The sequence below is a fragment of the Loxodonta africana genome, chromosome 6, assembly GCF_030014295.1.
Source record: "Loxodonta africana isolate mLoxAfr1 chromosome 6, mLoxAfr1.hap2, whole genome shotgun sequence".
NCBI classification, from domain to species: Eukaryota; Metazoa; Chordata; class Mammalia; order Proboscidea; family Elephantidae; genus Loxodonta; species Loxodonta africana.
In genome coordinates, this window is record NC_087347.1 from 42,487,274 (window position 1) to 42,559,362 (window position 72,089).

Sequence of the window (72,089 nt, forward strand, 5' to 3'; positions counted from 1 at the left end):
AAATATTAAATGACACAGGAAGCCTCAAAAAAAGATGGAAGGAATACACAGCCACTATACCAAAAAGAATTGGTTGAAGTTCAACCATTTCAGGAAGTAGCATATGATCAGGAACCGATGGTACTGAAGGAAGAAGTCCCAGCTACACTGAAGGCACTGGCAAAAAACAAGGCTCCAGGAATTGATGGAATATCAGTTGAGATGTTTCAACAAACAGATGCAGCACTGGAAGTGCTCACTTGTCTATGCCAAGAAATTTGGAAGACAGCTACCTGGCCAACCGACTGGAAGAGATCCATATTTATGCCTATTCCCAAGAAAGGTGGTCCCACCCACCGAATGCAGAAATTATCAAACAATGTCATTAATATCACATGCAAGCAAAATTTTGCTGAAGATCACTCAAAAGCAGCTGCAGCAGTAGTATATCAACAGGTAACTTCCAGAAATTGAAGCTGGATTCAGAGGAGGATGCAGAACCAAGGATATCATTCCTGATTGTCAGATGGATCCTGGCTGAAAGCAGAGATTACCAGAAAGATGTTTCCCTGGTTTTATTGACTATACAAAGGTACTTGACTGTGTGGATCATAACAAATTATGGATAACATTGTGAAGAATGAGAATTCCAGAAGACATAATTGTGCTCATGAGGAACCTGTACGTAGGTTAAGAGGCAGTCTTTCAAACAAAACAAGGGAATACTGCATAGTTTAAAGTCAGGAAAGGTGTGCATCAGGGTTGTATCCTTTCACCATACTTATTCAATCTATATGCTGAACAAATAATCTGAGAAACTGGACTATATGAAGATGAATGGGGCATCAGGATTAGAGGGAAACTCATTAACAACCTGTGATATGCAGATGACACAATCTTGCTTGCTGTACGTGAAGGGGACTTGAAGCACTTACTGAACATCAAAGACCACAGCCTTAGATATGGATTGTACCTCAACATAAAGAAAACAAAAATCCTCACAACTGGACCAATAAGCAACATAACAATAAACAGAGAAAAGATTGAAGTTGTCAAGGATTTCATTTTACTTGGATCCACAATCAACAGCCATGGAAGCAGCAGTCAAGAAATCAAACAACGCATTGCCTTGGGCAAATCTGCTGCAAATGACCTCTTTAAAGCGTTGAAAAGAAAATATCACCTTGAAGACTAAGGTGGGCCTGCCCTAATCTGTGATATTTTCAATCACTTCATAGGCATGCGAAAGCTGGATGGTGAATGAGGAAGATGGAAGAAGGGACGCCTTTGAATTGTGGTGTTCCACATATGGTCACTATGAGTCAGAACCGACTTGATGGCACCTAACAAAATTTATTCCACTGCTATTCATAAGGTTTTCACTGGCTCATTCTTTTCAGAAGTAGACTACCAACTCGATTGCACCTAACAACAACTGCAAAATTTGGTATGGTTTGTTAAATATCAGTAGATAATAGAATAAGGATGGAGTATAAAGGAAGGAGAGGATACTCACACCTTTGGGCATTATTTGTAGGCATAGGTAACAACCTCCACAGATTCTGTTGGTCTCTCTTTTGAGCCAAAGGACATGCAGGGAAAGGTCAATAGCTTTGTACACACTTGAATACAATACAAGCTCTGATGATTTGTTTTAGCACCTCTGATATAAAATCACCCTGTGCATTTTGCATCAAGGGAAGACTAGAACTGGCTTTATAGAAACAAATCCCTCAAAGTCTTTTATTTTCCATCCAGTGCACTCTGGAGCAAATGGGTTGTGAGTAGTTGGCCAAATGACCTTCCCCCAGTCTCTAAGAATAATGAGTGCTCTGTCTGCTTTGTCCACTCATGTATGTGTAAGAAGACCAGATTCCCTCTTTAGGCCAAGTTCTCTGCTCCACCCAACTTCAGGTCCCCCATCCCAACTCTCCAGGATCCAACATTTCCCACCTCTACTTCTTCACTTCCTTCCTCAAGGATCTTTCACCAGTCATTATTTTCTTTTGTTCCTTCGATTTCCATTTCTCCCCGTCTACTTGATCTCATATTTTCTAAACATATAAGCAGCTTAAATCTTTGCCTTCTGACTACGATCATAAAACTTCTCTTCACCTTATCTTTTTCCTCTTTTTCTACAATCAACAAACCTCTGAGTGCCTACCATAGCGAGTTACTATGCTGGACTGTGGCGATATCAAGATAAGTAAGATACGGAACTTACCCTCAAAAAGCAACCAGACCGATAGAGGAACTCAGGTGCCAAGAAGCTTTTCTTCACAAGGAAACTTCTTGCCATTAGTTCTACTTTCTTGGCATCCTATTCTTCATTGTCTGATCATGATTTTCTATGCTAGAGCCTTACTTCCAACCCCACCATCACCCTACAACTAATCTGGCCAAGGTCTTGAGTTGTTAAATCCAAAGAGCTAATTCATCCCTCATCTTACATGCCTGGTAGACACTGTTGACCACACCTTCAGACTTAAAATCTTCTTCTCTTTTAGAATAAATGTGACACTTTCTCTTCTTTACATAGAACTGCATCCCTATCTCAGAGGGTGCCATAGCACCAGTCAGACTCCAGGGAGTTGATCCCCTTCTTTTCTTTAATGTCTAGTTAGCTACCAGTCCCCTCTTTCCACCCACTAAGTATACCTCCATTATCCCATCTTCTCTATCCCACATTCTTGCTTGACTTACTACAACAGCTGCCAAGCACCTTTCACATGCTACCAAATTCATCTTCCAAACATATAAATCTAATCAGGTTACTCTTCTGCTTAAAATCCTTCCAAAAATAATTGCGAGAGTGAGGTTAGTGGAAGTAAGCTAAGTTTACCTTTTGTAGTGGAAAGTCCATAAACACTGTTAAGTTTGATGAATTAAGAAATAAAATATAAACATATTATTTAGAGTTATGAAAGTAAATTGTTGTTATTAGGTGCCATCGAGTAGGTTCCGACTCATAGCGATCCTATGCGTAACAGAACGAAACACTGCCAGGTCCTGCACCATCCTCGCAGTCATTGTCATGCTTGAGGCCATTGTTGCAGCCACAATGTCATTGTATCTTGTTGAGGGTCTTCCTCTTTTTCACTGGCCCTCTACTTTACCGAGCATGATGTCGTTCTCCAGGGACTGTTCCCTCCTGATAACATGTCCAAAGTATGTGACACGTAGCCTCGCCATCCTTGCTTCTAAGGAGCATTCTGGCTGTATTCGTCCAAGACAGATCTGTTCATTCTTTTGGCACTCCATGGTGTATTCAATATTCTTTGCCAAACCATAATACAAAGTTTTCAGTTTTTCTTCAGTCTTCCTTATTCATTGTCCAGCTTTCACAAGCATATGAAGTGATTGAAAACACCCATGGCTTGGGTCAGGTGCACCTTAGTCTTCAAGGTGGTATCTTTGTTTTTTTAACATTTTTAATGGAGGTAAATAGAAACTGTAAAAAATGGTAACCTCTAAGGAATAGAACTGTCAGGGAGAGGACAAAGAAGAGGAAGGCTTTTAGGTTTCATTTTGAAGCTTTCTGTAACATAAGGTTATTAATTATAAATAATAATTTGAAATGCAGATTTTAAAAATGCATGTTTTATTGGTTTTCCAGGACATGTGGGATAAAGTCCAAATTCCTTAGCATAAAGAGTTTGTCTTATTAAGATGTCAACCTACAGTGGTAGTCTCATCTACACCCCACCAGTAAAAAACCAGTTGCCATCTAATTGATTATGACTAATGGAGACCCTATACATGTCAGAGTAGAACTATGCTCCATAGGCTGATTTTTTGGAAGTAGGTTGCCAGGCCAGCCTTCCTATGTGCCTCTGGGTAGATTTGAACTTTCTACCTTATGGTTAGCAGCTAAGCGTGTTAACCATTTGTACTACCTACCCATGGACTCCACCTGCACGCCAATCAAAAAATCCAAACCCGTTGCTGTCCAGTCAATTCTGACTCATAGCAACCTTATAGGACAGAGTGGATGTGCCCTATAGGGTTTCTAAGGCTGTAAATCTTCACAGAAGCAGACTGCCACATCCTTTTCCAGTGGAGCAGCTGGTGGGCTCAAACCATCAATCTTTCAGTTAGCAGCCAAGCTCTTAGCCACTGCAACATCAGGGCTACTACCTGCACTTCAGCCAGCCTGATGTCACATACCGAACTCCTTGAAGGCATTATGCTTGTATTTTTGCACAAGTTGGTCTCTCTACCTGCAATGCCATCCCGCCCTTCATCATCTGGCTAATTTAAATTTCCTTTGCCCTTTAGGATTCAGCTAGTGTCATCTGTTCCATGAATAATTTTCTGAACCTATTCCATTCCTCCCATGGGTTAGGTAGTACACCACATTTAAGGTCCAGTAATGCCCTATGCATAACATTATTAAAAATAAATAAAACTATGTGAAAAGTACTATGTGTCTCATTAACCTGGAAGCTCCCTGAAGACAAGGGCTACATCTAACTCCAGTGCCAAGTGCACCACCTGGCATGGAATGGGTACTTGATGTTGCTGAATGAACAATAAAACCATAAGCTTACATTTAACTCTTCTCTAAAATGAAGGAATTTCAAGCAAAGGGCTAGTTTCCCTAAGAGAATTTACATTGAAAAGCCAGAATTACAACTGAAAGTGGTCAAAGAATGTGAGTAGACAGTTCACAGAAAAAGAAATATGCATGGTTCTTAACTATATGAAAAGGTGACGAACCCAATTCATAAAAAATGAAATGCAAATTAACTCAATGATGAGATACTATTTTAAACTATCAGGTTGGCAATGCTCAAAAACGTTGATAACACTGTGTTAAGGAGGATAAATAGGTTAACAGGCTTATTTGTAAGTGACTGGTAGGAGTGTGTATTAGTATAATCTCTATGCAGAGAAATTTGGTAATACTTCTAAAAATGCAAGTCAACAAGAAAAAGATGAACAACCCAATTTAAAAATAGGCAAAGTGCTTGAATAGACATTTCTTCAAAGAAGATATGCAAATGGCCAGTAAGCACAAAAAGATGCTTAACATCATTAGCCGCTAGGTAAATGCAAATCAAAACCACTATGAGATACCACTTTACACCCACAAGGATGCCTATTATCAGAAAAATGGAAACTAGCAAGAGTTGTCGAGGATGTGAAGAAATTGGAACCCTTGTGCGTTGTTGGTGGGCATGAAAAATGGTTCAGCTGCTGTGGAAAACAGTTTGGCAATTCATCAACATGTTAAACATAGAATTACCATATGACCCAGCAATTCCATTCCTAGACATCTACACAAGAGACTTGATAGCAGGGAATCAAACTGTCCCCCAAAAAATGTGTGTATCAATTTGGTTGGGCCATGGTTTCCAGGGTTGTGTGGTTGTCCTCCATTTTGTGATTGTAATTTTATTTTTAAAAGGATAGGGTGGGATTGTAACACCACCCTAACTCAGGTCACCTCCCTGATCCAATGTAGGGGGAGTTTCCCTGGGATGTGGCCTGTACCACCTTTTGTCTCCAGGAGATAAAAGGAAAGGGAGGCAAGCAGAAAGTGGGGGCCTCATACCACAAAGAAAGCAGCACTGAGAGCCGAGTGCATCCTTTGGACCTGGGGTCCCTGTGCCTGAGAAGCTCCTGGGCAAGGACCTTCCTCCAGAGCCGACAGAGAGAGAAAGCCTTCCCCGGGAGCTGATGCTTTGAATTTGGACTTTCAGCCTACTTTACTGTGAGGAAATAAATTTCTCTTTGTAAAGCCACCACTTGTGGTATTTCTGTAATAGCAGCACTAGATGACTGAGACAATGAATTACCATATGACCCAGCAATTTCATTCCTAGATATCTACCTAAGAGACTTGAAAGCAGGGAATCAAACAGATAATTGTGCATCAGTGTTCACAGCAGTGCTATTCACAATAGCCAAAAGGTGAAAGCAACCCAAGTGTCCATCAACAGAAATATGTATAAATAAGATGTGGTATATCCATGCAATGGAATATTATTCTACCATAAAATGAAATGAAGTTATAATAGATGAATGGATAAAGAAAATGTAGTACATACATGCAATGGAATACTACTCAGCCAGTAGAAGAAACAGTATTGAGACATGCTACAATATGGATGGAGCTTGAAGAAATTATGCTGAGTGAAATAAGTCACTCACAAAAAGACAAATATTGTATGACCTCACTTATATAAAAACACAAGAAAAGGCAAATTTATAGAGACTGAAATTTATTACTGGTTACCATGAGTAGAAGAGAGGGGAAAAAGCGGGTTAATAATGATGAAGAATCACACTGATTAAGGGTAGGTTTGCCCAGCTGATTACCATAATTGCTGTCAATAAGTTGTACACCTGTAAAAAGTTGAACTGGCAAAAGTTGCATGACAGACATATTTACAACAATTACAAAAAAAGAAATAAGAGTAGCTGCTGAGGCTGCTTATGTACTACCAAAAACTTTAGGATCTCTTTCCTTGGTTTGGAGGTTTAGGCTCATGGTCTCATGGGCCATCACAATTAATTGGCCTAATAACACATTTAGTACTTCTGCTCTACCTCCTAGTTGTTGCGCAGTTCCTGGAGTCTTAAAAGCTTGCAAGCAGTCATCAAAGATGTGAAAATTGATCTCTATTGGCCTGGAGCAAGAAAGGAAGAAAGAGAGTCAGGAATAGGAGGGTATGGAATGTGTGGCTAATTGCCTCCATGAACAACTCCCTCCTTTGCCATTAGATCAGAAGAACTGGATGGTGTCTGGCTACCATTGCTGAACATTTTGATCGAAGATTCTATAGAGGAATCTTGATCAAAAGTGGGAAAATGCAAAACAGAATTTGGAATTCTCATACAGCCTAGGCTTTCTGTAGCCATGGGAGCTGGAGGAACCCCTGAAACTATCGCCCTAAGATAATCTTCAAAACTTAAGCCAACCACATATCACAACCTCGCCCCTCACTTCTCCCTACCAGCACCGTGAGCTGAGCATCACACCCCCAAGCACCACGGGCATGTCCTACTGGAACCTGCCCTGCGCTGACTCCCGGCCCACCCTGTGGGCCCCAGTACATGCCACAAACAACCCATCCCAGCACCCCCTTCAGTTGGACCTACTCTGCTGCACCATAGCTGAGTGATTCACCCTGCCTATTGGACAAGGAGGTGAAAAGTATCATGCCCACAGATGAACAAACAACAAAAAGTGCACAGCCCACCTGCTCAGACATAACTAAATAAAACAAAAAAAGCAGGATGAAACAAACAAACCTATAATCAATAAATGAAAAAAAAAAAAAAAAACTACTGAATGTCCTGAAGACAGCAGACAATATCAAAAGATATTTTAAAAAATAGGATAGATGGTTCCAGTAGGCATCCAAAATAAAACACCAGATGGCTTTCCCGTAGAAGAAAAGGCACTGGAACTACCTGATAATGAGTCCAAATCTCTAATATTCAGAGCTATCCAAGAGTTGAAGCAAAAAGCAGACACAAATGGTCTGACTGAGACTAGAGGAATCCCGGCGGTCACAGTCCCCAAACCTTCTGTTGGCCCAGGACAGGAATCATTCCCGAAGACAACTCATCAGACATGGAAGGGACTGGACAATGGGTAGGAGAGAGAAGCTGATGAAGAGTGAGCTACTTGTACCAGGTGGACACTTGAGACTGTGCTGGCATCTCCTGTCTGGAGGGGAGATAGGAGGGTAGACAGGGTTAGAAACTGGCAAAATTGTCACGAAAGGAAAGACTGGAAGGGCTGACTCATTAGGGGGAGAGTAAGTGGGAGTATGGAGTGAGGTGTATATAAGCTTGTATGTGACAGACTGACTTGATTTGTAAACGTTCACTTAAAGCTCAATAAAAATTATTAATAAAAAAAAAAGCAGACACAATGTGGAAAAAATAGACAAATTCATGGAAAATACAGACAAAAAAAATGGAAGAATTCAGGAATATAATAAAGGAAAAAATGTCAAAATAAATTCACAACTAGAAATCATACAAAAACAACAATTAGAAACTCAAAAGATAAACAACAAGGTTTCAGAAATGGACAGTGTCATAGAAGGTCTGAGGAGTAGGTTTGAAACAATGGAAGATGGGATGAGCAAAATTGATGACTAGAAACACACTACCTACCCAAACTAACACAAAAAGATGTTGAAAATCTGAACAGACCCCTAACAAGAGATTGAAAAGATAATTAAAAAAAACTTTCAACAACAACAAAAAAAGCCCTGGCCCAGATGACTTCACTGGAGAATTCTACCAAATATCCAGAGAAGAGCTTACACCAGTACTACTCAGACTATTTCAGAACATAGAAAAGGAAGGGATGCTTCCGAATTCATTCTATGAAGCCAGCATAACCCTAATACCAAAACCAGGCAAAGACACCACAAAATAAGAAATTTACAGACCAATATCTCTCATAATATAGATGCAAAAATTCTCAACAAAATCCTAGCCAAAGAAAACTACAAAATATACTACTGCAAGAAACCAAAAGAGATCTACATAAATGGAAAAACATACCATGCTCATGAATAGATAGACTCGACATTGTGAAAATGAAATTTTACCCAAAGCAATTTACAAATACGGTGCAATCCCAATCCAAATACCCACAACATTCTTTAAAGAGTTGGAAAAACTAATCATTAACTTGTACTACCTGACCTCAGAACCTACTATACAGCTACGGTGGTCAAAACAGCCTAATGCTGGTACAATAACAGATATATTGCCCAATGCAACAGAATTGAGAACCCATATGTAAATCCATCCACCTACAGTCACCTGATCTTCGACAAGGGCCCAGAGTCCACCAAATGGGGAAAAGACAGTCTTTTTAACAAATGGTTCTGGCAAAACTGGATGTTCATGTGCAAAAAAAATGAAACAGGATCCATACCTCACGCCACACACAAAAATTCATTCAAAATGGATCAAAGACCTAAACATAAAACCAAAAACTATAAAGATCATAGAAGAAAAAATAGCATCAATGCTAGGGGCCCTAATACATGGCATTAGCAGGATACAAACCATAACTAACAATAGAAACGCCAGAAGATATGCTAGATAACTGGGATCTTCTAAAAATTAAACACTTAAGCTCATCAAAAGACTTCACCAAAAGAGTAAAAAGAGAACATACAGACTGGGAAAAAATGTTTGGCTATTACAAATCTGACAAAGGTCTAACCTCTAAAATCTATAGGAAAATCAAACACCTCTACAACAAAAAGACAAATAATCCAATTTAAAATGGGCAAAGGAAATGAACAGACACTTCACCAAAGAAGACATTCAAGTGTCTAACAGACACATGAGGAAATCCTCGAGATCACTAGCCATTAGAGAAATGCAAATCAAAATCACAATGAGATGTCATCTCACCCTGGCATTACTGGCACTAATCAAAAGAACTGAAAATTACAAATGTTGGAGAGGCTGTGGGGAGACTGGAACTCTTATGCACTGCTGGTGGGAATGCAAAATGGTACAACCATTTTGGAAAACGATATGGCACTTCCTTATGAAGCTAGAAATAGAAATACTATATTACCCAGCATTCTCACTCCTAGGAATATATTCTAGGGAAATAACAGCCATCACACAAATAGACACATGAACACCCACATTCATTGCAGCATTGTTCACAGTAGCAAAAAGATGGAAACAACCTAGATGCCCATCAACAAATGAATGGATAAACAAACTATGGTATATGCACATATGCACACAATGGAGTACTACTCAGATATAAAGAACAATGATGAATCTGCAAAGCATCTCAAAACATGGAAGAATCTGGAGGGCATTATGCTGAGTGAAATAAGTCAATCACAAAAGGACAAATATTATATGAGACCACTACTATAAAAACTCGTGAAAAGGCTTACACACAAAAAGAAACAACCTTGATGGTTACGAAGAAAAGGAGAGGTAGGAATGGAAAAACACTAAATGGACAATTAGATAAGTGATAGCTTTGGTGAAGGGTAAGATAGCACACAATACCCTGAAAGCCAGCACGACTTGTACAAGGCAAGGTAACACAAGCTCCATAGACACAACCAAACTCCCTGAGGGACCAAATTACCTGGGCTGAGTAGTGTGGGGACCATGGCCTCGGGGAACATCTAGCTCAACTGGCTTAACATAGTTTATAAAGAAAATGTTCTATATCCTACTTTGGTGAGTAGCGTCTGGGGTCTTAAAAGCCTGTGAGCAGCCATCTAAGACATTCCACTGGCCTCACCCCATCTGGAGCAAGGAAGAGTGAAGAAAACTAAAGACACAAGGGAAAGATTAGTCCGAAGGACTAATGGACCACAACTACCATGGCCTCCGCCAGGCTGAGTCCAGCACAACTAGATGGTGCCAGCATACCGCCACTGACTGCTCTGACAGGGATCACAATAGAGGGTCCCAGACAGAGCTGCAGAAAAATGTAGAACAAAGTTCTAAATCACAAAAAAAGACCAGACTTACTAGTCTGACAGAGACTGAAGAAACCCCAAGAATATGGCCCCCAGACACCCTTTTAGCTCAGGAATGAAGTCACTCCTTCACCCAAAAATTAGACAGGCTGGGGTCTTAAATACTAGCAAGTGGCCACCTAAGATGCATTAATTAGTCTCAACCCACCTGGAGCAAAGGAGAATGAAGAACACCAAAGACACAAGGTAATTATAAGCCCAAGAGACAGAAAGGGCCACATAAATCAGAGACTACATCAGTCTGAGACCAGAAGAACTAGATGGTGCCCAGCTACAAGCTATGACTGCCCTGACAGAGAATCACTGATGGAGAAGGAAAGCAGTGGGCCAGACCTCAAATTCTCAGAAAAAGACCAGACTTAATGGTCTGACTGAGACTAGAAGGACCCTGGAGGTTATGGTTCCCAGACCTTCTGTTAGCCCAAAACTGGAGCCATTTCCAAAGCCAACACTTGGGATTCCACTGGACCATAACATAGAAAATGATACTGGCGGGGAGTGAGCTTCTTGGCTCAAGTAGACACATGAGACTATGTGGGCAGCTCCTGTCTGGAGGGGAGATGAGAAGGCATAGGAGGACAGAAGCTGGCTGAATGGGCACGGGAATACAGGGTGGAGAGAAGGAGTGTGCTGTCTCATTAGAGGGAGAGCAGCTGGGAGTATATAGCAAGGTGCATATAATTTTTGTATGAGAGACTGACTTGACTTGTAAACTTTCTCTTAAAGCACAATAAAAATAAAATTTTTAAAAACAAAAATTAGACATGAAACAAAACGAGACTAAAGGGGCACATTAGCCCAGGGGCAAAGACTAGAAGGCAGGAGGGGACAGGAAAGCTGGTAATAATTTGAAAAAAAAAAATTGTTAATTGTATTTTGTTTTAACTATTGTTCATTTTAGATAGTTTCTGCTTTGATAATTGGGATATAACTTGTTCTAGGAATATCAGTGACCCAGTGGCAGAAACACAAGCATTCTGGCAAGGCCAAAGTGTGGGGACCTTAGAGAAAGGCACTGTCTCCAGGTGGGCATAGCTTTGCAGGTGCATAACTGGGGCTGAGTGGATTTCAGCCCCATCTGCCCCCTTGGCCAAGACATACAATTCGTAACAATGCACAACTGTGCACAGCAGCCCGGCAGGCTGGAGAACAAAAATCCCAGACCCAGAATTTGATTACCATGTACAAAGTCAGAATAAATCCATTCTGCCCAAGCTTACCCAAGCTTTTTTCATTACTCACATCCAAAAAAAAAAATTTTTTTTTTTTTTTTTAAGCTGTTGGCACAATAGTCTTAATTATCTGACCTTTTAGAGGCATTTTCTGATCTTGGCTTGGCTGACCAGGCTAAATGCTATATTTGATCCTATTTTTAAATTACCCAAATGGTGTGAATGGGTATGTGTCTTAGGGTGCCCCATATGCTGGGCTGCTTCCAGAGTCTTATTTGTACCTTGGCAGTAACCAGTAGTGATTAATGGGACCAGGGAATGACAGTAAGAGATGGTAAGGGTCTGGTCAGTGCGGCTCTGATCTGAGTAAAATTTGGAAGTGGGGATCACTCTTGGTCACCCACGAAATGGCAGCCTAGTACAGACTGAAAGAATGGAATGAATCAAAAGTAGGAGGACAATTCTGAGACAGCTGCTTCTGATCTCTGCTCCACCCACCCCAAGTTGGATATTGGGAGTGCTATGTTTAGAAGAATTAGCAAGGAAAGTAGTCCTGTTTATTACAAAGTACACAGGCCATTTTCTGGCCCCTGCTTACTGTGACTAGATGTTTACTTTGTTTCCTTGGAGATTACAAGGATTCGATGCCTTGAAAAGAAGAGGAAGGCCAAGAAGAGCTTGAGAAAAGAGTAACCACAATTTCCAAAGTTTTCGGGCATTGAACAATGCTATACCAGGAACTCTATAATCACAAAACAGCTTCTGATCTCTCTTTCTTATAACCTTCCATTTCTGCTACCTAAATGGCGTTCCCTCATATGAAGTTTCTTCTTTAATGATCCATGTCCTTCTTTCAAAACAGATACTTGACACCACTCCCAGGAAGCCTTTATACACATCCAAACTGATTCTTTAAAAAAAAAAAAAAGATTTGGTTCTTTACAGCCCTAAAAATGTGCACTGTGGCTGGAAATCAAAGGAGCATTCCCTCCTAAAATTGTGGTTTAGGTCTAAGACAGTGGTCAGCAAACAGCTCACAGGCCAAATCCAGCCTCCATTGACTGTTTTTGTACGGCACATGAGCTGAGAATAAGATTGCATGACTTGTGAAAACTATCTGAAATTCAAATTGTGAGTGTCTGCAAATGAAGTTTTATGGAAATGTAGACGTGTTCATTTGTTGACATATTGTCTATGGCTGCTTTCACACTACCATGGCAGAGCTGAGTAGCACAACAAAGACCACATGGCGAGCAAAGTCTAAAATATTTACTGTCTAGCCCTTTACAGGAGAAAACTTATTGAACCCTGGCCTATGACATTAAGAGTACCAGAGATGTTAAATAAGAACATCTCAAAAAAATAAATTCCAGGCAACCCAACAATTCAAAGGCTATCAAATTGCCATGTTAAAGTCTAAGTACCACAATCAAAACTAAGTGATCACTGTGAGGAGCAGGCTATGAGCAGGGAAAAAAAAAAAAAAAAGTGAAAGGATGTACAAACATACACTCTCTGCACTTGGTAAGTATAGAGCTGTCTGTGTTGCTCACTGCAGCATCCCCAGTACCTAGCCCACTTCCTAAAGCTGGGTATGTGCTCATTAAGTAGTCACTGAATGAGGAGGAAGAGAGGAGAAAGAAACACAAAACAAGTGAAGCAAGAGTTTTACAGGGTTGGGAGTGAAGAGGGGCCTGAACAACAAACTCAAGTCTGTCTACCCTTGGGTCATTGTCCCCAAAAGTTGGCAAAAATTTACACTTTGGAAGCTAATATATCCAAATGCTAAGCATGTGCCAAGGAGAATGAAGAAATGACTTAAATAACTATGGTAGATGCCACAGTACATTCAAACCCACCTTCTCCACCTCCTCTTTAGTCACCAGACGCTTACATATGCCAGAAACTAAATTGAGACTTGGGGATTATCAAGGCGAAGGAAATCGAATATAAAGCTAATGAAATAAACAGCACCACTTGTCATTGTTGATCTCTGATTAACTGGCTTTTCTTTCCGAAACAGGGCCTCTTTTTCTTTCTCTCTCTCTCTCTGTGTCTCTTTGCTGGCAGGTGACACCTACACATATCCTTCAGCCTTGGCAGAGATGCTCACTCAGATAAGAACTGGAGTTCATGCTGCACATTTTCATCTTTGTGTGTCATCATCACCGTGTAAAACCACAACTGTAGGAAAACAAAGCTGTTTGCTGCTCCTCTGTCTCAACTGACATTTCCACCCAGTTCTCACATTTTTTGCTTTGGAGCTAGAGAATTGTTTAAATCTGTCATTGAGACAGTTCTGCCCAATGAAGTAAGTCAAAGCCAATCCACCTCTACCCAGAGATAAATTCACCTTTCTACAACTTTTTGTCTTTCGAATTTCTGGCATCCCCAGCCATTTCATAGAGTTCAAACAGAAGGCAAGGATAGGGACATGGTCTTCAAAAGCATGTATCTTGCCCTTAGGGTTGCACCAAAAGTGAGGTCAACTTGGAAGAGCTGACTTATTCTTGGGTCACCCAAATTTCATCCCAGACTTTTTTCAAGTGTGGGCCTCAGTGTCAACATCCCAAAAAGAACAAATGGCCCACTGAGAGAGTGTGCCACATTTTGCTCTGGACAGGGGCCTGGGTTTCTAGGTGCTAGGAGCCTGTGAATCTTGGAAGGGAAAGCATACCTTTCTTCTGGGAAGCCAAATCAGAGAAAGTGGAGAGGTCCACCCACTCAGATGCTTTCTTAAATGACAAAACTACTCTGAGCCCCACTGTGGAAAAATCAAGATTTAGGCAGTGCCTCGGTTTAAGAGGCACAGGTAGACACTTGGAGAAGCTGTTTCCAAACAGGATTCCAGTATAACTCCCAGACAGTCCTGCTGCTGCTTAGTGTAACAGTCCAGCCACCATTGTGGATCCAGAAGTTTCCCTGAGTTTTCTCACCTGCCCATTATCTCTGCTCCAAATGAGATGAGAGGGGGAGAAAGGGTACTGTTTAAAAATGAATCATAATGTATTTTACCAGACTGGAGAAAAGAAGTGAAGACACGGCTGGGGCAATCATGCTTTTTGTGCAGTGAGTTAGTTAGAACAAGGTTAGACTTCTGTCAGGTGAAGCCCTGAAGTTTGCGTTTTATTTCATACTGAATTTTAGTTTCATGGCACTAGAACCCTTTCACAGAACTAGGCTACGCTACTTTTATGAGCCCAGGTAAAGGAGTAGCTTATTGAGCCGATTCACTTAGCAACCAATTTTTACCAATCTTACCCTTTCCATTTGATTTGACTTGTCCTATTGAACCCATGAGTAACTAGCTGAGTTCAGTCTTTCTCGGAGAAGGACATATGTAAGGCCATATTTTTCAAGTTTTAGTTACCTTTGTTAAGTTTAAAGAACTCCTTTTCAGCAAAGACAAGAGTCTGTTTAGAGAGGAAGTCCTTGTACACCTATTTGATTTCAAGCCACCCTCGTGGTACAATCTGCAGCAAAGGAAACAGGAGGCTATGTGAATTACCGGGCCTGCTCTTGGGTCTGTTGGTTAAGTGCCTTCTCCTACCTACAAAATGATAGTGGGTTTGTTGGTGTGTGTGTGCACACACACGCAATGGTTAATACAAGCCTGATTTCAATTTTCAAGTTGCTCCAAATGTCACAAGTTTCGTTAGTTTGTTCGTTGCTGTTGTTGTTATTATTTTTACAGTACTGCAAGCTATTAGAGGAGGAAATCCTGATGGTGTCGTAGTTAAGTGCTATGGCTGCTAATCAAAGGGTCAGCAGTTCGAATCCACCAGGCGCTCCTTGGAAACTCTATGGGGCAGTTCTACTTTGGCCTATAGGGTCGCCATGAGTTGAAATCAACTAAACGGCACTGGATTTGGTTTTGGTTTTTGAAGCTATTAGAGTCCTCAGTTATGATGTGAGCATGATACGTGAAGAAGCTGAAATTGTCTGTCTTCAGTATTGTCATCTTTGAGCTCTTTCTGAATCAGAGCCGAAGCATTGAGAGAATTCGTTGGGGTAAAATCACCCCATTAAAAAGAGTAGCAGTTCAGTAATAAGAAAGGACTACAACTACAAAAGCAACATTTTTCAGAAGCCTTAGGCTAAAGACATGTTTAAAATGTAGTCAATACTCCATTCAGAGGGAATTTGGGGTCTTTACGGGAAATCAACTGACTCCTGACTGTGGCTTATTTAGTGTGATTTTAAAGATATTCTTTCTAATAGTTTTGGTTTTCCTCATTGCACACAAATTTCTAAAATGTCAGTGAACATATATCCATCAAGTTTTCTTTCTCCGGGTTTGGCTGCATATATGTTTTACCTCGTTTTTCAAATAAAATTAATGTTTGAATTTATTAATACAAAAGCAAAAAACAAAACAGGCTTTCTTCTTCTCAGAGTCTGATTAGAACATTTAAACTGGCCATTCATTGATAAGGTCATGCGAAATTTATTCATTCAGTCAATAAATATCACTGGAGATACAGCAATAAACAAAACAAAGCCCCTTCCCTCACGGAGTTTACATTTCAGTTGGGGAGATAACCAATAAACAAACAAATAAGTAAAACATCTAGGTAACAGAAAGTGAAAATACTATGAAGAAAAGCAAGTAAAGAAAGCAGATAAGGGTATGGAATGGAAGGGGCTTTAAATAGAGTCAAAAAACAAAACCAAAGCTGGTGCCATCAAGTCAATTCAGACTCATAGCAATCCTACAGGGCAGAGTAGAACTGCCCCATGGGGTTCTGAGGGAGTGGCTAGTGAATTCTAACTGCTGAAATTTTGGTTGGGAGCTTGGAACTTAACCACTGCACTCCTTAACTACAGTGCTCCTTAATTACAGTACAAGGCATCATTTGAGCGGGGACCAGAGGAGATGAGGAAGCAAGCCGTGCACATGCCTGGGGAGCACACCCAAGGCAGAAGAAATAGTACATGTAACGGACCTGAGGTGGGAACATGCCTGTGCTGTTTGAGCCGGAATATGGTAGAAAAGCAGCTATATACTTATGAGAGAGAGAGAAAGAGATCCTGAGCCTTGAATGTCCTTGCAAATGCCAAAGACTCATCCACCCCAATTCTTTAGAGCCCATGCCACTGTTTTTGGCCTGGGTTGGTAACAGATCTATAGCACTGATGACCCTAGTTCTAGGTTCACCATTGGGACCATCTCTAACCTCCAACGTCTAGTTGAATTTCACTCTCTGAGATAAGCCCTTGGCCTACCGTAGTTCCCATCCAGTAGTGCAAAAGGCTGGGATGAAGGTTCAGACATCCGCTTGCCCATCAACATCCCCATTCAAATAACCATGATCATTGGTGGCTCAGTTAGTTAACCCAAGGGGCTGATGGAGTCAAGGCTCAAGTTCGATCTCTCTCATAGAGTGTTCACATCACATAGAATGCATGGGTAAGTCCAGGCCAGCATCTCAGAGAGGTAAACCATTGGTCTGATGGGAAACTGTGACTGGAACCAAGCAAAAAATTGTCACCAGAAGTGTGCCTTGCTTGAAATGAAGCTAATATTTGAAAGTCTAGATTTTTTTAATCTGTGACTTCAACTCCAAAGTCTGTTTTTTCTAGACTTTGCAACATGTCTGAAAGACAACAAAGAGAAAAACCAATGAAGGCACTGATAAAACTAGAGGCAAGAGCATTCCCAATCCTACTAAAAACTGGAGAAAAGGATTTATGTTATACATCTTTTAAAGAGCAAGTTACTCCCAGAATCATTGCCAAAATAAAGCATACTTGCTCTGAAAAACAATATTAAGACACAAATTTTAAAACACTTCAGTGGTAGTTCAGTAATTTTATCACTGAATACACAGAACATAATGTACACTTGATTTCTTTAAATTGACACATTCAGCCCCAAATATGTAAGCTCATAATAAAAATTTACGGGACTATCATTACCCTTAAGAGTCTTACCATAGTAGCAGAAAACAATATTGTTTTCCTCATAAGTACCGTATCTGAAACTATAAAGACATAACTCCAGCCACCATTTTTAAACCATTTCTTGGTTCATACTAACAGTGAAAACAGGCTTCCTTATATAATATTTCTACTTTGGCTCTGTACAGAGTGAGTAAGAAAAATCGCAAGTGTGATTCATCTTTAGTTAATCTCCGTTTCCAGTCATAAAATAAAAGCATTTATTATCAAAGATCAAATCTTTCCATTTTTGTTTTTTGCTACTGCCCTTCCTAAAATTCTCCAGCTCTGTCATTTTCAAACACAATTACATAACTTGGACTGAAGAATTCTGTGTCCCCAGAGGATGGCAATGTGATATGTGTGCCAGTGTAAATTCAACAGTCCTTCACCATCCAGGTATTGCTGAGTTTGACCTTTTATGAATTGATTAAGTTAATCAAATAGAGTACAATATTTTCTGTCTGCAGTCATAAGATTTTTACCCCTCCCCTTCTCCCCACATTAAAAAGAAAAATTAAAGAAGTTACCTTCATATACATAAAAATGGGGGAAAATATGTTACATTTTATTACATGTTAAAATATCCCAAGAAACAGAAACAGAATATATTCTATAGCACCTCATCTCTGGGTAGATAGAGATAGTGGGTTTAAATTTGTGTTAATATTCCTTCTCTTCTTAGGTCATTGCCCACCTTTATGCGTAATTTATCTCTGTGGCAATAATGATAATAGCTAACATTATAATAGCCAGACATGGTGCTAAGTGCCAGGGACAAACAGAGAAAAGAAAGGCTTGAGCCATACCCTCATGGAGAGATATTTCTGGTAATTATCTAAATTCTGTAGCTGAAGAAACAGTCTTGAAGAGGCAGTGAACTGCTTGAGGCCGTTCAATTTTTATTAATAAAAGGCATACCAGGGACTTGAACAGGCTCTGCCTGCCTCTAAAACCCTAGGCTCTTCTAACATCTGAATAAATCAAAGCACTGAATAAATTGTGAAGGAAGTCGGAGAGCCCGTTCTTAAAGGTCCCCTGGCATGCTCCAGGTAACCCAAAACCAGAGGCAGAAAATTATCCATGGCCATTCCAGGACTAGGCCTTGGAGAGTCTCTTGAGAGCTTTGATGCTGTCCCATTAGAGGCGACACAAACCCAAAATACTTTTCCATATCAATGGACCTCCAGTGTAAGCAGGCAGCTGAGCCCACAGAGTTGTGAAGCTCTGAACCCTAAATTACGTAAAGTTCCTCTAGAGGTGTTTCTCACCAGAGAGAGCGCCTTCTGCCTGCTGCCAGCCACCCCCTTAGCACATGGCAAGAATCTTGTCATTTCCTTCCATTCTGCCTCCTTCAGAAGAGGCGGCTTGTGGCTCCTCCCCCATACGCTAATGAATGCTAATGTCCCTTTTTCACAGCATCGTCTCTGCCCCATGGATGCTTTTTCAGCATCCCACTTCAGATTTCCACTCAGACATTAAAGAGACCAACTGTTCAAACCTGAAAGAGATGGAAAACAAAACCATCTATAGGGTTTGGCTGAAAAGAGCTGCTAAACAAATAATCCTTTGTTTTATTCAAATAATTTTGACATAAAGTGATCTTATTTCCTGACACACACTCTTCCTTGGTGTAGAGGACTACTTTATTCTTTTTAAACAATATTGTGAATATTAAACAGAATTTCCATCACAGGGAGTGAAGAGAATATATCTGTTTGCCTAGATATGAGGGGATTTCATTGGTCAAAATGACGAAATGTGGTCAGAATTGATCACAGACAAAGTCTATGTCTTTCTAAACTAAAAGGAAAACAACATTAAATAGGAACTAAGTGGCTCATTTCATGAGTGAGAGACCACGTTTTACTGGTTTAAAAACATCTTAAGTTTCACCATCTCCCTACCCTCCCCACTGTAGCCTACCCCCACCCTGCACTCTCATTTAACGAGCAGGGATGATTTTCTAGGAGTCCCTGGGTGGTACAAATGGCTAACAGGTTCACTTTGCTGCTAACTGAAAGGTTGGCAGTTCAAGTCCACCCAGAGGTACCTTGGAAGAAAGACCTGGTAAACTATGAAAAATCAACCATTGAAAACTTTATGAGGCATAGATCTACTCTGACACTCATGAGGTCGCCGTGAGTCAGGATTGACTCCACAGCAACTGGGAATGGAATGATTTTTTAACCTTTCTTCTCTAGGAAGTTTTTGGTCATCACACTTCACTTGATTGAGATACGCAGGTGAGTGAGACTGGAACGGGGCTCCACCAGCAGCTTGGAAGCAGATTTCAAGGCAACAGAATCCACTCACTTGTTTTCTACCTTCTCATCAAGTCAATAAATACATACTAAGTATGAATTTAGATCATGGCACCGCAAGGTACCCGCCACAGCAATTTTCTTTAACTTCATTTCAGAGTATCAAAATCATCTTGATATTTAGTCTAGTCAGTCGCCCAAGAAAACTGGCATCAGTGACCTAACGGGGGCCCGAGGTAGCCGGCTGAAGACAGAGGCGGTTCTTTCCTATCCAGATCAGTGGTGTTGAACAGATGAAGAGGCAGCAGCCGGCTCACATCTGGATAGGTATCTGTGTCAGGAGCGGTAGGCTGCAAAGTCACGCGCAGGGGCATAAGGCTGGTAGTGTTTGCGGGTAGGTCCGGGCCTCCGAGGGGTCATGTTCATGTAGTCACTCTGAAGGATCCTGCTCCTCTTATTCTTCATCTGCCAAAAAGAGAAGTGTCAATGTGGAGGGGGTTGGGGACATAACAGAAGATGTACTAGGAGGTGTCCTAAGACAAACAAAATTATAATTAAAAGCCTACTTTGGGAGCAACTATTCAGAACATCAGCTATCAAATGAAACTGAACACTCATTTGTTGAGCACCTTGAACTTGGGTAATGACTAATCTAACTGAATTAATTTGGACTCTTCTAGATTGACTTTAAAATCTGAATCATGTTTCTCTCAATGCAGTCATTTGATCCAAATTCCAAAAATATATAAGCATTGTTGATATATCTAATTAACATATCCACTGTTGATACGTAAATGAACTTGAAGACCTTTCCTCCTTTGAATAGGCCAAGCATCCCCATTGCAATTTTCTTACATTAGTCATTTGCTTTGTTTTCCATAATTAATCAAAGAAGATCTTCAGCTCATCCAGAGACTGGAATAATCATAAATTCATAGCCATGGAGTCCAAATTAACCAGGATTTAGAGTTCTGCATAACTAGTTGTATTATTATTCCCTTATATGTATGTAGTTCCCTAAAGACAATACACCTATCCCTCACTTATTTACCATCTCATTATCAGACATTTCACTTTTATGACAATAGTAAAAAATCTACTATCTGACTATTTTGTGCATTAACAACATACATCTGGCAGTAATGAACATGACACTAATGCTGGCTATTAAGGTGTGTGTCAACTGGCCAGGCCATGACTCTCAAGTGATTTGGCAGTTATGCAATGATGTAAATTGGCAGTTGTGTAATGATGTAGTCAGCCTCCATTTTGAGATCTGATGCAATTATCCTCCATTTTTGCATAATGTTGATTTTTCTCATAAGGACCTGGTCTTTGGAACCTAATGATGTCAGTAAGTGAGGGGTGGGTGTAGTGTCACCGATCCCTATTCTCAAGCTCAACTTCCTCAGCATGAATTTCTCCCAGGGGTGAGGGAAGTAGGGGAAATACTGGACATGGAGCAAGAATTAAACCCACCATGAGACTCAACATAGTTTTGACTGGGGGTTATAAGCATCCTTTCTGGACCAATGTGATGGTAAAATTTACACTTTTAGCAAAGAACACATAAAAATTCTAAAAATAGAAAGTCATCTTGATTTCTGGATTCAGAATTCTTTATTATGAAAAAAAAAAAGCCAATTTCCTGACACATAGGCATAGCACATAAAGATACGCTGTTACATGAGTGAATGAATACCTGAATGAGTAAATAAGTGAATGACTTCAATGCTGATCTTATTTCCATGCACTCCTACCTAAGCCTCTCATAACTTCTTTGTCAAAGGGCATGAGTAAGTATTAAAGAAGTGTTTGAAAAATGACGAACTTTATGCTACTAAACCCAACTGGCATGTTTACAGTCCTCATCTTTCTGAGCTCTGCGCAGAATTCTATACTGATTATGCTCTCCTTTTTGAAATACTCTTCCGCTTTGCCATGTGACATAGCACCGTCCTGGTTTTCATCCTACCTCTCTGACCACTTCTTCTCTGACTGCTTTTGAACTCATCCTTCTCCAATTAGCTATTCAATGTTAGAGTTACTCATAGCTTGGTCCTCAGCCTTCTACTCTACTCACTCTAGACAACCTCGTCCACATTCACAGCTTTAATTACCATCCAGTATTTACTTGAATTTGTATCTCTGGACTAAACCTCAAAGGCACTTCAAAATGTCCAAGACTAAACTCAAGATCTTCCCCCCAAATCTGGCTCTCTTCCAGTGCTTCCTGTCTCAGTGAATAACACTACCATCCATACAGTTGCTCAAGCCAGAAACCTAAGCCTCATCCTTGGCACCTCCAACTCCTTTATCCTCTTTTACCAGATCCTGTTGATTTTACCTAAATGTCCCTGAAATCCACTTACCTCTCCCCATCTCTACTACAGCCATCATATTTCTAAACTACCATTATCTCTCCCTGGAGCTACTTCAGTAGCCTCTCAACTGGACACCTGCTTTTACTCTTGCCTCTTTTCACCATTTCTATGCTACAACCAGAAGGCTTTGGAGCTAGGCTTTGAGGAATGGTTAGGATTGCAATAGGCAGAAAAAGCAAAATGGGTGCTCTAATTGAAGGAGAGAGCATTAGCAAAGTTGGAGACAGAAAACGTCTAACTTGAGAAGACTTATTCAGAGAAGGAAATCATAGCAGATAACCTCAATGGCCTCAATAAATTAGGAGTTGAGCCCAACTCTTAAGAATATAAGTGGTGTGGGATGGAGAGGGGCTTGAAAAGTGCAGAGAGGTTTAGAAAAAAAAATCAAGGGAAGAAGCACCAAGATACTAGAATTCTAAGGTGATCTGGTCTCTTGAATACCAAGGAAGGAGAAATATTATTCATATTGCTATTACTGCTATTAAGTTCAAGTAACTAGCAGCACCATTATTATAGGAATAATATTAGCTCTAAACTAATCTGTATTTTTTAAGTCATTCAAAAGCATTTATTTTCCTATTAGTAATAATTTACTCTAGTTACATCGAAGACATTGGTGGCAATAAGGATGACATGACAAAATGATCGCTTTGAGGAGATTAATATGGCAGATATGTACAAGAGATACTGAAGGGAAGAGAGACAAAAGGTGGGGAAAAATGGGTCTACAACAGTGATTCTCAGCCATGGATGATTTTGTGCCTATCCCCCTCCCCCAAGAGGACATATGACAATGTTTGAAGACATTTTTGGTTGTCATACCTGGGAGGGATGTTACTGGTATCTAGTGGATAGAGGCCAGGAATGTTGCTGGACATCCTACAATGTATGGGACAACCTCCCAAAACAAAGAATTATCCGGCCCAAAATATCAACAGTGCCAAGACTGAGAAATCCTGGTCTATGGAGACCAATCATGAAAAAACTGAATGAAAAGGAAGCAATGTATACAAAATATATTACCAAATTTGAATTAATATTGTTGGGCTGCTTGACTCCTCTTTCTTACTCAATTCTAATACCCAAAAATGACTGATGATTTGTGCCTGAGTAACTGGAAGGATGGTGTTTCATCCACAGACATAAGGCAAGACAGTAGGAGAAATAGAATTGAAAGACAAGATGATAAATACAGCTTTGGTCATTTGAGATTTGAAATGGTGGATGGGTTATCTACCTGGAACTAAGACGAGAGGATAGCATTGAACACATAATTAAGAGATTTATTTATATAGAGGTAGTCATGGAAACCAAGTGGCAAGTAAAGTTGTTCTTCAAATACCTCGGTTCTACATTCTTTCTCTTAGAGCAGGGCAGGGATGATGGCAAGGAAATATCCGGCCCCTAATAGTGTATGCAAGGATGCTTATGAGTAAGTACTCCAACCTGAGGACCCCCCTTGCCAGGCTCCAAAGGGATAGCCTTTGCCTACAGACACACACACACAAAAAAAAACTATAACTGGTAAAGAGGTTCCAATAATGAACATGAGGTTTTTCACTTAGCACCAAGAGATTATGGAAGATCTGCTGAACGCAGCCCGCTTGCTGTTATCAGATGATGAATTCACTCGTTATCGCCATAACCCTAAACACAGACAGTGGGATGGCTATGACACATACATGGCTGGGAACCGAAACCACAGTGCGCATGTGCATCTAAAAGCATCTAGCATATGCATATATGTGTGCAGAGAGTACTCGTCTCATGTGTTGGTGTGACTAGGTCGTCTATTCACCCCTTCGTAAGTCAATGTTGGCTACAGATGTATGGTTTAAGGGCCACTCCCCCTTTCCCGCCCCATTCCAGCTGGTACCCACTTGTACCATGGGGACAACAGCAGGACACAGGGCACACACGAAGAAATTCACTTAAAGACACAGTCTACTGGATTTAAAGGCAGATACTACCAGGAAGACATTATTCACACTCCCCAAATTGTGATCTACAGTGGGGAAGACCTTGTTTTTTAAAAATCACCTTTAGAATAGGAAAGAGAATAGGTTTTCCAGCTCAGCTGATGATCAGAACATTGAGTGAGAGTAGCAGGTGCTGGTCTATGGCAGTCTGGCAGAGGGGTGCTCTTTATTTACTCAAATGTCAGCAGCAGGTCAAGGACTGAGATAGAATCTGCAGCTGCTTCCAGAAGCCTACTCAGCCTAGAGCTACCTACAACACACATGACAAGCCCTCAGGGAGTTCCAGAAAACAGCATATTACACCAAGGCACCCTGCAGACCTGCCAAAAATAGGATACCAAAAAATACCCAGGCAAAAGTACTCAGAGTTTATGTAGGGGTTCCTAATGGCATGGCTGCCTAACTCAGCAAGGAAAGCAGAAGCCTGTGGTAAAAAGGCTGTGTTATTCTAGGAAATATAGATATGTTTTGATTTCACACTCTTTTAGTCAGAGAGTACAAAGACTTAGACTTGAAATGCAAATAAAGGGTAGCTCTTATTGAGTAGCCTAATAGACTACAAGAGGCCACAGATGACAAGACATGCCAGGTACTGGGACCTCCCAATTCATGGGGAAATGGGGGGTTTTCTCAAGACGGAGCAAGATGAACCTCACTAGGAATTAGCAGTGCTGCAAAAAAAAAAAACAAAACCCATGTTGTCCAATTCTTCTCATGTCTGCAGTATTTCCTAGTTGAAAGTGTACCGTCTAAACTCACTGAAAGTGAAAAACTGCGTTCATTCCTTTGGGTGATTCAAGTCATTTAGCAAATTTGTGCCTCTTTAGTAACTGATATTCTAATATATATTTACAACAATTTTTAAATGATCAAGAGCACCTTTCTGGCCACTGAAACTTAAAGCAGTTCGCAAAACTACTTCCTGTGAAGCTAGTAAATCACTTTGATCTAGGTCAGCAGAATTTCCTGGGAGGGTATCCACTGCACCTGGTCTTTAAGTTAGAAAGTCAAGATTCCTAACAAGATCGTTGAAAAGCCATATAGCAGGCCTAAAAGCCAATGGCCGGTGATTAGGAAACATCAAGAACTAAGAATTCTGAATTCTCAAATCATTGACAAACACCACAGAGGGTCAAAGCTGGCAGGTACCTTGAATGAAGAACCAAGATCCAGAAAGATGAATGGACTCAACTAACATGAGAAGTAGAGCTTAAGTGACATTTTACTATACCAAAGTCCCCATCGGAGCTGGACAACTTGCAGATGGTGAGCCAGGCAAATTCCCAAGATGATATCTATTATAAAGAATTTCTTCTATCCTGCAGAAGGTATAGATTAGGCAACAGGCAGCCTGACAAATGTCCATCTACTCCTAGAGTTTTCTGAACTGGGAGGAGCATGTGGGGAAAAACTGAGAGGAAAACTTTGGCAATAGATTAAGCAGTTAAAAAGGTTCCAAGGCTGGATGATAGAAGAGCATGATTGTGAATTCAGGGCTGCTCCTCCTATAGTAGATAGGATGGCTTCACACGGCATGGCTTCCAGAAATCATTGACCCATATATGTTGCTGTTAGGTGCCGTTGAGTCGGCTCTGACTCACGGCAGCCTTATGTATAACAGAGCAAAACATTCCCCAGTCCTGTGCCATCTTCATGATCTTTGGTATTTTGAGTCCTTAGTTTGGCCTCTATGAGAATCATTAAATTCATCAATTCAGTAAGCACTCATTAAGTACTAAGTGTACTTAATACTAGATGGATGGAGACTATGAACAGAAACAGACCTTTATTCTTGAGGAGCATACAATCTAGTCGAAAAAATGATTCATACATACATCTAACTTCTAGAAAAAGAAAATTCTAGAATAAATAGAAGCAAAGTATGAGGTGTTCTGTACCACAATGTGTACATAAGAACAGGAAGTTTCTGAGTAAGAGAGTGATTCTTGCTAAGGAGGCCCTTTAACAATAGATGTCAATTGAGATTGTGCAAACCTAGCCCAAAAATTCGACATTGAGAAAGGTGAAGAAAAATACAGCAAGTTTAAGGCATGAGCATTTGAAAAAGTTGTAAACTCCAATTTGGTGGTAAGAGCTCAGAAAAGTCCAACTACCACAATAGTTTCATAATGACAGCACCCTACTTGGCCTCACACAATCCAACTGCTTCAGAGAAGAAAAAAATATGACTCAGATAAACAGACCTAGTTTCTTTGGCAGATCTGAATTTCAGCTGCCAAATTTCTCATGATTTTGGACCCTAAAGTTGTTCATTGACTTCAGTTGCTTAGATTCCCAAATTGCCTAGATTTATATGCAGATAGATAGATAGATGATAGATAGATAGATGATAGATAGATAGATAGATGATAGATAGATAGATAGATAGATAGATAGATAGATAGATAGATAGATAGATAGATAGATAGATAGATAGATAGATAGATAGATAGATAGATAGATGTAGATATAGATACTGTATTAAATGTTATATAGACAAATGGGGAAAAGAAAGGTAACTGTCCCTCATTCCTGTCACCCTAAATTGCCCATATAACTTCTTACCCTGCCCGGCACTAATCAGAGCCTTTTAAAAAATAGACCTCACATCAGATTTTTATTTCAAATAAAGAGGCTAAAGAGAGAAACTACTCAAACCTTGTCAGGAAAAAGGAAATAATAATATTCACCTCTAAACAGAAATTAAATCACGTAGGAAAAATTCTGAAATATATTCAGATTGTGTGTATTAGAAAAGTTACATAAAAGTAGTGCTGCTTCTCTTACCCAGCAAATACAAAGGGCCACTGTTATTACCAAGCTATAGAAAGCCAGGACTCCATTAACCACCACCAGTGCCCAGAATGGCTTAGAAGACTCAGTAGACGGGGGAGCTGGACAAATATGTTTCTCTGAAAAATAGAATAGAGTGGGTTAAATGATATGGGAATGGCACTTGAGTACATTTTCCTTCTTCTGAACATCATAGAAGAATGTGAGAGAAATAAAAATATGCAAAATACCACTGGCTTAGAGTATGCAGACTTCCTTTTTCGTGATTCACCTGACTTTGCTAAATCCACTGTGTGATTTAAAATTGTGACTTCCAATAAGCCTTAACCCAAGCCCTCTGTCAGAAGCCAGTTTATCAAGACCCTAAGCTATTTATATCCAAGTTGTACCCTTGGCATAAGTTAAAGGAGATATATGCTTTCAGGCCTTAAGAAACCCATCAGCCTAATATGGCAATCAGAACACTGAACTGGTAATCAGAAGCTAAAGTTCTAGTTACGACTCTGCCTGATAGAACATAAAATCATGGAGAAGTCACTTTATGTCTTTAGGTATCAGAAATGTGGTGATTGGGCCTATAAAGTTCTACTTAAGAGTCACAGAAGATTAGAACTAGGAAGAACACCAAAAATCCTCCAGTCCAAGAATTTCCAATCCTAGCTTTACATTAGGATTACCTGAGGCAGTTTGAAAACACACCAGTGCCCAAGGTTCAGATTAATTACATCAGAATCTCTGGGGATAGAGCCTAGGCTTTGGCATTTTTAAAAAACATTCCTTGTTTGTTTTTTTGTTTGTTAGTTTGTTTGTTTTGACAAGAAACATCAGTTGTATTTCAAGCTTGTTACATGGGCAGAGGTCTCTGGGCAAGCTAAATCAAAGAATTCTCTCTGGGAGAAATTGTTATAGAAAAAGGAAGAAGAGGATGCAAAGGAGGAAGAAGGAAGAGCAGTTAAAGGAAAGAAGACAGGAAGAAGAGGAAAAATGTAAACGTAAAGAACAAGAGGAATAAATAGATCTGGTGGAAGATTGTCAAGCTCCAGGCTATCTGCCAGCTAGGCAGGTGGGTAACCAACTTTCCAGAAGAGGTCTTCATCCATCCTAGTAAAACCTATCATGCATGTTATTAGCGATGCTAATTATTTCCCAGAAGAGGTTGGGTTTGGGGTGTGACTCAATGTAAAGGCTGTGCAATGAAGACACCTTGACTCTTCTATTTAAAAAAATCAACAACCTCCCCCAACACTCCCTATGTCTCTTCCCAGCTTTATTTTTCTGTTTATTTATAATTATGAGACACACTATATAGTGTCTTATTTACTATATTTATTGTCTGAGTGTGTCCACTGAAATATAAGCTCCACAAGGACAGAGATTGTTGTCTCTTTTGTTTACTGTTGAATTTCCAGGGCCTGGAACAGGGCCTTGTCTAAATGAATGAATAAATTTCCCAAACTAATAATGTCTGACATATACAGCATTCTTGAGTGAGCGGTTCTTTAGGGGAAATGAAGCAAAGTGGCTGAGTGCAGAGGAGATAGGACACTGTTTTCGAGTGATGAGATGGTGAACTAATAATTCCAAGAATTCATCAGGCACAGATTTTCGAGTGAGAGGTGACAATGGAACTTGAGCCCCTGGTAAGCCTCAGGGGGACCATTCTGACCTTTCTCCATAGCTTGAGTAGTTTGTTTTTTTTTTCAATTACATCTTTGTGTGTGTGTGTGTGTGTGTGTGTGTGTGTGTATGCGCGTGTGTGCACGCTTTAGGTGAAGGTTTACGGAACAAATTAGTTTCTTATTAAACAATTAATACACATATTGTTTTGTGACATCGGTTGCCAACCCCAAGACATGACAACACCCTCACCTTCTTGACCCATAACTTGATTTTTAATATTGCAAATTATTAAAGGATCTTTGGTGTCCTCTCTGGTTCTAATATTTTATGATTCTTGAATAGAACTCTATAATCTAAAATTAATTCAATTTTCAAAGTATTTATTACCAGGATATGGTAGGACAAAAAGTCTGTGAACTTGATTTGGATCCTCCACATGCAAAAAAATGGGCCCAAATTAATAATCTAAATTAAGTATATTCTGAAAATATTAGTTTCATATTTAACCTCCATTTTAAGAAACTATGTAAATGATACGCTAAAGTAGAAGACAGGCAATACTTTATACTAATGTAGTATACCATTCGTATAGAAAAAAATGTTTCACTCTTAGCTTCCATAGTCTGCATGATTTTTTTTTTAACCTTGGGCTTGATCCAACTATAATATTCTACCAGGATATTATATAACAAACCAAACCCATTGCCGTTGAGTCGATTCCAAATCATAGCAACCCTATAGGACAAGGTAGAACTGCTCCATAGGGTTTCCAAGGAGCACCTGGTGGATTCGAACTGCCGACCTTTCTGGTTAGCAGCCTTAGCTCTTAATCACCATGCTACCAGGGTTTCCCCAGGATATTACAGGTATTAAAAATCTGAATGGAACTCAGCAAGCAAAATATTCACACATTAATTGCCTATATTTTGCCAGAACACAGAACTTATTCTGCCATATTAAGTTAATGGTGCCTTCCTTAATAAATAAGTAAATAAAAATAGTACCCTATTCTTCATCAGAAATGCTCTGTTCTGACATAGAAGAAAGAATATTTATTGGAATTATACCAGTATTAAGAAATACAAAACTGAACATATACCTTATTTAGCATTCTACAGAAAGAAAAAGCTGTAGTATATGCAAGAAATATACAAAAAAGCTACTTGACCTCTCTCAATTTTGTTTGCTCTTAGCAATAAACTGTATTTTTTTTAGTTTGGAAGCCTAACGATTTTTCTTCCCAACATTTAGAAAGAGTACAATTGCAACATAAACCCAGTAAATTTATTTCCACTAATTCCAGAATACTACTTAATAATACTGAGTTTTAGGCAATGAAGATGTTGGGTCCTTGAAGATCACAGAGTTGGTTAATGGCAAATTTTATGTCCCCTAGTTAGTCCAGCATGCTTTGGACTAATTTTGGAAAATGGGTGGCAGAGGTGGGGGGCACTTTTGTAGAGAAAGACCATGGAACACAAAAAGACTAAAAGCCCAAGTCTATGAATTAACTGAGACTACAACCCATTCTTCCTGAGTTCTGATACATTAAATCCAACTTCTTCTTGTATCTGAGCCTCGGGTTTACATTAAATTTACCTAAAGTAATTTGGCCTTTGTCCTTGGTTCCTTGAAATGTCTGGAGTAATTGAGGTGCCTTTCTTAATTTATGGGTCTCCAGACCACACCTGACAGTTCATGCTAATGGGATAATTCAGGTGGGGCCTGGCCAGTCCAGAAAGACCACCTTGTGATAGCAGCTGACCTCAGGAGAGGTAGACTAATTCAATCAATCATACCTACGTAATGGGGCCCCAATAAATGCTCTGGATAGAGAAACCTCAGGAGCTTCCTGGTTGGCAAAACACCTTGATGCAGGTGGAAGGGTAGTACGTCACTTTTTGAGACAGGGAACCTCCACAGTGGGAGCCCTCCCACACCTCACCCATACATCTCTTCATGTATATCCTTTTTCCTATAATAAAACTATAATCATAAGTGCTTTTGTGAGTTCTGACTCATTCTATTAAATTATCAAACCCAAGGAAGTAGTGAGAATCAGCAGGTGAGAAATGAGAGGGCCCTGGAGACCCCCAAGCTTATGGCTGGCAACCTCAAGGGGTAGGGTAGGGGGAAACCCCTCAATTTGTAGTCAGCAGATCTTAAGTCAGGCGAGCCCTGGGGACTCCCAAATTTGTGGATGGTGTCTGAAGTCTTGGGCGGACCTGGCAGTCTGGAGGACTGTGACCTTGAATGTCTGAGGTCTGCCCCAGCTCTGGGTGCTTCAGGTCATAGGAAGAAGTGCTGCACGTGCAGCTGGTGTCAAAGCAGAAGTGGAATAGACTTGATAACACATTGATTTCGATTGGTCAGCATTTCTGGTGTCAGAGAAATGAAAAGTGGGATTTGTTTGATTCCTTACACTGAGCTTACATTTTAAAGGCAGAGCTTAACATTTCTCCGCCATGATCCACTCGATGGAGAATACTCCCATGAGTGATCTGTTATTTATTATTAGACATTATTTAACTTTATTAATATCACATCACTTAGGGCATATTTAATCTCTCTACTGACCATGACCTAGTTTTCAAGACTGCAGTTGAAAACCGTTGCTTTAGGGTGGGACATAGTTAGAGTTGCATATTACCTTTCACATGGATAATGGTTCCATTGTTCTTCTCATTGTGTATGTAAGGAGGCGGATACATGACCTCGATTTTGCAGAAGTAAATGTCCGTTTGGTTAACGTACAAATTCCAGAGGTAGAATGTCACTGTTTCATTGCCCAGTTTCCCATCACAGTTGAATCCCGTATTTGAGTGAAACTGAAGCTGATGGGAGTAATTCCCATTCACAACACAGACTTCCACGTCACTATCCACTCCCTTATAAAGGGCGGCTTGGAATTCCTTGGAGAAGAGGTTGTTAGTATACTCGCAGCTAAGGTTTACCGCATTGTTGTACGCCACGAGCATCGGCGCCTGCTTCACAAAAATCTTGTTTTCTGGAGGAAAAAAATCATTTGTTTAGAACAAAGGTATAAGAATGATTTTTTTTTTCCGAAGTCAAGATGTATTCATTAACAAAACAAACAGGGCCTTTCTCTTAGCAGAAGAAGATGCAGGAGCTCTTCGGGAAATAATTATACCTAGAGTTTAAAGGAGCCCTGGTGGTATAGGGGTTAAGAGTTCGGCTACTTACCAAAAGGTAGGCAGTTCAAATCCACCAACTGCTCCTTGGAAACCCTATGGGGCAGTTCTACTCTGGCCTACAGGGCTGTATGAGTCAGAACAGACTTGATGGCACGCCCATCAGCAGCAGAGTTTAAAAGTTGGCATCCTGATGTTATTTTTTCCTCCTTGGAATGAAACAATGGATCATGTTTTCACCTGGAAGGGAGAATGTGCCCTTCTGTTGGCATTGAGCACCACAGCTATGCACCCCGAATTTTTGAATCTGTATTGAGACTCCCAGGATGTTAATCGTGCATTGGGCTGATGTACTGCTTGAGTGGTACACTTGGAAATGGCTTTTAACGCCTGACACAGCTGTACAAATATTTCTGTTTTTAAGTTGTACTACAGGCTTTTGTGAAGGAATTGAAATGTTTTGAAACATTTTGACTCTTTTTATTGGCCATTCCAAGAGTAGGATATAGCGGGAAAAAAAAAAAAAAAAACCCAAAGGGTTTGCTTTAATTTATCTGCAAATAGCCTCCACAAGAAATTCATGTTTTCGTCCCCTTAAATCACAGAAGATGGAAAAGGTCCACAAGAGCTATCTCTATGATCCAGCTTTGACTTCTGTGTTATCCCCATAAAAGAGCAAAGAACCTCAAGACCTTCTACTTCAATTTCTTCACTTTAAAGGCAAAGAACCTGAATCTAGATTATAAAATCCATGAAGAAAAAGAATATGTCTATCTCTTTTACTCCTGTGTCCCATTGCCTGGCATAGAACAATCTATTCAAACGTGTTTGTGTGTTTGTTTGTTTAATGACTGTACGAGACCTGGAGATATTAGATGCTTTGTCTAAAGTCACTGAACAAATGGTAGACAAAACTAGGACTAAAATTCAAGTCAGCTAGAAGCACGAATTTCAATACAAAAAATTTTTTGCTATTGTTTTGAGGTATGCTAATAATTGTCTACTTAACATTTTAAAAGAAAAAAAAAGGGAATTTGAAGCAACACCCTACACACCTACACTGAAAAGCCGATGAAATGAGACTTAAATGAAGTTTATAATTTAACTAGAATTTGAATTCAAGAACTCAGGAGTTTTGTTTTTGCTTTGGGAAGGAAGGAGCTTCATATGACTAAGTTACTAACAGCTTTTCATCTCCTACGTAGTTCTCAATGCTGGCTGCACGCCAGGAATTTTTTTTAAATACCTGTACCCGTGTCCAAGTACTGCTCCCATAAAGTCTCATTTAATTAGTCTAGGCTGAGGGTCATTATTTGTTTGGGTTTCTGGTTTGTTTTCTTCTTTTTTTTAATAGGAACTATATCGAGATATAATTCACACACCATAAAGTTCACTCTTTTAAAGTATACAATTCAATAGATCTTAGTATATTCAGAGAGCTGTACATCAATCACCACTATATAATTTCAGAACATTTTCATCATCCCAAAAAGAAACCCCATGCCCATTAGCAGTCACTCCCTGTTCTTCCTTCCCTCTAATCCATGGCAATTACTAATTTACTTTCTGTGTCTATGGATTTGTCTCTTCTGGGAGCTTTATATAAATGGAATCCTACAATATGTGGTCTTTTGTGTCTGGCTTCTCTCACTTAGCATAGGTTTTCAAGGCTCATCCATGTTGTAACGTGTATCAGAACTTCATCACTTTTTACAGCCAAGTAATATTTCACTGTATGAATATACCACATTTTGTTTTTCCATTCATCAATTGTTTCTATTTTTGCTGTTATAAACATTGGTGCTATGAATATTCCCGTACAAATCTCTGTGTAAACATCTGTTTTCAATCATCTTGGATATAGACCTTGGAGTAGAATTGCTGATTCATGTGAGAATTCTATATTTAACTTCTGAGGAACTCTAAAACTGTTTTTCAAAGCAGCTGCATCATTTTACATTCCCACTAGCAAGGTATGAGGGTTCCAGCTTCTCCACATCCTTGACAACATTTGTTATTGCCCATCTTTTTTTTACTACAGCCACCCTAGTGGGTAGGAAGTGGTTGCAGTGACTAAGAGCTATGGCTGCTAACCAAAAGGTCGGCAGTTCAAATCCACCAGAGGCTCCTTGGAAACCCTATGTTCCACCTATAAGACAGTTCCACCCTGTCTTATAGGGTTGCTGTGAATCGGAATTCACTCAGTAGCAATGGGTTATGGTTTTTGTTTATTTGTTTGCTTAAGGACTAATGATATTGAGCATCTTTTCGTGTGTTTATTAGTCATTGGTATGTCCTTTTTAGAGAAACGTCTATCCAGATTATTTGCCTATTTTTGGATTGGGTTATTTGTCTTTTTATTGCTGACTTGTAAGAGTTATTTACATATTTTGGATGCAAATTCCTTATCAGATACATAATTTGCAAACATGCTCTCCTATTCTGTGGCTTATCCTGGGTATTATCTTAAAAGTTCTCTCAGTTGATTCTAACAGTCAGTTAGGACTGAAAACCACTATGGCTTAACAAAAGGAACTGCTTGGTGACGCAGTGATTAACTACCAGCTGTTAGCTGAAAGGCCAGTAGTTCAAATCTATCAGCAGTTCTGCAGAAGGAAGGCCTGGCGATCTGCTCCCATAGACATTATAGCCTAGGAAACCCTATGGTGCAGTTCTACTCTGTCGTATGGGGCCACTATGAGTCAGATTTGACTCAGCAGCACCTAACAACAACAACATGCCTTAACAAATGTCTCAGCCTTTGGCATATTATAATCACCTTAGGAACTTTAAAAACTCTTGCTTTTCCAGGAAGTACCCCAGGCCAACTAAATCAGAACCTCTGGGTGTGTGATCTAGGCAGCAGCATTTTTACATTGTTGTTGTTTTTAGGTGCCGTAGAGTCGGTTCTGACTCGTAGCAACCCTATGCACAACAGAACGAAACACTGCCCGGTCCTGCGCCATCCTTAACAATTGTTGTTATGCTTGAGCTCATTGTTGCACCCACTGTGTCAATCCACCTCGTTGAGGGTCTTCCTCTTTTCCTCTGACCCTGCACTCTGCCAAGCATGATGTCCTTCTCCAGGGACTGATCCCTCCTGCAAACATGTCCAAAGTATGTAAGACGCAGTCTCGCCATCCTTGCCTCTAAAGAGCGTTCTGGCAGCACTTCTTCCAAGACAGATTTGTTCGTTCTTTTGGCAGTCCATGGTATATTCAATATTCTTCACCAACACCACAATTCAAAGGCATCAACTCTTCTTCGGTCTTCCTTATTCACTGTCCAGCTTTCACGTGCATATGATGCGATTGAAAATACCATGGCTTGGGTCAGGCGCACCTTAGTCTTCAGGGTGACATCTTTGCTCTTCAACACTTTGAAGAGGTCCTTTGCAGCAGATTTGCCCAATGCAATGCGTCTTTTGATTTCTTGACTGCTGCTTCCATGGCTGTTGATTGTGGATCCAAGTAAAATGAAATCCTTGACAACTTCATATTTTTATATTAGGTGACTCTAATTTGCAGCCAAGCTTGAGAACCAGTGGCCTGACAGATGAAACCTCACTTATCCTGAAATCCACAGGTCTTCACAGGCTTGTCCAACATCATTTTCTCAAACCAATACTCTCCGAGTTAGCCAGGCCATTTAAGCCAAGATCCCAGGACCACAGTGAGCATTCCTATCTCCAAAGTATACTTTGTGCACTTAACTCCATGGCATAGGATGCCTGTGTCTCCCTTCTCTGATCTCAAGACAATTACTTTCTGCATCACTCATTTGCCATTCGATCAGGTTCTGTCTTTTGAACACTTCTTGTTTCATAAGATTCAATTTGTTTAGCTTTTGATTTGTGAGTATTTCTTCTAGGCACCCAGTTTCCATGTATCTTGAGAGCGAGGACTATATTATGCTTCTTTGTATAATACTGTGCAAGTAATAGAAGCTCAGTAAATAATTGATGGGTAAAAGATGGTAATCTGCCTATACTATTCTTATCAGCAGCTAGGTCTGACTACAATCTCTTTAAGTCCTTGTTCAAAATCTGTATCTTAAAAACAACTTTAGCTTCATTTCTTATTCATTCAACAAACATTCCCCAAGAGCACTGAAAAGTAAACATGTGAAGAAGCAAAATGTTCAACCTTCCTTGATATGAAAACCAACTTGGTTTTGTTTTTGTTTTCTTAGAAAGAGTCATTGGGAGTATTCTAATAGGTAGGGCAACCAATTCCAATAAGAAATGGCAGCATTTCACCTCCTTTTCAGAGACTGCTGGTAAAGACATCATATTTCTGCTTACTGAGCCCTCCAGGCACTGTGTTTCTGTTCCGGGATTTGGATTCCGCTTCAGTGGGCATTCAAATTCTTCCTGACCTGCTTTGGAGGGCTGATATAAGAAAAAAAGTAAGAGTGGGACTTCTTTGTGGGGATAAAATGGAGACTGTGGGCGTTAAAACTAAGTGAGGCTGGAGAAAAACTTGGGGAGTCTAACTCAGTATGTGACAGCTTCCCAAGATGGCACATAGGAAAGAAAAATCGATTTCCCAAAGATGAGCAGGGCTTAGTTCCTGCCTTCAGGTGGCTCACAGTCTGGTGAGGAGGAAAGATACATAAACTGACAGCTACTTAAAAAAGAGTAGCACAGTGGGGGAAACAGAGAAGGACTTCTGGAGGAGGTGACTCCTGACCTGAGTCCTTAAGGATTATGCAGCCTTTGATTTGACTAAATTTTACTGAGTAGAAGTTAGCCAGGCTAATATGTCTCCATGTTGGGGATTGGGGTGAGGTGGCAGTGTGTTTATGTATGGAGTGTATGTGTATAGGGGTGAAGTAGCAACTGTGAGAATACAAGGACAGAAAGAAGCAGTGGGGATAAGGAGATGAGAAACAGTATGGCAGGTGTAGAAAATTATGGCTACCTCAATTTTGCTGGACCATGTGTTGTGATAGACAAAACTGGCCAAGCAGGCAAGATTCACGTATTAGGGAGCTTGGGTTCTCTCCTGCAGGTGACAGGTACCTACTGAAGGATTTTAAGCAGAAAAGTGACATGTACAAGTTTTAATTTTATGTAGACCATTTCAGCAAAAATGTGGAGGATAAATGAGAAGGGTACAAGAGTGAAAACACGGAAACCAATTAGGATAGAATTGTAGTAGTCTAGGCAAGGGGTGGTAAGGGCCGGAATGATGATTAGAAAGAAATGGATAAACTCAAGAAATATTTACAGGCTAAACCTGGCAAAACTCAGCATTGGCTTACTTGTGGTGAGTGGATGAGGAGGAGCAAAAATGACTGTTTTTAGTCCAGTAAGCGACCAGTAAGCAACACTGTTTTCATTATGCCTACAACTCTTCTTCATTCATTATGTTACCATAATAGATAGCTCAGAAACTGAAGTGAAGTTTGGACATGTGGGGTATGAAAGAGACCTTCTTCCAGCCTGAAGGATCACTGCAAAGAACAGGCAAGTTACCTCAAAGGTTACTGAATGCCCATCTGACTACCTGGAGTTTATTCCAGTGTTTGCTGTTTTCCAGAAGGGAGAAGCAGTCGTCTTTCTCTCCTGAGACTATTTTTCCTGCATAAGTGAGCTAACTGGAAGATAGAGTTTCCTTCTGTTCTATCATGGAGCCTCCAAAATTCAGACCTTAGCATTGTTGAGATTGATCAGCTTTCTCTTGAGCCCATTCTACCTCAGCACTACAAATTGAGAAACTTCTTAAGGAGGAACAATTCAAGATCCCAGTATCTAGACTGGCTGTTCCATATTTAATATTCTCTTGGCTGATGGCATATCCAGTGATAGATCAAGAGAAGGAAAAAGAACGTTTTTGTTTTGTTTTGTTTTGTTTGTTTTTGTTTTTTGCTAGGATTTTGTTGGGAAAGAGCTTGAAACTATTGTTTACATGACATTTTACAAAAAGACAACGTCCAAATTATCTGTCAATGTTTACTTTCTTCCCTCTTCCATGTCAACACAGATAATTTAATAATTAGCTGGCCTTTAAACATAGGTATTGTGCTAGGAGCAGTTTGCTAATATGCGCAACTCTGTGGCTAACAGCCTCCTACTTTAGGGTCCAAGCTGAGCTCAGGGTTGGCTGATAAAAACCTCTTGTGTTTCAACAGTTATATCTTAGCACCTGGTCCATCCTTGGTTCATGTCAATCACTCAGAGGAGCCCTAGTGGGAAATCTCTCATAAGACCTCACAATCATAATCACAGGACCTCTGAATCCACATTGGCTTTGGATAGGCACAAAATGAAGGAAATCCACTTTTGGTGGTAGAAAAAGATAACCAGTTGCTCCATGTGATACTGAGTATACCTGACCATCATGACTTCCAGTAGACACAATATTTCTAATTCTCTCATTTTTTTCTTAAAATGGAGCATTATGAAAATACACAATTCCGGTGGCGCAAAAGGTCAGCAGTTTGAATCCACCAACTGCTCCTTGGGAACCATATGGGGCAGTTCTACCCCATCCTATAGGGTCTCTATGAGTCTGAATCGACTAGATGGCAACGGGTAAATACCTTGCTAAGGAATCCTGGTGGAGCACTAGGTAACCACTATGGCTGCTAACCAAAAGGTTGGCAGTTTGAATCCACCAGCCGCTCCTTGGAAACCCTGTGGGGCAGCTCTACTCTGTCCTATAGGATCCCTATGAGTCAGAATCAACTTGACAGCAATCGGTTTGTTTTGGGGATACTTTGCTGAAGTGAAATAATAACATGCATAAATCAGAGCAGCAGATAACCAGAACATCAAATGGTATTTGGCTTTGATATGCACTTTGGTTCTCTGAGTTTCTGGGAATTCACAGTACTTTAAATAACTTAAGGCCATATTGTAAAGACTAGACTCGAAAGAAACTACAAAAATATTTAGACTCCCATACCAACTTCTATTTCATTCCTTTTTGCTTTCTAGTTCATACTAGGGGTAGAAAGCATCTTTCTCAGGCTAATTTGACCTTAGCCACCCTACACTTTTTCCTCTCCTCCCTCCTTTTGCGAGTGGTTAGGCCAGGTCTACCTAGGTCAAATCTATTAGGTTAAAAGAGAAACACTGTCAGCCCATAGATTGCATTTGCCTGTCAACCTATAGACTGTATTTGCCTGCAGTATCAAAGGAAGGAGCCTTGATGGCATGGTGGTAAAGAGCTCAGCTGTAAACCAAAATGTCGGCAGTTTGACTCCACCAGCCCTTTCTTGGAAACCCTATGGGGCAGTTCTACTCTGTCCTATAGGGTTGTTATGAGTCAGAATCAACTCTATGGCAACGGGTTTGGTTTGGATAGTATCAAAAGATTGACTAGACTGACATTTCTCTAACTGAATTGATGAGTTGTTTTGATGATGAATTTAGTGCTTTGCTTTTCAAAGCCTTTCCTAGCAGCTAAACCAGCTAAAGGTGTGGAGACAGGAAGCAGTAACCTCAAACCTCTTTCCTTCACAACTCCTGCTCAACAACAGGCAACATGAAGAGTAAGATTGGAGGCGAGAAGGTACTTATCTACTGCTTATGAGTGAGACAATGAGAGCTAACAGATCTCCCACAGATAATCTGTGAATCTTGTGATACAGTTGACTTCTGGAAAATTAAAAGTTGCTTGTGCTTCCACGAGAATAAGAGGGGACAAAAGTTTGGCTACAAAAAAAAAATCTTTCCCTCCTCCCTTATTGTAAATGGTTCAACTGCTATGTTTAGTAGTAAAGCCAGCCTTCTGCAGAGGTGGAGTGGATAACCATCTCGAAGGTGTAGCTTCAAGCATGCTTGGATTTCCCAAGAAGATAAAGCCTAAACTGCAATGTGGGAAACACACTGACTAGAGTTAGTAACTATGGCCTACATTCGTAAGACTACCAAATGCTTTCTCCATATCAACCTATGAAGTCAATCGGCAGGACAGTCATTTTCATTTTCATTTTACAGATGAGAAAACTGAGGTCAAGTGACTTGCCAAAGGCTACAGGGCAAGTAAGTGACCCTTGGGACTTGAACTCATGCCTCATGACTTCTAATATATTGTTCTTTTCCCTATGCCAGTTTGCATCAAAATTTCAATACAATTTCAGTGATTGATTCTAAATCCTCTCAAAGTTGGACTTGATAGAGAGAATGGCACTGGGTGTCTGAAATAAGAGTTAGGAGGAGTAAGATACCATTGAATACGGGAGTAATGGAGTAGGAAGAGGAGTGGACTAAGAAATTTTTCACTTCTTCCACCATTTTACTAGAGCACCATCCTGCAAAAATTGCTCAGATAAAAGGAAACTTGGAGATGATTTAAGCCAATCCTTCCTTTTATAGAAGAGGCAACTGAAAACAAAAGAAGTAATAACTTTTTAGATAAGATTACACCAATAGTAGAAGAGCTAAAATAGACTTTTATCTATTTATGTAGCCTATCAATAATCCTTTAAATCATGAATAAACAGAAGAACAATTTTGTTCATTCAGCAAGATTGGATTGATTTCACTGTCATATTTAGAAAAGGTGTTTCCAAACATTTCTGCATCTACTACTACACAGAAACAAAACATTTTGTTTACATTTTCAGATCTTGCCATACCTGGATCCTAGATAAGATCTATAGTCAATATGGTCACATGAAGGGACTTTTAGAAACTATTTCAGATCTACAAACTATTATTATACCATTGCAGCTCTTCAATTTCAACTTGCCCATGTGTTTAATAAGAGGGTGGACATTAGTCAACACATAAAAACCACTTTCCAGCCTAAGCCTCACTGGGTAATTTCTTCACTTCAGAATCTTTTTGAAATACATTTGTTTGTCATTTTAAAACTGATGATATATACCATCTTTCCTTTTCTATATTCTAACAGTATGGAGAAAAGAAATCACAAGAAGAGATTGGTAACTAGAGAGTGGAATAAGAAGCACTCAGGACTGAAGCACACACAGAGGAGTTAAGCATGCACTTTTACTCAGCAATGTGATTTTCCTTCAGAACTTCTTAAGAACTTTACTGGAGTCCATCCGTGCACAACATAGTCAGAGTTCCTTTGGCAGTTTAAAATCAGGTTGTAAGATTGTCATCATGCTGTTTCCTTTTTTTAAATTCTGACTGAACAGAATTTAATGTTCTTAGGCAGGAACCAAAGAAAATGAAAGCTTTCTATTTTCAACTTCTTGCCCTGTGATGTTTGTGAACTTATTGTGAAGGCGATGCTAGTTTCCCTGGCACAAAAGAATACCTCCCTCCTGACCACAGAGCTGGTTAAGTTACCGTAACTTTCCTCTGAGTACATTTCCTGTTTGGGTCCAGGATACCCTTCACCATGTGGCCATGTGACTGCTTGCTCCTTTTCAGGCTCTGTAAGGGGCGGACTGCCCCATAAGCCAATCCAGTATCTGCTCAGGAACCTGTGAGGCAAACTGTGCTTTCCGAGAGGAAAGGGGGATTCAACAGCCTGTGACTATGGTAACTCGAGCTGGTGGCTTAGCCTCATACAGATGTGAGAAAGAGGAGTACAAACGTTTACCAGGCTACAGCATCTTTTGCCCATCCCCTCTGAGCTACTAGGAATAAAGACAAAACTGTGAATAACCTATCACACTTTAAAAGACCACAGGCTATCTAAAATTTCTCTTAAAATGAAAAAAATAACTGAATTACACTTTCCAAATAACTTTGTGGACATATTATCTACTTTTCTCCTGACTGCCCATCTTGAAACTTTCCTCATTTTCACAAGGAATAGAGATTTAAGAAAAGCCTCTCGGAAAAAAAAAGAGTACCTTTGAATAAGCATGATATACACACACATACATTGTCTCATTCAGGGTCTCAAAAGAGCACAGATGGCACACTCAAAATTGGACAATAGGAGGAGGGTTTGTTTACAAAAGGACCGTTGTCAAAGTCGTGACAGTAGCAGAACCACAAGGGGTAGTGCTAGAACCTGTGGCTAGCAGCAGCGGAATTATTACCACCCTAGATCTAAAAAGCTGAAGGGGGGATAGAAAGTACTGGAACGGACAGAAAAGAGAGGTGTGTAGAGCAGGCCCTCATGACAGAAGCAATGACTTCTGTCGAGGGACACAGACAAGCCAAGCAATCAGCCCTGTCCAAGATTGTAAATGTCACAGCTATTGGTTATATCAAGCACATTAACTCTTATCAATATAAAGTACAATTTTTAAACATCTAAAGAGACCTTGGAGCCCTGATGGCATAGTGGTTAAGAGCTCAGCTGCTGTTATGGATTGAATTGTGTCCCTAAAAAATATGTCAACCTGCTTAGGCCATGATTCCCAGTATTATGTGGTTGCCCTCCGTTTTGTGATTGATGTACTTTTCCTATGTGTTGTAAATCCTAATCTCTGCCTGTGGCTAATGAAGCAAGATTAGATTATGTTAAAGAGGATTAGGGTAGGATGTAACACCCTTGCTCAGATCACATCCCTGATCCAATGTAAAGAAAGGGAGTTTCCCTGGGGTGTGGCCTGCATCACCTTTTATCTTACAAGAGATAAAAGCAAAGCGAACAGAGAGTGAGGGACCTCACACCACCAAGAAAGCAGCACCGAGAGCAGAGTGTGTCCTTTGGACCCAGAGTTCCTGCACGGAGAAGCTCCTAGACCAGGGCAGATTGATGACAAGGACCTTTCTCCAGAGCCAACAGAGAGAGAAAGCCTTCCCCTGGAGCTGGTACCCTAAATTCAGACTTCTAGCCTCCTAGACTGTGACAGAAGAAATTTCTTTTTGTTAAAGCCAACCACTTGTGATATTTCTGTAATAGCAGCACTAGATGACTAAGACAGCTGCTAACCAAAAGGTCAGCAGTTCAAATCCACCAGCTGCTCCTTGGAAGCCCTATGGGGCAGTTCTACTCTGTCCATAAGGTCACTATGAGTTGCAACGGACTCGATGGCACTTAACAACAACAACAACAAAGAGACCTTGGAGTCCCTGGATGGTGCAAAGGGTTAACACACTCAGCTACTAACCGAAATGTTGGAAGTCCAAGTATACCCAGAGGCACTTCAGGAGAAAGAACTGGTGATCTACTTCCAAAAAATAAACCATTGAAAGAATGAAGAACACCAAAGACACAAGATAATTATTAGCCTAAGAGACAGAAAGGACCACATAAACCAGAGACTACATCAGCCTGAGACCAGAAGAACTAGACAGTGCCCAGCCACAACCAATGACTGCCCTGACAAGGAACACAACAGAGAACCCCCAAGGGAGCAGGATAGCAGTGGGATGCAGACTTCAAATTCTCATAAAAAGACCAGATTCAATGGTCAGACTGGGACTAGAAGGACCCCAGAGGCCGTGGTCCCCAGACCTTCTGTTAGCCCAAGACAGGAACCATCCCCAAAGCCAACTCTTCAGGCAAGGATTGAACTGGAGTATGGGATGGAAAATGATACTGGTGAAGAACGAGCTTCTTGGATCAAGTAGACACAAGAGACTACTTTGGCATCTCCTGTCTGGAGGGGAGATGAGACGGCAGGGGGGGCCAGAAACTGCCTGAATGGACACAAGGAGAGAGAGTGGAGGGAAGGACTGTGCAGTCTCATTAGGGGGAGAGCAATTAGGAGCGTATAGGGTCGCTATGGAGTCGTAATCGACTCGACGGCACTGAGTTTTGAGTTTAGAGCAAGGGGTATGTAAATTTTATATGGGGGACTGACCTGATTTGTAAACCTTCACTTAAAGCACAATAAAAATTAATTTAAAAAAATAATAATAATAGACCACTGGAAGCCCCGTGGAACACAGTTGTACCCTGACACACATGGGGTAGCTGTGAGTCAGAGTCAACTCAACAGCAACTGACATTGGCAAAACGAATTTACTTCAACACAAGCGAATGATACAGGTGACGACAGAAACAGAAGACTGGTTCAGACATTTGCTGAACAACTTGTCGCCCTGGTCTAGTTTAGGCTCTGCCTGTAGCTCTGATCTGTGTTCCTGTGCATGCAGACACTGGAGTGTCGAGGATGCTTGTCCTTGTCGTTTTAAAAGATTATTGTGCTGCATGCAGCTGTCAGAAAGCAACTCAGAGGTCGAATAGTTCTGTAGCAAAAAGTCCCATCTGAGCACTTAGACCTAAGGCATTAATTCTTAAAAGAGAAAAATTATCAAAAAGATCTATAAATAGTTTCTGAAAAGAGATTTTGATATGTCAGAGAATTGTTCTTTGGTATTCTGACTTCTGCCACAACAACCCAGTCACTCATTCAGCAAATAAAAATTAGGATCTAATGTAGTAGGTTCTTTGGGAGACGGGGAGACATAAAAGACGCAGCCTTCTTAGGCTAAACCCTAAGGCAGGTACACAACTAGCCATGTACACTACCTGAGCTCTATTGAAGTTCATCAGAATTCACATGAAGAGCAGTTGTTTCCAAGTGGGCTGGTTCTGAGGCTTTTCTGCAGACTGGCCTTTAGCTGGGCCATAAAGTCTGGAGTAAAATTGACAGGCTAAACCAAAAAATTAAACCAGTTGCCATCAACTCATGGCAGCCACATGTGCGCAGAGTAGAACCACTCCATAGGGTTTTCAAAGCTGTGACCTTTCAGAAGCAGCTCACCAGACCTTTCTTCTGATGTGCCTCTGGATGGGTCTGAACTGCCAGCCCTTCAGTTAGTAGTCAAGCACTTAACCATTTGCACCACCCAGGGACTCTGTTAGACAGGCTAGGATGAAAGAAATGGCCTCAGTGTAAGGGCAGATGTGAGAAGGCACAAGATTTATGGGGGACCAGCAGCACATTCCATTTATGTAAGGTAGAAGTAGGAGAAGATGGCTGATACCAATCATGGAGGGTCTTTAACGCCAAGGGGGAAAAAAAACATTGCCATCAAGTAAATTCCAACTCAGAGCAACCCTACAGGACAGAATAGAACTGCCTCATACGGGTTCCAAGGAGCAGCTGGTGGATTCAAACTGCTGACCTTTTGGTTAGCAACTGTACCCTTAACCACTGGTGCCACAAGGGCTCCAAGAAAAGTTGCATGGATTTTACTAGGAAGACAGCAGAAAACATCTTAGTTGAGAATTGTGTGGTAAGTGGTATTTCCGGAAGATGCAGTGTGATTGACTTGCAGCAAGGGTAGAGCTGAGACAGACCAATCAGAAGGGTGCTTCAATAGTATCATTGTGAGTTCATACGCCTGAGCTGTGGAGGTGGCAGCTGGGATGAAAATGATGGACAAGATCTTGGTGCTTGTTGTGCAGAACTGGTGAAACAGGAACCGAAACCGACACTAAGTTCACGGACTGGGCGAGAGAGAAAGTAGAGGCATTGTTGACAAAATTAGGCAAAAATAAAGCGGGAATTCACTTGAGGAAAAGCAGTTGAGTTCAATTTTAGATACATTGTGTTTGAGAGGCAGGGAAGGTGTCCTGGAGGAAAGATCCAGAAGAGTTAGAAATGGGAGCCTGGAACTCGAGGAAGCTAGTCGGGGACTGAGATACGTACATTGGGAAGCCATCCCCACTAGGGTGACAAACAAAAATAAAACTGCTGAAACCACTGCCTACACTACAAGCCATTCTTACAACTCAGAGACAGTGACCAGCAGTGCAGGGTGTGAGAATTCGAGGACTGAAATTTCCTAAACAGAAAACAATCTAAACTTGGGTGCAATGTGACCCAACCCCTTCAAAGATCTGAAATTTTCCTCACATCGCCAAAATGCCGGAAGGTCAGTCTAAAAGGACAACGTGGCAGAGCACGTTAACTTATAGGAAAGTGGTAGCCATACCAAAAGCCACAAAACCTCTCTCAAAAATCAAATTCTAATACCCTAAAAGTCTGCCTAGAGACCAAATAATAGGTCACCAGGGTTTTGTAGCTTTCCACATAAATATTATGATAGTAATTCTGTTAGTAGATCAAAAGAAATCTACAGGTATCAAGACCAAAACCAAACCAAACCCAGTGCCGCTGAGTAGAGTAGAACTGCCCCATAGAGTTTCCAAGGAGTGCCTGGCAGATTCAAACTGCCGACCCTTTGGTTAGCAGCCGTAGCCCTTAACCACTACACAACCAGGGTTTCCCAGGGGCCTTCTATATTAATATACTATTTTCAACACATATATTTTAATCTAGTAACCCAGTACAAGAGCCATATTTTCTTCTTGAGCCACCCTCATTCTGAGCCCAGAATTAAAGTAACTCTGCAAAGAAGACCGTAGTACATTTTTTCTGTCTGCTCCATTCTCTCTAAATCTTACACTTTTGAAGAGTCTGCTCAGGGCCGCCTTGGCATATACAGAATCTGCTAGGTAAGTGTCATGAGCAGTCTGGAAGTTTGGAAACAATTACTGTGTTGGAACTTAACATTATATAGGAAGACAGGAGACAGCAAAGGAAATTTCGCCCTAAATTCCGGAAGTCATTTCTAAGCACACCATCATCTAAACCTATCGCTGCCGAGTTCATTCCAACTCATATCAACACTACAGGACAGAGTAGAACTGCCTCACAGGGTTTCCAAGGAGCAGCAGGTGGATTCAAACTGCCAACCTTTTGGTTAGCAACTGTAGCTCTTAGCCACTATGCCACCAGAGCTCCACTATCATCTACAATCGTGGCAAATGCTGCAATCCTTGCAAGAGACTTCAGAGATGGCTATGTTTGCAGTTCTTTGTGTTTTCTCCATTAGATCCTAAAAGCATCCAAAAAGAGATGGAGCAGTCGAATTGCCTTACTAGAGCTGATAAAAGATGGGGGGGCGGGGGGAAGGAGTCTTCCACTTTAGAAGTAGTTTTAAGCCAGAAATGGACCAGAGATGTTTTCTAGTACAATCTGCTCATATAACAGGTGAGAAAACTGAGGCCTAGAAAAGTTATGCCACCATGTGACAGGTTAAAACTCCTAATCACATCCCCCTGGCTTTAGCTTTTGAGTTTCAAAAAAGAGAGGGCAAAAGAATAGCAGATGTGGCCTCCCCAAAGCCAAGGTCAAGAAGCCACATCCTTGTTCTGAAAAACAAAAGAAAGATCCTGAGATTAATGTCCCTGACTAGAAACTGGAGCCCAGCCCATAATGCTAGGCAGGGGTGGTCTGAAACTTTTGACCCTGTTGTCTCAGCTATGAACTGAGGCCAAGCCCAGACATACTGTATATTTTAAAGAACCAAGAAAGAATTTTGAGTGTGCTTGGGTTATGCCTTCAAAGTCAAGATATGTATTATACCTTTGCCCTTGTTGATACAGATTTAGCACTATGACGTGTCCTAAGAGAATTAAATATATACATATTTTAAAAAATAGTTTTTAACCTTAGACTTACCAGCATGGAATCACTAGTCTACCCTAACTTTTTCCTAAAGTATCTCTCCCCCTATAAATCTCTTCTTTTCCTCCCCATTTTTCTTAGAGATTGGTCCTCCTCTCTCAGACACTCCCATCTCCTGTGCTGCAAATTTCCCTCCCCATCTCCTAGAGAAACCTGGCCCCATGCTCTTTCTTTTCTTCCTGCCTCATTCTTTTCCCTTCTTTCCTAATTGCCCTCTGTCCTTTCCACCCCTGCAACATCTCTCTCTCTCACTCTCTCTCTCATACATACACACATGCACACCTGCACAGCACCTTTATTCTTTGGCTCCTTCCACATGTCAAATGTTATTAAGTTATTCAGTTTGCAAACATTTTTTACATACCTACTATGTACAAAATACAATGGCAGACGTTTGGGCTATAAGATCCTAGTTGTCTTCAGTTTATCTATCAATTTTCTCTCCATCCATGGGCAGGCATTTCTGCCTGCAATTAGTCTTTCTCCACTTTTTCTTAACTTTTCTTTCTCAAAAATTCCTGCTGACATTTTTTTTTTTTGACAAATCCAGCAGCCTTCCCAGCTAGCCTTTGTTCGCCTCTTCCTCCCTTTTACATTTAATGCTATTGACCACTGTCTCTTTGAAACTCTTTCCTCCCTTAACTTTAGCAGCACTCCATTAGCCTCATTCCCTTCTTACTCTCCCTGTCTCCTTCGCTAGCTCATCATCCTCTTCAGCTGACCCCTAACCAAAGGTAATTTCCAGACTCAGTTCAACTCTCTACTTTTCTGCAGTTATACCCTCTCCTTTCCAGTAGCCATCCATTCTCAGGACTTCAGCTTCTTTCCAAAGATGAGAATTCCTAAATATTTTCTCCTCACCCAGTGCTCATATCTGCAGCTGTGGCTGTGTACTGGACAATTTTCTGACATCTCAAGCCATCACATCAAACCCAATGTGTCTAAAACCAAACTCAGTTGTACAATAAACCTCCAACAACATCTTGATTTCACATGGTGATACCACTGTTCTATTAAACCCAAAACCCTGGAATCATTCTTGATTCCTCCCTCTCTCTCATCCTCACCCCAAACTAGGCATTAAACCAAACCTGAACCTACTGCTGCCTAGTCGATTTCGACTCACACTAACCCTACAGGACAGAGTAGAACTACCCTATAGCATTTCCAAGGAACTCCTGGTAGATCCGAACTGCCAACCTTTTGGTTAGCAGCGGAGCTCTTAACCACTGCACCACCAGGGCTCCCAACTAGCTATGAAGTCCTGGCATTTCTACTTTCAATATATATGTCATAATAATCACTTTATTTCTGTTCCCACCCTTGTCACCCAAATTCTAGTCTACTACAATTCCTGGTGAAGCGGCAGGGTGTTTTTTATAACTTGGTCTCCTTGCCATCAGTCTCCATCCATATCTTCTAGACCACCCTGCTCGTTGCTTTCAAAACTTTTGAGTTGCTTCACAATGCCTTGAAAGTAAACTTTGGTCTTCTGGTATCAATTATTCAAGCCTTTCTTTAACCTAGCTCTACCCTACTTCTCCAGCCCTCTACACATTCAAACTGACCATCTTCCTGTTCCAAGAACATGTCACAGTATTTTTTTTGTTGTTGTTTAATTTATTTGTATTGCTTTTCCTTCCTGAGGAAACATAACATTGGTAAGAACATGAACCCTGGAGCAAGACTATCCGGATTTACACACTTACTAGCTCTGTGACCATGGACAAGTTGCTCTGCTTGTTCTGTGCCTCAATTTCATCATCTGCATGATAGTAAATAATCAGAGTACCTACTTTGCAGGATTTGGGAGAAGATTCAATGATTTTAAAGGGGAAAATCAGATAGAATAGTGCCGGGCATGTTATAAGTGTTAGCTAGCAACTATTATTATCAGCATCCATTCAAATCTTATCTACCTTTAAAGTCTAGCTCAATTCCTAGCTTGCCATAAAGACTTACCATCCTACATTAATCTTCCTAGAGGATTTTATGCTTCCGCATTTTGGCTCCAATTCATTTATTCCTCCTTCAACAAATGTTTACTGAGCACCTACAATGTTTCTTGCACTACGTGTGGTACTGAGGATGGATAAATATGAATACGACATGATCCTGTCCTCAAGGAGCTCAAGGTCTAGTGGAAAAAAAAAAAAAAAGGCATGTCAACACACAATGACAATACAGTTATAGTAAGAGCTAAAACAGAAAAAAGGCACAGGATTCTCTGGGAACCCTCAGGAGAGATTACTTCATTTTACCATTTAGAGTCTCCGAGAAGGCATCTTCGAGTTGGAGGTACAGGGGACATTCCAGGTTATAAGAATTAGATACCCAAAGTCATTAAGGCATCAAATAGCATGGTGAGGTAGAAGACTACCAAGGTTATCAATTATGTGTTTCTAGATGTTATCTCCTGTTATACTTAGGCTTCTCAACTAGACTGTAGAGTCTACGAAGGCTGAGAGAACTCGATTAATTATACAAGTGGCTCTTGTGTGCTAATTAAGTCTTTATATTTCTTTTCCTCTTTTTATATTCCCCCAGACCTTAATAGGAATTGAAATATAACAGAGGTCTAATAAATATTTGGTAGATTCAGTTTCACTCCCATTGGAATTCCTCTTACAAGCCATAATAAAGGCTGTAGTATCTATGGAAAGCTCAAGGAAGTAGATCTTGCACTAAGATATCAAATGAAAGACAAATAGGACCTGAATGGGCAAAGGAGTGGACAGAGAATTCCAAGAGGGAAACAGCATGAGTAAGATCATAAAGGCAGAGTACAGGTGTGTGGGGCAATGAAGAAACCTGTAAAATTGTGGTTGAAAAACTTATATTAGGGTATGAAAGAAGATACTTTGCATAAAGAAGTGTCCAACTAAAGGGCAAAGTGAAATGTCAGGAAACATTGTAGAATCATCTTTCTATTAACGTCTTCGAGGAACCACCAAAACTTCCTTTTCTATAAATTTAGAGATGTGTAAGTTCCCTCCTATCTCTGAATGTCTGTGGTTGAATTCAACAAGCCTGTGGATGTTTCTGCTTATAATTGTTTTCAGTAAGTGACACAGGTAGGAATGGAGTATCATTTACCATGGGCCTAAATTAAAAGAAAGAAAATTCTAGGAAGGCTTCACAATTCTCATTTTTACTTTTTTGACACCTAAAGTGAGATTTTGTATCTATTATAGCACATAGGATAATCTTGCACATAGAAGGGATTCGATAAAAACCTGTCGAATTGAACACGAATGAGGACCCAAGCATAAGAAGAAGCAGACATTTTAAAGACAGGACTTAAGAGAACAGGAACCTATTAATGCCCTGTTTTATCCACCCAGAGTCTCCTGGCAGAAAGAAGCATTTTCCTCATATACTTCCATTCTCACCTAGCACCCCCTATAGGATAGAGAATCTGTGGACCAGAAATAGAAAGCCCCTGGACTCAATATTCCTCAAGTTAGTTTTAAATTATGTGCCCTTATTATAAATACTGCCCAATTTTAAAGGAAGTCATCTGGTCACGTGGGAGCTGCAAATACAGCCACAACGCTGTTCTGATGCTATATCATATGTCATGTATCCCAAAGCAATGGAAATCATGGCTTTCTACCTTCTCAGCAAGGGAAAAAAAAAAAAATCATATATCTACCTGAGTTTTCAATAAGGGAGTCCATGCCATGAGTAAAATGTGAGGCATGTCAACAATTCAGATCCCTATGTGAATCAGTGAGTGAGGAATAGGAATTACTTCTATAATCAGCACATTACATGGTAGATTATGAGACAAGGTGATTCAGATGCCACAGAAAACGGTCACAATTAGATCAGAGGCCAAAGTGAACTGTGAGTAGGTGATTCTTGATGACATCATCAGCCTGGTTACCACGTCAGCTAGAGTCCCCAAGATAATGAAGCTGATGGCAAAGATAAAAAAGATGACGACAATGGTGATGCAGAGATGAAGGAGCAGCTCAAAGTTAAGTAAGAAATTCTCCACTACCTTGCAGATTCTCTTCAGCAATGAAAACATAAGTGCACACGTAACCTGCATGATGACACAGAGATGCCTAAGAAATCGGCATTGCAATACTAAGGCAAAGGGTTAGACTCTTTTTTCAGACCCTCTATCAAGTGATTAGGTAGCTCTTGGTCCCATCCAGTTCACCTCTTTTCTGGTTTTTAGAGTCATCAGAATGAGAGTAACAAGCAAGAAGTTAGACTCGACTTTCCAACCACTTCTCAGTGGGGCCTAGATTACCATCCCTCTAGCTTTAGGTACAGATTTATACAAGGATCTCAGACTGAAAGTTTGGGGTGCATTGTTTTTCATGCCAACCCCATGTCATTGGCCAAAAAGAGTCAAAGAAATCACTGGAAAAGAGACACAGATGCCTTTAACACAGCTTAGAAAACCAGAGACCCCTTCAGTTGGTCAGAAATTTACTCTAGATGCCTTTTTCCTGATGTTCAGCTAAACTATCTCTACTGAGAAGAGAAGTTCTAGCTTCTACAAAGTTCCATAAATAATAAATTTCTTTAAGGAAAAGGCAAAGAATTTAACAGAAATGAAAAGGAGAAAAGAAAGGTTTTTCCTTCAGTGACCTATACTGTGAAATAACTGTGCTTTGAAAAAGTGTCTGCCCTCTGATTTTTAGACAAGAAAGTCTGAAATGAATTGTGTCTCCTTATCAATGCCTCTACTAGTTAATAAATAGCTATTGTTTCAGAGATGATAAACCACAAACGGAATTTTCCTCTGGGATGTTGGTGGCATAAAAATTTTCATTTTGTAAATGTCACACTGCACGCAGGAAATACTTGGAGGAAGATAGCCACATATGATAAAAGTAGAATGGCAATCATATGGCATTTCTCCACCCATGAAACTAAAGCAAAGACATTAAAAAGGAGGAGGGTCTATGTCTTAAGAATGGGAGGCAGATGAGATCTCCTCCCCACCTAGTAAAGGCTTGAATGAAAGAGTGAAACTTCAAACTTCAGATCAAAAATTCATTTCTATTTCTAATCTATCTGTGGAAATGACTCCCTCTGTGTCCTGGTATTGCTATGTTGATATTAATTTATTAATTTTATAGCCCTTGCTGTAAAAGTCCTTACTGGAGGATTGCCTTTAAAAGAAAAAAAAAAATGTGTATTACCTGAGAAAATGGTAACTTGTTGCCGTTGAGTTGGTTCCAACTCATAGCAACCCTGTTAAGACAGAGCAGAACTGCCCCGCAGGATTTCTCAGAAGTGGCTGGTGGATTCGAGCTGCTAACCTTTTGGTTGGCAACCCAACACTTAACCACTGTGCCACCAGGGCTCCCAAGGGAATGGTAGTGGGGTAAATAAATTCTTAAGCAATATCTATACTGTTGAAATAGCTATCAGATTCACTTAAAGTGGCAAATTTTTTAACAGTCAGAAAACCTGGCTACGTTGTACTGGATGTCATATAAATACAGCCATCTGTTGAGTACATTACATTTTTCACTGTTCATCTTCTTCACTTACTTTCCCAAGTCCAGACTCACAGCAACACTTTCCTCTGTGTACAACTACCTCTAAGGGGTCCTTTGCTGAAGGCTGAATTAAAAATGAAGTTTTTCATTACCTTGCTTTGCTGATGACTTTTTATTAAATACCAATCATTTTCCTGCCTTTTGTGCCTCTCTCAGAAAAAGCAGTGCTGAGGGGAACGCAGTATTGTTGGGAAAATCAATCACGCCCAAGTAGGCCATTTGACAGCTTATTTGCTAAGGTTTAAAGATAAATGAAAAGAAATGCCCCTGCTAGAAAAATAAGTAATGTTGTTCTGATTTTGTCTTTATACTGGACAATTAGCTTGCTGAAAAATGACCAGTATTGGCTAAAAAACATGTGGACTATGCCATGTATTTTGTACTCACTCCTTATATTGCCAATCACTAATTGTTTCCCTTTTGAGGGTCTGCTATCCCAAGTTGGATTCATGTTTCAAAGTCCAGCAAAATCCTCTCTTGTGGCTCTCAATTGCACAATTATGCAAGTCTGATAGAAAACATGTAACTCTACTCATTGGATTTTCTAAATGAAATTTTCCTCACTTTTCCTAAATCATACTTCTTTAATTAGCCATAAAGATCTTTCTAGGGCATCATCAAAATCATGAAGAATCAGGTTAAACTTAACCTTCAGAGGATAAGTATTTTAAACTCTGTTGTGAATCACTGAGTTGGAATTACTAAATTAAAGGGATAATAATTGTGTATATTTTTTTTTATATGTGTATATATATATTTTATATATGTGTATATATATATATATATATATATGCAGATATATATGTATCAACACATTAGTTTTTTTACAATCCTGGGGAGGACAATTACACTTTGACCAGAGAGTTTCCTTATCCATAATCTCTTCATAGAGGGTGACTACCAAAAAAGAGAGACAAAAAGCACATGGAAGGTTTTGTACCATTTGCTTAGAATGGTTCATACATTTTTGTAAGTTATAATTATTTTCCTTCTCATCAGTTTTCTCACTGGAGGAGGCATTTCAGAAGTACCCCTGTCAATTCTCTCCCATTCCCTACTTCATTAGATGGCCACTTTGCATCAAATTGTAAAATTTATTACAGGGATGAATTGACATTTGAAAATCAGAAGTATCACAAAGTAGAAAACAAAGGCTCTGCATGCGTGAACTCGCCAACTGCTTTTTTAGCTATTTCCCTTTTAATAAATGTCCTAAAGAAAAAAATAAACCTTTGAGTTTTACCAAAAAAAAAAAGAAAGAAAATCTTCAAAAGAGAGTAAGTGAAACATGTCCAAAAAAGTAATCCGTGCACAATTACCAATTTTAAACAGTTTTCGGTCAGGCTGGGAATTCCCTTTCCTTTCTGACCATCTTTTACCGTTTAAATAAATTAAGAAATTTTAAACACTCTTTAAAAATAAATGTTAAACATCCCTTTAAAATAAAGCTTAAAGAGTATTTTAAAAGAAATTTTGAAGACTCTTTTAAAACGTGTTTTGTAGCTCTAAGCGCGTGGTACCAGACAAAAAAAATACCGGGGCCGTAATTTATCTCATCACTAGCTCATGTCTTACACTATATGAATACCTTTTAGTAAGTACACACAATTTGTACATGTACTTACTCACTGGCACATCAGATGAAATAAATAGGTATACAAGTAACTATTTTGTCTTGGAAGAAGTACAACCAGAATGCTCCTTAGAAGCAAGGATGGCGAGACTACGTTTCACATACTTTGGACGTGTTATCAGGAGGGATCGGTACCTGGGGAAGGACATTGTGCTTGGTAAAGCAGAGAGTCAGAGGAAAAGAGGAAGACCCTCAATGAGATGGATTGACACAGTGGCTGCAACAACGGGCTCAAGCATAGCAACAATTTCAAATATGGCGCAGGACTGGGCAGTGTTTCGTCCTGTTGTGCATAGGGTCTCTATGAGTCGGAATTGACTCAATGGCAATGGGTTTAGTTTTCTGGTTTTTAGTTGATGCCTATCAGTCCAATTTTTGAGCCAAGTGGCACCCTTTTCTAGTAACAATTTGAACAGAAGATTTAATCTTGGATTTATCTGCGTTTATGAAATCACAAACCACATCATGTTAGGTGGGTTAGCACAATGGCCAAGAACAAGGCTCTGGATTCAGGTTAATGTGATGTGAACCCTGCTTCTGACACCTAGTACTTGCATATCCTTGGGCAAATTATTTAATGTCCCTACCCCTCAGCCTTCTCATCTGAAATGGGGTTAATTATAATACCTACCTTGTAGTTGTAAGAATTGAATGCTACACAAAGTAAGTGCTCTATAAGTGTTAGATATATCATCATCATCACTGGGCACTTAGAGAAATTTCATCTAAGAAAACAGATTTCTGCCAGTTGTAAAAGAACATGAATTAATTGCATTTGTATTGCACCAGCTTCCGTAGTGACTCCAAAATTCATTTTCACATTCATTCAATTCAGAGAGACATAGCAATTACATGCATCTTGCTAAATTGGACACTGACTGAGCTAAGTAAGCGTGGATTATTGCATTCGATCCTCACAATGACGGTAAATGGGGTTTACTATCATTCCCATTCTATAGATAAGGAAACCAAGGCTTAGAAAATTTAAATTCTAGCCTAAGTTCTGCTGGTAAGAAATGAATCTGTGATAAGAACCCAGGCAGTCTAAACTCAGAGCTTTTACAACCAACCTGCTTGTAGCCATTTTCTTAAATTAAAAAAAAAGAAGAAGAAAACTATAAGTTAAAAATTCCTGAGACGCTATCAACTAAGAGCTAAATAAATCTTCTTTAATTCCAAAGGACATGTGTTGAAGTCCATACTGCAGCCTGAAAATCTGTGATTTTCTGTATAATGGGCTGCCATGTTAGAGCAAAACTACACTTCAAATGTCCAAATTGCACAGACTGTTTGACATTTAAAATAAACCATGCAGGATGGCAAGACCTCGAAAAGGAAAATTTAGAGGAGGAAAGAAATCAAACTCGTTTACCTGCCGTTGCTTGAATGGAAGGGAAGAGGTGGAGAGCCAAGAACAGCCTGAGGAGCATTGTCCTAACTGTGGGCCAAGCTCCAGCCCCTCCTCCCTACGGAGCCCGGAGAGCAAGGGGAGCTGAAGATGCTGCTGGTGAAGCCTGAGAGGCTCAGTCATTCACGGCCAACTTAACCTCTCTTGAGGCACATGATCAAGGCACTCAAACCACAGACACCGTGACTGCAACATTTCACACAGGATATTACATTATTTTGATGACTTTAGACTTTTACTCTTCTTTTAAAGGCAAGCCTTTTCTTATCATTGAAAAAGAGTGTTGGCCACTGTATGATGGGCTAGTGAGAATTAGTCTCTGTTGATGGGTATTAGAGTCCTGGAAAAACAGTGCTTGAAATTCAGCAGGGTAGACAAAGGTGTCTGAGAAGAGGGATAACACCTCTTGTGAGGAAAAGTCTTTCATAGGATGGGGATAGACTATGACAAAAGGACAATGATAAGAATCATATTGAGGAGTTGGGAAACACTTATATCAGAGATTAAAGGAATTATAAACATCAGGAATTTAGCTTTTGTGTTGGGTGCGAGGTAGCCCTATAGAACGTTTAGCACACACTGCTTAGTTTAGGTCAAGCCCTCCTCAACTCAATTCTGGGAACTTTGCCAAATACACGCACTCCACTTGCAAGCACCCAGCCAGCTGAGTATCTAGGGACAGTTCCCTTTGGAAAGAGAAAGACAAAAAACACCGTATGTTCTTAGGGAGGCAATAAGGTAACCAAAAGCCGCTTGGTATCTTATGCTCTGTGTGTCCTACAAGAAATTATCAAAGGTTAAGAAGTCCCTGGGTGGCACAAACAGTTAAGTGCTCAACTACTAGCTGAAAGGTTGGTGATTCAAACCCTCCTGGGGTGCCTTGGAAGATAGGTCTATTGATCTGCTTCTGAAAGATTACGGACTTGAAAACTCTATGGAGCAGTTCTACTCTGCACACATGGGGTCTACATGAGTCAGAATTGACTCAGCTGCAACTAACAACAACAAAAAGGAGTAGGCCATGGGAGAAGGATCCATAGCAGGAGCCCCCGCAAGGCCTATAACCATGCTCTGCACCCCTCTCCCCTAGGCCATGCCTTCTGTAGTTAGGGGCATTCCACTGGCATGGCAGACTTCAGACCCCACTGTCACCTTCTGGCTCCTGGGTCAGTGTCTTTCTCAAAATTTTCCCAACAGTTTTTCTTCTATAAGCTAAGCTGTATATGATTAGTGTAGTTTTGATAAGCTAAGCTCTACATGATTTGTGTAGTTTTGGGTTTTGTGGGTGTGTGGGTGTGTATGTGTGTGTGTGTTTTAAGATAATTTGTATTGCATTTAATTTTGACTATACAAGTGAGACATTCCATATAGAAAATTTAGAAAAAAATAAATATCAATATTAAAACAAAATTCCTCCATAATCTTACCACCCTGACATAAACACTGTTCATATCCTGGTCCATTGCCATCTGTTTGTCTATTAAATTTCTTAATAGATATGTACACATAATATTTACACATTTAATTTTTTTATTATAGATTTGAAGAGATACTATTATTGATTATATCTTGAACATTCTCCTATAGCATTTAAGAATTCTTTATAAACATCACTTGTAATTGATGAATAATATACAACTTATAGTTATATCTTAAATTGTTTAACAGTCTTCTAGTTGCTATAAGTTGGAATCAGCTCAACAGTGTACAACAAGTATCGTACCAATTTTTTGCTATTTAAAAATTTTACCATGAACATCTTTGATCACCAAACCATACTTGGAAGGAGCTTCATGTCCTTCCCTCCTGATCTAATCAATGTCAGATCAAAAATATGATGAAAGCCCTAAAGGACCAAGCACTTTATTCTCGATCTTATTTATTGCTCACACAACCTGTGAGGAAGATGTCATTATCTCTATTTCACAGATGGGAAAACTGACCCTGAGAGAGTGTTAAGTCTTAAGAAGTGCTGGAGCCAGGATTAGAACCCAGATCTATCTGACTTGAAACGCTAGGCACCTACTCATACTGCCTCTCTAGGGTCAGCTCTCTCCAGCACTAGGAATTTCTTCAGTACAAAAGGAGAAGGAATTATCTTTCTGTTGCAAGGCTTCTAACACAGTGTCTTATTAGAGTCTGTGTGGCTAGAGTGTTGGGAGTAAAAGGGGGAGTGGCCCAAGGTGTAATTAAACTGTGTTTCATAAAAATGCACCTGTATTTTTCTGGAGAAATTAAAGGTTCCTTAAATCGACACATGCTCTTGAAATTCAAGGACATATGAAACAAGGTGAAACAAGTAACCTCAATCAATCAACAAGCACACCGAGTCTCAACTATGTGACTTATTAGAGAAAAATAAAATGCAGGTGTGCAAATCATATAGGCTGTTTGAAACTTAATATAAACTAACCCTCTTGAGAAGACCCCGAAAAAGGGGGAAAAAAAAAAAAAGGGTCTGCAGAGCCTTCACTCTTTATTGTTGTCTCTGGCTAGGATGTTTCTCTCCAACACTTCTGACTAAATCCCACTCAATCTTTCAGATTCAGAGTAAATATAACCTCAGAGATGCTTTCTCCAGCCACCATCACCCACACACATGCACTCCCTACCTCCAACCCATCAAAACCAGGTGTCTCTGCTATAACCTCTGTCTTAGTCATCTAGTGCTGCTGTAACAGAAATACCATAAGTGGATCGCTTTAACAAAGAGAAGCTTATTCTTTCACAGTCCAGTAGGCTAGAAGTCCGAATTCAGGGCGCCGACTCCATGGGAAGACTTTCTCTCTGTCTGCTCTGAAGGAAGTGCCTTATGAAGCATCAGTCTTCCCTTGGGCTGGAAGCGTCTCAGGGTAGGAACCTCAGGTCCAAAGGACACTCTCTACCCCCGGCACTGCTTTCTTGGTGGTATGAGGTCCCCGGCCTTTCTGCTCAAGTCTCTCTTTTATATCTCAAAAGAGATTGTCTCAAGACACTATCTAATCTTGTAGATCTCATCAATATAACTGCCACTAATCCATCTTATTACATCGTAGTGATAAAATTTACAACACATAGGGAAATCACATCAGATGATCAAATGGTAGACGATCATACAAGAGAATCATGACTTAGCCAAGATGACAGATATTTTGGAGGGGGACATAATTCAGTCCATGACAACCTCCAACCCACTCTTTATACAGTGTGGTGAAATGCCATGAAGGAAACGTTACTACATATTTATTTGGGCTCTTGTTTTATTAATGTATGTGCACCAGTTAGATTATAAACATTATGAGGGTGGAGTCCATGTCTGTCATTCACAGCTGTACACCTTGTGTCTAGCACACAGTGAGTGCACAATAAGATATTTACTGAGTGAAAGAATCACTCCACCATCCCTCTCCTGACCCCCAATCAATAGGGCTCCAGTCGTGGATTCCTCTCTCCAGTACCCTGGGTCCCTCATGCCTGGTTCTCTTACAATATGACACTAGGAATACTCCAGATCAACACACATCTTATCACTAGAAAGAACTTCAGCACTGTATCCCTGTCTGCTCACTTGCCCTGAGCTGAGTTGGAAAATGTAGGAAATGCAAAGACCTACTTCCTTTACAACTCAATTCTCTTATAGCCAATGCCTAAACACTCACGACAACCCTTCTCTTTCCTCAAGGCTTCCCGTGGATCCTTCATGGCCACTGGGAGACAATGCTGCTTCCTACACAGAATGAAACTCATACCAGCTTCAGCTTATCACTCTGAATGCAGAAGAGGAAAGAGAACTGACTCGGGAATTATGGTGACTAAAAGCACACGCTTTAATTTTTTTTAACTTTTTTTATTGAGGTGAAATTCACATAATGTAAAATTAACCATTATAAAGTACACAATCCATGGCATCTAGTACATTCACAATGTTGAAAAGCATAGGCTTCAAAGTCCCACATGCTTAAGGGTCAATTCCCATTTGGGCCATTATGTAGCTATATGGTGGTAAAAAAAAAAAAAATTTAAAGGATGCCCTTTATCATCACTCTTATTCAACATTATGCTAGCAGTCCTAGCCAGAGCAATGAGGCTAGATAAAGAAATAAAAGGCATCCAGATTGGTAACGAAGAAGTAAAAGTATCTCTATTTGCAGATGACATGATCTTATACATAGAAATCCCTAAAGAATCTTCAAGAAAACTAGTGAAACTAATAGAAGAGTTCAGCAGAGAATCAGGATAAACGTTTAAAAATTAGTCGGATTCCTCCACACCAACAAAAAGAATGTCAAAGAGGAAATCACCAAATCAATACCATTTACACTAGCCCCAAGAAGGTAAAATACCTAGGAATAAATCTTACCAGTGATGTAAAAGACCTATACAAAGAAAAGTACAAGATGCTACTGCAAGAAACCAAAGGAGGCCTACATAAGTGGAAAAACATACCTTGCTCATGGATAGGAAGATTTAACATTGTAAAAATGTCTATTCCACCAAAAGCCATCTATAGATACAATGCAGTTCTGATCCAAACAGCAATTACATTTTTTTTAATGAGATGGAAAAACAAATCACCAACTTCATATGGAAGGGAAAGAGGCCCCAGATAAGTAAAGCATTACTGAAAAAAGAAGAACAAAGTGGGAGGCCTCACGCTGCCTGATTTTAGAGCCTATTACACTGCCACAGTAGTCAAAACAGTCCGGTACTGGTACTACAACAGATACATAGACCAATGGAACAGAACTGAGAATCCAGACATAAATCTAACTGCATACGAGCAGCTGATATTTGACAAAGGCCCAAAGTCCGTCATTGGGGAAAAGGCAGTCTTTTTAACAAATGGTGCTGGCATAACTGGATATCCATCTACAAAAAAATGAAACAAGACCCATGCTTCACACCATGCACAAAAACTACTCAAAATGGATCAAAGACCTAAACATAAAATCAAAAACAATAAACTTCATGGAAGAAAAAATAGGGACAATGCTAGAAGCCCTAATATGTGGCATGAACACAATACAAAACATTACTAACAATGCACAAATACCAGAAGAGAAACTAGACAACTGGAAGCTCCTAAAAATTAAACACTTACACTCATCAAAAGAGTAAAAAGACAACCTATAGACTGGGAAAAAATTTTGGCTATGACAAATCTGATCAGCATCCAATCTCTAAAGTCTACAAGATACTGCAAAACCTCAACAACAAAAAGACAAATAACCCAACTTAAAAATGGGCAAAGGATATGAACAGACACTTTACCAAGGAAGACATTCAGGCAGCTAACAGATACATGAGGAAATGCTCATGACCATTAGCCGTTAGAGAAATGCAAATCAAAACTACAATGAGATTCCACCTCACTCCAACAAGACTGGCATTAATCCAAAAACACAAAATAACAAATGTTGGAGAAGTTGTAGAGAGACCGGAACACTTATACAGTGCTGGTGGGGATGTAAAATGGTACAACCACTTTGGAAACCTATTTGGCACTTCCTTAAAAAGTTAGAAGTATCATATGATACAGCAATCCCACTCCTTGGAATATATCCTAGAGAAATAAGAGCTCTCATATGAATAGATATATACACACCCATGTTCATTGCAGCACTGTTCACTATAGCAAAAAAAATGGAAACAACCTAGGTGCCCATCAACAGACAAATGGATAAACAAATTATGGTACAGTCACACAATGGAATACTACACAACGATAAAGAACAAGGATGAATCTGTGAAACATCTCATAACATGGATGAATGTGGAAGGCATTATGCTGAGTGAAATTAGGCAGTCACAAAAGGACAAATATTGTATGAAACCACTATTATAAGAACTCAAGAAAAGGTTTAAACACAGAAGAAAATATTCCTTGATGGTTATGAGGGTGGGGAGGGAGGGAGAGGGATAGTCACTAACTAGACGGTAGACTAGGATTATCTTAGGTAAAGGAAAGGACAATACACAATACAGAGGAAGTCAGCACAACTGCACTAAACCAAAAGCCAAAAAGTTTCCTGAATACAACCAAACACTTCAGGGGACAGAGCAGCGGGGACCTGGGTCTGGGGACCATGGTTTCAGTGGACTTCTAGGTCAATTAGCATAACAAAGTATATTAAGAAAATGTTCTGCATCCCACTTTGGTGAGTGGCATCTGGGGTCTTAAAAGCTAGCAAGTGGCCATATAAGATGCATCAATTGGTCCCAGTCCACCTGCAGCTAAGGAGAATGAAGAACACCAAAGACACAAGGAAAATATTAGCCCAAGAGACAGAAGGGGCCACATAAACCAGAGACTCCATCAGTCTGAGACTAGAAGAGCTAGACGGTGCCCAACTACCACCAATTACTGCCCTGACAGGGAACACAACAGAGAGTACCTGATGGAGCAGGAGAAAATTAGGGTACAGAACTCAAATTCTCTGAAAAAGACCAGACTTAATGGTCTGACTGAGACAGGAGGGACCCCAGAAGATATGGTGCCTGGACTCTCTGTTAGCCCAGAACTAAAACCATTCCCGAAGCCACCTCTTCAGACAAAGATTAGACTGGATTTTAAGACATAAAATGATACGTGTGAAGAAAGTACTTCTTAGCTCAAGAGACTACATGGGCAGCTCCTGTCTGGAGGCAAGATGAGAAGGCAGAAAGGGAGTGTGCTGTCACATTACAGGGAAAGCAACTGGGGTCATATAACAATGTTCATATAAATTTTTGTATGAGAAACTAACTTGAACTGTAAACTTTCACTTAAAGCACAATAAAAAAATTATAATAAAACATAATTAAAATAATAATATTTTGATATCCTTTAGACTCAATTCCTCTTATGTAAAATAGGGATTTAAAAAAAAAAACCTTACTGAATATGTTTTTTCATATCTCACACAATATATGAATCTTCTCTACCCTTAAAGATAGAAATAAGATTTAATGAATCTCCATTTCACACTCATTATAGGAGCTGAATAAATGTTTGTTGGATCAATCAGAATTGATCATGGAATATATGTTTGATACATTCAGGTGACTTGACTTTACAACATGCGTGCCACCGGAACCTGATTTAGAAATTAGCATAGTATTCCTCCTTGAAGTACCATCTCTTAATAATAGCATATAGTAGTATAAGCTACAAGTATCACTGAATAGTCTTCAAGAGTTATAATTGTCAAGTCAGTCAAGGAGAAGCCCTGTGGCTATCCCTAACTCATGTAGAGCAAACCTACCAGGATGATATCTTCTTTGATGTAAATTCCAGCTAGAACTTCCCTTTCATTTTAGTTTCTAATTTTCTGCAAAGCTCTGCCTTACAAAGGTTCAGATGCTCACACAGAGGCTGTAGGAAAATAATGAAGCCTGAGATTCTACGACTTGTGTGGTATTACCGCAATTTTTTTTTTTTTAGTATGAAAAATTTGCTTTTTTAACAGACAAAGACGAAGTTTAAAAAGACATGCATATTATCGTAAGCCAACAGAACCAAAGTCTGAAAAAAAAAATCATGCTAAGCCTAAAAGAAACGAAAAATAAGAAAAAGCTGCCATATTAATTGACTAACCCCACTGAGTAAACAAAATATTATCAACAGATACATTTGCAGTAGAAATTCATGAGGCTTTATCAAGGATTACATGAAATATATGGCAAAAAGTAGCTTAAGACAATTACCTAAAAACCTCTTGATCCCTTACAGAGGCAGCTCGATCACTCTAAGTGATGAAAGCAGTGTTGTTGTTGTTCTTTGCTGCCACCATGGCAACCCCATACACAATGGAGTAAAACATTGCCCAGTCCTGTGCCAGCCCCATGATCAGCTGCAGAGCGGTCCATCGTGCTCCATAGAGTTTTCATTGGCTGATTTTTGGAAGTATAATGCCAGGCCTTTCTTCCTAGCCCATCTTAGTCTGGAAGCTCCACTGAAACGTGTTCAGCATCACAACGACATGCAGGCTGACAGATGAGCAGTGGCTGCCCATGAGGTTCATTTTCAGAGAATCAAACCTGGGTCTCTCTCATGGAAGGCAAGAATTCCACCACTAAACCACCAATGCCCACTTTAAAAGCAACAACCAACATTTATTGAAGGCTTTCTACTGCTAAGCACTGTGCTAAGAATTCTGCATACATTATCTCATTTCATCCTTACAATAACCTTAAGAGGTTGGTGCTATTATTATCTCCATTACAGGTAAAGAAACAGAAGCTTAGACACATACAGTAATCTGCCCACAATCAAACAGTAAATAGCAAAGCATGGATTTGAACTCAGCTCTATCTGACTCTTTTCTAACTCTATCTGACTCTAAAAAGTGAACTCTGCATCCAAGAGTCATGGGAGAGGAGGACACAGCCCTGATCAGTCAACAGCTTGAATACGGGGTTGATAGCACAGTGGTTATAAAAAGAGACGTATCTTCTTTATTCATCTGCAGCACTAGCTTCATAAAGAATCAGATAGAATTCTACGTGTGGCTAACAAAGTCTTCCTTCAGTCAGCAGTAAACAGTTCTCATGACTCCCCAGCTGACCCTATATTCATGCAGACTGAGTCAAAAGGAGAAGCAAAGCTTGTCTAATCTTAGTATGATCCTGGAAGAATTTCCCTAACCAGACCAAGAATTTGTGTGCTGTCAGCAAGAACGATATACATCATAAGTCCAAGCAATGCTGATCCAACCTTTATGATGGTTCCATGACAACAGGTTCATTCACTTGATGATCTGGAAAAAAAAAAAAAAAACAGAAGGGAAGTGGCAGATACAGAAAATGTCAAGCACCAACATTAAAGATGGAGAAAGAGTGTCGCAGATCAGACTCCAGCTAAACCATTATGACAGTGTAATCTTACAAGTCTTAGGACCCAAAGAGATTGTCACCAAGAAAGTTTACTTACGCTGTTCTCAAAATCCTATTACTCTGAAAATCTAATGGTCTCACCACGCCACGTTCTTTTGGTCTCACAGTAGACTAGTGCCTGCCTCACTGGCACGAAGGCACCAAGGGCCATGTGTCAAGCTGAATTCATAATTCTTTGGAGCCACTGGGACATTTAGATATTTTTTGGTAATGTTGTTGTTGTTGTTAGGTGCAGTCAAGTCGGTTCCGGCTCATAGCTACCATATGCACAACAGAACGAAACACTGAGCCATCCTTAAAATCATTGTTATGCTTGAGCTCATTGTTGCACCCACTGTGTAGATCCACCTCGTTGAGGGTCTTCTTCTTTTCCCCTGACCCTGTACTCTGCCAAGCATGATGTCCTTCTCCAGGGACCGATCCCTCCTGATGACATGTCCAAAGTATGTATTTTTGGTAATAGAAATGTTAATTAAATATGACTGGAGGGGGGAGGGCAAGGTAAGGAATGTATTTCACTCCACAACTTGTACTGGACTTGATTTGACCCTCTTCTATTCCCTACTGTGCTATCCGTGGAATGGCAAGGAGGCAACATCTGACCTCTTCAGGAATTGCAATCTTGTCCTCATCTTGGGAAAACTGACAAGCTTCGTTTTCCTTTTTTTGGAAAAATTTTAAGAGCCTTCACCCCCTAACGTGTTGTTGAGTGGAGCACCCCCAGGAAATGGAACTATTAACTACGATATTGCTTACTATGGTCTCTCAGGTTACTGGTCCCCCATGGGAACTTCCTCACGCTTCTCCTCATGTCCCTGCTGTATCTCCCCTCCCCCGACCCTTTCCCTCCAGTTCCCACACTCACTGACTAAGGAAGGTCAATCTGAATACATCTGTCTACATCTCTGGAATGCTGCAGAGGAGTAACAGCTGCTGACCTCTGTTCTGAAAGCATGATCTTGTTTGTCCCAAAAGCAGCTTGGGTGAACTCCAACTATTATATACAATCTCCACTTCCTATGGTGGAATATAGGGCCTGGAGTGTACACTCCCCACACTTGCTTTTGGCTATAAAAACTGCTTTTAAGTACGGGCTACCAGTATTGCTAATAAAAATATTAATAATTGTACCTAAAATTTACTAAGCATTTGCTATATGCCAGGTATAGTACAAGGCTAAAAACCATCCCAAATTTTACAAGTCTTGGTTTTTTCTGGAAAAGGCAATACTTGTCTTTCTCCCTAAGTCAATACTCTTCCACATCTTAATAAACACACATACACAAAGCTTTTACTAATCTCCCATGGATACAGGTGATAAAATTGAAGACTTTGTGTTTTCTCTTAGAAATACTGCAGGAGGAAAAAAAGGAACTCAGGGGAAAAAAAAAAGAAGAAGCTGTAGCTGACATGTTACAAGATACCCGATAGTAACAGGAAGGAGCAAAAATAAACAGGCTATGGCCTAAGTAAGGCCTGGACACGTCTATTATTTTTATTTATGTAAAAATCCATCCAGAAATATCCACTAACATCACAGAACATACCACATCTTTTATACATTTTCTTGAGGTAAATGCCAGACTAAACTTGTTCTCCCGGAATTTGGAGTGACTGAAGCCTAGTCCATCACTGACTTCATTGAGGGGCCAGAATCAAGCCTGGAGTCACAGGGGAATCTTAGCCACCTCAGAAGTCTGATCTCGGCAGATGCCACTTTCTCATGCTGTTGTTCGTTGTATGAAATTCTTCCAGCTTTTCCATGCCAAATTGTTATAGGACCCTTCTAGAAAAGCTGGAATTGTTCAGCTGGCTTCTAAGCGGAATAAACAAGAGTGGATAAGTCTATAAAACAGAAAACCAAACCAATTGCTGCTGAGTCAACTCTGGCTCGTGGTGGTCCCATGTGTTTCGGACTAGAACTGTGCTCCATAGGGTTTTCAATGGCTAATTTTTCAGAAGTAGATTGCCAGGCCTTTCTTCTGAGGTGTTGCTGGGTGAACTCAAACCACCAGTCTTTCAGTTAGCAGCCACACTCTTAACCACTTGAGCTACCTGAGGACAGGTAAGTCTTTAGTGACCTTGAAAATGTACTCATTCATCCAATAAACATGTGTTCAGTGCCTATGACCTGGAAGGGGCCACTTTATATTCTGAGGATCCAGGGGTGGCTAACAGAGCTTTCTTGCCCCTGCGCAGCCTGGAAGAAACACTGAGGAGGAAGCCCCTGACCTGCCTGGCGCTATCAGGAAAGACTTCTCAGGGTAGGGACACTATGATTTGGAGGATAAGTAAAATTGACCAGACTAGTAATGGGGAAGAAGAGCTTTGCTTCCAGGCAAAATATACACTGTGTACAAATGTCTGGAAATCTGAAAGAACATGGCTTGCTTAGGCAACAAGGAGCTCATATGGCTGCAACAAAAGGACACCGAGGAAAGCCACAGGAGATGGCAGATAGGCAGGGTCCAGTCATGAAGGGCATGTAATGCCACACCAAGGAGCTAGGTCTTTGTCCTGAAAGCAATGAGAAGCCCTCGCAATATGGGTCAGCACACAGGTCTGGGCTGCTGTTACAGATATGGAAGGCATCAGCACATTAGATCCAGGATGTGAAAGAGGTCTAATCTCTTGCATCAACTGCAATTGTTTGGTATCAGCTGCTTATATCACTGTGTTGAAAGGGATTTCTGAGCCTCACCTCAGGTCAGTGGGAGCATGGGAAAGGGGAGGGGGAGGATAGGCAATGGCGCTCATGTGACTCCCTGATCAGGATTATAACAAAGCCATGAACGCAGATCAGATTGCAGGCTTCTTTTCCCCACCTGTCCCTTAAATCTTGGCATTTCCAGTCTTGGGGTTTCAGAAGCTAGTAAATTACTCCCTTCAACTTGTGATTCAGTTCTGAATCTAATAAGACAGTCTAAGAAAGACAAAGGAGTCAAGATGATGGGGATAAAAATACCAGATAGGGTACGACCAGAGAATGTCACGAAGATGAACGACCACAGGAAGCACCCCAGAATTAGGCAGGCTTACCCACCAGTCCCTGGCATTGCTAAAAAAAAAACCCCACAGGCTCCTCCCAAAGAGTGGAGTCTTCACCACTAAACTACCACACAGCCCAGAGCCCCAAAGGCAGAGGGGAAATGGGGACAGCAGGAGCCAGAGGGAGACAGGAGGCTAAAAAAAAAAAAAAAAGGGAGGGTTTATTTAAGGTGAGAGAAGTGTTGGCACATTTTTATCCTCAGCCACAGAAGACACGGTAGAGAGAAAGGCTGAAGAAATAAGAGAAAGAGGATAATCTGTAGAGCAAAAACGCCAGAGGAGGTGAGAGAAAGTGGGCTAGGACATGGGCAATACCTTAGCATTCATTGATCACGACAAAAGTTCCTTTAAGACTATCGCACTTGGCTAGGAAAAGAGCAGTCACAGCAGTTACAGGTTAACGTTTGTTGGGCACTTTTCAATTTGCACACATAATTTCATAAAAACCTGTGCCAGTGCCATTACTATTAGTCCATTTTATAGATGAGAAGACCTAATAGGTAGCAGAAAAGGACTCAGACACACCTCTTCCAGCTCTGAGATTGTGACTTTGGGAAAGCCAACAAATTCTTTGAGTCTGACTCCTGGCTCTTGGCCATCAAACTATCACCTCAGAATGAAATTCCCCTGGACTATGTGAATCAACAGGAGAGGTGTTTTCAGAAACTATCCTTCACTTGTGTGGTGGAGGACGGTCTGTGGGGATGGGTGAAGAGCCTCTTAAGCTTCAAATTCAATTTCTAAAATCTCTGAAGAAGTGAGAAACAGCTTCTTCTTCTTTCTCTCCCTCCCTTCTCCCTTCCCTCTCCCTCCCGTCAAGGTGCAGAAATAGAAGCATTTTAATTTCAGCGTATAGTGCTTATCTCTGGGTGCCACCTCAGACTTTAGAGAAACCAGGCTGACTTCTCAGGGCTTGCTGGTGGCGCTATGTCTCTACTGAGAAATTCAGACTTCCTAAATATAGCATCGGTAAGGTGACTGAGCAGTGGGAGTTGGCAGACGGGCAAACGGTTTGCACTGTACTTGTCATCCCTGAGGACTCTGAGGCTACAGCCCAAGGGACTAGGGCAGCTCAGGCTGGCCAAACGGACTTTCTTCAGGCTCTGGAGGTCAGGGTTTCCAGAAAATTATGTCCATTCTTTCCCAGATCTATAATTAAGGAAAGTCTATGGAAATGCACTCTTTGTACCCAAGACTGTGGGCACACTCTCTCAGATCTCCAGTCTCTCTCTAGATCTATCACTCTCTTTGTATTTCTCAGTTCAGACTCTGAATTGGTCTACAAGCTGGACAAAAATATGTTTGTGTTTTCATGCACAAACATGGGGTTGACAAGTATTTATTGCGTCTTCCCTTTTTCTACTCACTCAAAATGCCAAAATGTCTCATATGAAATTGTATGCGTGCACATTTTGTCCCCAACATTCTTTTTATGTCCATCTGGCAATAATATGTCCAATAAACCAGCAGTTCTTAACCTTTTTTTTGTGCCAGGGACCCTCTTAGTCCGGAAGCCTGAAGACCTTCTCTGAATCATGTTTTTAAATACATAACATAAAATACAGAGGATTGCAAAGGAAACCAATTGCATTGAAATACAGTTTCCAATTTTTTTTTTTAATAAATATTTGTTTTATAGGTATAAATGATGGAACCCTGATGGCACCAGGCTGCTAACTGAAAAGTCAGTAGTTTGAATCTACCAGCTGGTCTGCAGGAGAAAAGACCTGACAATCTGCTCCCATAAAGATTACAGCCTAGGAAAGCCTATAGGGCAGTTCTACTCTGTCCTATAGGGTCACCCTGAGTCAGAATTGATTCTATGGCACACAAAAACAACACAGTAGGCACAAGGAGCACTGGCGGCACAGTGGTTAAGCGCTCAGCTACTAACTGAAAGATTGGTGGCTCAAACCCACCCAGTGGTTCCGAAGGAGAATGACCTGACGATCGGCTCCTGTAAAGATTACAGCCTTGGAAGCTCTACCAAGCAGCTCTGCTCTGTGCTACAGGGTTGCTATGAGTTGGAATCGACTTGGCACACAACAACAACAACAGTAACAAGTGTGCTTATTTATTAACACAAATGGTCCCGACTTAACGAAGATCTGAGTTACTGCAAACTGCACTTACGACCATCTTTTTTTTTTTTTTTTGGTACATCTTATCGTTAGAACATCTTCTTGAGAGGAAGTTACGGTAAAATGCATGCAAGGTATATGGAAAAAATTGCTGAGTTATGTGAACATACTCCAAGCATTTGATCAGGATAATATGATGGAAGAGATCAGTGAAAACATCATCCACATGGCAACAACACTGAGTGTTGAACTTGACATCGCTGATGTGGAACAGCTTATAGATCACAAAGAAGAAGAACTGACAGATCAGGACTTAATGGCTTTTAAAGAGGAAAGAAATGTTGAGGAAAAAAGAAATAATGAGGAAGAGGAAAGAGGAGTTGTCAAAAAATTTTACAGTGAAAGGATTAGCTGGAGCTTTTTCTAAACTAAATCAGGGGCTTCAGTTGCTTGAGAACATGGACCCAAATGCTGATGGCTAAAGTCGATAGGCAGATTTGAGAATCAGTGAAATGTTCCTAGGAAATACATGAAGAAAACAAGAAAAGGATCAAACAAACTACTCTCACTAATTTTCTGACTAGAAACGCCATCTCCATTTCCAAGAAAAATCCAAATGATCCAGAACCTTCCACAAGTAGAGTTATTGCAACTGACAGAATGCCAACATTGTCCAACACTTCTTCATTGTCAGAATAAATTTTTATGATTTGTGTATTATTTTATGTGTGCATTAAAATATATTTGTAAGTTTATATGTAATGTTTCCAAGCCCCCAAAGACAAATAAAGATCAAATTTATAGATACTGAAAATAAAAGGTGATAACCATGAAAACTAAAAAAAAAAAAAAACTGAGATATTCAACTTACGTCCGAATCGACTTATGACAAGGTCATCAGAACGGAACCCCATCCTAAGTCGGGGATTACCTGTACACTACACATCAAGGTCTAGTCATGATGCAATAACTGTGGTAATTTTGAAGTAGTGATAAACAAAAATGATATTTTTTAGATCCCTGCAACAATGATAATGTGATATGAAAATATCTGGGATTCTTACTGATGACATAATCACAAGTACTGCTAAAATCATTGTGGCTTATTGCCTAAATATGTCATTGAATTGCTAAATTCCAGTTAAAGGTTAGTGAGAATAAAGTTGTAGATTTTCCCCAAATTTACAGACCCTCAGAACCATGGTTAAGAACCAGAATAAGTCAGACCATCTAGTTACTATCAACATCTCATCTACCTCTATCCCTCCTATATGTGGATGATACACACACACACGGTAAGCACTGCATACCCTGTGTTCTCAGCGCTGGAATGTACCTTACTGACATCCATAAAGGACACTACCTAGGGGGCTTATATCCCACAAGATCAAGGAGCAAAAAGTGTAAATAGCATCGTAGAACTGCGTATCAGTATTCTCTGATATTGCAGGGATCTGAAGAATGTCATTTCCGCTTATCACTACTTCAAAATTCCAGCAGTTTTCACACCATGAATAGATTCTCTTAAGTCTCCAATTCCAAATACTGGCAGGACATGGATGGCCTCTCCCAACTGTGACTTTCTCGTTTTCTCCTCATACTTTGACCAGAATCTTAAGCTGTGCGGCTTCACCTGTACTTGTCCTTCTGCACTTCAAATGAATTCCAACTTTCAGTTCTGCTCACTGTTATTCAACATGTTGGGGCAGATAGTAACTGGGAATACACTTTAAACTTACAGTGGAAGGATCACACTCAAGCTCAGACCTCTTGCTATGGCCAATAATGTAAAACCTCCTGACCACTCTGCAAACACTTAACATCCGCCCATTCAGTCTTCTGTCCTTAACAGTAGATCCCAAACTCCTTGGAGGGCTTGTGCCGATTAGGGCACACTCTCCCCTCACTCACGCTGTTGCAAACCCACTGGCATGTTTTTTAATCCTCTAAAACACAATTTTTTTTCTAGCCCTCAGGTCCTTAGCATGAGTTCTTTCTTCTGTGTGAAATGCTCTTTCCTTCACTATTCTAAGCCTCTCACCCCCTGACAGCCATCCTCTATAAAATAGGTACTTCCAGTTATTCCATACATCAATATTCAGTTCATTTTTCATAAATGGCCACAATGTGTAATTATTTTATGTATTCGTTTGTGTTTTTGTCTTTCTCCTCCATTACAGGGCGGGTTTCTTAAGGGCAAAGCCTATACCTGGCTTATTCACCCCAGCACCAACACAATGCCGGGCACATAGTGGGCACTTAACAAAATTTGGTAAGTAGATTAATCAGTAATGAACACCCCCTTTTGAAAGGTGCAGCTCTAGAATCTCTAGACTCTATGCTAAGCTCCTATACCAGACCTGTAACAGAAGATAAGGCAGGATGAAGTATCAAATGGTGTATATTCAGGAGCATTCTTCCGCTTTATGGACCAGACA

General features: G+C 40.3%; 1 protein-coding gene across 4 annotated transcripts; it reads right to left on the reverse strand.

Annotated features, from left to right (window-relative positions):
- Window positions 1–13,646: 13,646 nt before the first annotated feature.
- On the reverse strand, window positions 13,647–55,816 carry CD28 (CD28 molecule). 4 transcript variants are annotated; one of them, XR_002784416.2, is made up of 5 exons: window positions 55,634–55,816; window positions 31,287–31,643; window positions 27,011–27,135; window positions 19,788–20,325; window positions 13,647–19,097 (listed from the first exon to the last, which is right to left on the reverse strand). XR_002784416.2 is itself a non-coding variant. In XM_023542184.2 (5 exons), the coding sequence occupies exons 3-5, from the start codon at window positions 31,612–31,614 to the stop codon at window positions 20,197–20,199; spliced, it is 582 nt and encodes a 193-aa protein (XP_023397952.1). In that variant the 5' UTR covers window positions 31,615–31,643; window positions 49,063–49,237; window positions 55,634–55,757; the 3' UTR covers window positions 13,647–20,196. The 4 variants fall into 4 exon arrangements, 3 of the variants coding, with proteins under 3 accessions (XP_023397952.1, XP_023397958.1, XP_003405977.1); XM_023542184.2 differs by adding an exon at window positions 49,063–49,237 and having other exon boundaries at window positions 13,647–20,325; window positions 55,634–55,757; XM_023542190.2 differs by adding an exon at window positions 31,841–32,028 and having other exon boundaries at window positions 13,647–20,325; window positions 55,634–55,756.
- Between the last annotated feature and the right edge of the window lie 16,273 nt (window positions 55,817–72,089).

What these genes read in the sequence shown, in the direction of transcription:
- CD28 (XM_003405929.3), bottom strand. Translation starts at nt 55,691, where the DNA reads ATGCTCCTCAGGCTGTTCTTGGCTCTCCACCTCTTCCCTTCCATTCAA. An exon ending in AACCATTATCCATGTGAAAG is followed by an intron (nt 27,136 to 31,286) that starts GTAATATGCAAC and finishes TCTATTTTTCAG; the next exon opens with AGAAACATATTTGTCCAGCT. An exon ending in TGGCCCTTTGTATTTGCTGG is followed by an intron (nt 20,326 to 27,010) that starts GTAAGAGAAGCA and finishes TCTTTTTGGCAG; the next exon opens with ATGAAGAATAAGAGGAGCAG.